At 50.1% G+C, this 69,646-nt stretch overlaps 1 protein-coding gene across 2 annotated transcripts; it reads right to left on the minus strand.

Moving 5' to 3' along the window:
* Window positions 1-13,129: 13,129 nt before the first annotated feature.
* On the minus strand, window positions 13,130-56,293 carry LOC116832523 (SRSF protein kinase 3-like). Of its 2 annotated transcripts, XM_075073089.1 has the most exons (11): window positions 56,162-56,293; window positions 55,901-56,009; window positions 55,015-55,102; window positions 38,569-38,658; window positions 37,982-38,086; window positions 29,400-29,562; window positions 25,226-25,308; window positions 23,836-23,943; window positions 22,908-22,977; window positions 22,716-22,808; window positions 13,130-13,485 (listed from the first exon to the last, which is right to left on the minus strand). In XM_075073089.1, the coding sequence occupies exons 1-11, from the start codon at window positions 56,205-56,207 to the stop codon at window positions 13,229-13,231; spliced, it is 1,212 nt and encodes a 403-aa protein (XP_074929190.1). In that variant the 5' UTR covers window positions 56,208-56,293; the 3' UTR covers window positions 13,130-13,228. The 2 variants fall into 2 exon arrangements, with proteins under 2 accessions (XP_074929190.1, XP_032649205.1); XM_032793314.2 differs by lacking the exons at window positions 37,982-38,086; window positions 38,569-38,658.
* Between the last annotated feature and the right edge of the window lie 13,353 nt (window positions 56,294-69,646).

Here is a 69,646-nt window from a genome sequence, read left to right on the forward strand (position 1 = left end):
TTTCCAGGGGCACCGTAGGGTTAGCGGACCACCCCTTCATTTCCGGACCCACCTGGGGCCCGCAAAACCCCATTTCAGGCGCCTACACACCCCTGCCCCAAAACCCATCTTCCTTGGGCCAAACCCTGGGGGCCCTCCCACCTTTCCCCGAGCCCCTAGCCCAGAGGCCGCACCCTCATTTTCAGTGGTCCCTAACTCAGGGGCTCAAAACCCCAACTCAAGGACGGCGCTAACAAGGGCGCCCACCCCCCATTTCCCAGGGCCCTAACAGAGGCCCGCAACCCTTTCCAGTGTGGCCCCTACACTTAGGGACCCCCAACCCCTTCTTTCCGGGCCGTGGGTTAAGGGCCCCACACCCTTCGGGGCCCTCAACTCAGGCGGACCAAACCTCATTTTCCAGGAGCCCTAAACTAGGGCCCCAAAACCCTTTCCAGTCAGCTCCTACCACAGGGGCCCCAAAACAGCCATTTCAACGACCCCTAACTCAGGGGCCCCACCCCCCATTTCCGGGGCACCTCACCCCCCGGGTTCCTAAAAGCCCATTTCCAGTCCCCCAAACCTAGGGGCCCAAAGCCCATTTCCGGGCCCCGAACAACAGGGGCCCCGAACCCATTTCCTGCGGCCCCTAACCCTAGGGCCCAACCCCCACTTTCCAAGGGGCCCTCAACTCAGGGCCCAAAAACACGATTTCCCGGGCCCGTTAGAGTCTAGCCCCCCTCACTCATCCAGTGGCGCCCAAATTCAGGGCCAGACCCCATTTTCTGGAGGACCCCAAACCTAGGGAGGGGCGCGACCTTCCGCGAATTTACGTATATTCGGCGTCCCATCTCGCTCACTACAGCACGGACTACAAAATCATTGCACAGGCATCTCGCTACGTCTAAGGTCCGTGCTGCGGCGGACGTGGTTCCAGACCGACCTACCCGTCCGGCCGCACATCTTTGATAACTTGTCTCTGGTCCGGGACCTTCCTGGAATTAGGGTGTAGAGGTGGCTCTGTCGTTCGCCTCTTGTCCCTGGATCAGGCGAAGGCGTTTCGAGGGCTGGACGGGCCTATCTCCTGCGGGGCGTACTCTGCGAGCGTCTCGGCTTCGGACCCCTTTTGTGGTTTTTTCTCCAGGCGGACGCTCTCTGCGGGTAGTCCTGACGTCGGCTCAACTCGGACCCCGACGCGCCGTGTCAGCTTCGGCGAGGGGAGTGCGGCGGTGGGCCCCTCTCGGGCGCCAGTTGTGTGTTTTCACGCACCTGCGCATCAGCGCCCTTCTCTGTCTCCTCCGCGAGAGGTTGACGGTGTTTGTGTTCTGAGCCAGGAGCTGCGGCTGTCCCTGTCGGAGTAGCAGCTAGACGATGCTGCTCCTCGTGGTCCAGGACCCGGGCGCCTTAGGACGCATGGCGGGTCTTTCTTGGAGCGGGCGTTGCCGGCTGGTGTCCTTTACTCGGCAGAGCCTCCTTCGCCACGGGGTTACACTGGGTCAAACGCGCTCTGCCCTGGTGCGTACAGGGGCACGGGTCGGCACGACCGATTCTCCCTCCACACCGGCTATTCAGGCCATCCGGTGGCCGCGCGGGTCCCCGCTGCATCTATTCGGAGCTTTACCTCTCGACACGCAATCACCGTCCCTTCCCCCCCTCCGCCCGCGCAGCCATCGGCCACGAGTCTTGGCGGCCGGGTGGACCGGGCCGGGCTCAGGAATGGACGGCGCGATCTCGGTGCCTCTCCCCTATTGGCGCGGAGGGCACCTGGCTGCCTTAATCAACCTGCGTCACACTGTCAACATGCTCTGGTCCGGCTCAACCCCTGGTCCCGGAACCCACGGAGTAATAAAATACCTGACCAACCATCGAGACCGGGTTCCTGGTCTCCTTCTGGCCACGGACCGCACTGGGTCTCCTGCAGGGTTTCTCCACCTGCCCTGGCAGAACGGGGGGCAGGGCCTGACCGTGCCTTCGCACTCAGGTCCGTGTCTCCGCTCCGGCCCTAGCAGACAGGATCCTTATCGCGCTGTGGGTAGTCCGCGGGAGCGTACCCTCTCGCGCACGCCTTCCTCCGCCGCTTCGAGGGCTCCGATCACCCGGCAGCTTCTCTCCCTCATCGAGAGGTCTTCCCGCGAGACCCTCTCCCGGGCTGCCGTCTTCTACCACGACCTCTCCGGACCTGGGAACGCTCCTTTTCCGCGACAGCGTCCGTGGTGGCCACCGTGGGCGGCCGCCCATCCTCGCGGAGCCCTGCTCTCGCTTCGGTGTTGCAGGTGCGGCAGTCCCGCGGTGCTGCCTGCGCGCCTCCCGGTCTTGGCGGGGCTCCACCGCCCGGCCCGCAGACCCCTCCTACGCGACTAGCGCCCCCGGCGCACAGCCGATCTGGCTGTATCCCTGACCGCTCGCCCGGCTATGGGGTCTCAGACCTTACTCCCAGTGGCGACTTCAGGAGTGAGGGCCGCTTTGCTGCCTATGCTAGCTCGGGCCTGTTACCTCGACCGGGTCCTGGAGGGGCCGCCCGCCCACCTCCACCCGGGGCCCCTGGACCTTTTATTGGGCCCTGCCCGTGACCCATCGGCCCCCTCCCCCTTTCTCTGGCAAGCCGGCTGCCGATGGTGCGCGGTTCTGTTCCAGACCGCGCCACGGAAACATCTGTACACGCTGTGCTCACACCCTTCACTACCTCAACCCTCCGGTCTCCGCCCGATACAAATGGCGCGGACCTCTGCCAACTCTCGGGGTGAGTAACCCCGCGTGGGCCAGCTTGTACTCTGCCCTTGGTTCCCGCGGCCCCGCTGGTGTCGTTGGCGGCTCCTTCCATGGGCCGTGGCACGGGTGTGTTACTTGGCGCGGTTACCCCCAGTCCCCGACACCTGCTTCTAGTGGCGTGAGGAGGAGACCTTTGGCGCACGTTTACTTGGAGTGCGCCAGGTTGCGCCCCTGTTCCGGCTCTCCCTGACTACTTTTTACGTTTCGTGGTGCACTTTCCCCTACCTTCGTTTATCTATGCATCCCCACCGTGGCCCCACGAAGTCGCGGGATTCCTCTCACCCTCCTCTTGGCCTGGCCAAACTAGCATCTACACACCGGGAGAGGAGGTTTCTGGGCGCGGGACTTCGCGACTTATTTAGGGGCCTATTTCCGTTCCTCGTCTGTTCACGCATCGGGCGGGAGTTCCTACTGGGCGGTGGCGTCCTGGCTGGCTCCCTTGACGCCTTTGAGAGCGTGCGGTTGTCCGGTCTCTGTCGGTTTCCATCCGGTTCCCTTCGTTTAGCCGCTCTCCCTCACTCCTGATCTGTTTTTCTTCGTTGTCCCCGGAATCACGGCTGTTTAGCCCTGTGGATCCCCTTGCGGGGGAGGGTTCCTTTAGAAGTGGGCGAGGTTTCGCACCGCCCACCCCTGGGATGCCAATTAGCTAACATACTGTGAGGAACTCAGACCCTGCTTTCCCTGGGGCCAGGGTTAGTCTTCCTCATCCCTTCGCGCTCTGCTTGGTAGGAACGAGGGAGGGGCTGTGCTGCTGTTCCTGCTGGCGCGCTGGGCCCTCGCTGCTGCTGTTGCTGCTGTTCCTGCTTCTGCTGTTCCTGCTTCTGCTGCTCCCTGGCTGGTTAGGTACCACACACCCTCTCTCCCTTGCTATTCCTTGCTGGCTGGTAGTAGAGTCCCCCCCCCCCTCGGGTCTGTGTTCCTCACCTACGCACTTGAGGAGGGGGGCTGTGGCCTGCTTCCAGCAGGGGGGTTGAGGGACCCCAGCTCTTGTTGTGAGGACACCGCTGAGCGGGTTCCCTCTGCCTGGACCACAGACCCACCACCTGAGTGCTGGGGTGCTGTGGCAGTTCGGCGGCGGTTGCGAGCCCGGAAGGAGGTGGGCTAGTGAGAGGAGGAGGACCGGCCCCCGCTGTGGAGACCCGTGAGACACTGTGGAGGGGTATTCTGGATGAGTCCTTTTCAACCTGTGCTCTTGTTGTGGGGTTGGGACGGAGTCTGCGGTACACCGGGGGTGTGGCGGGAGCCTGCCGGTTCCATCTGTGTTCCCTTTCGCCCCCACACATCGTTGCCCCCTCCACCCCTGCTGGCTGTTTTCCTTCGCCTTTGACTCTGCCTTGGGACTGAGCTTCTCGCCTGTTCCACCAGCCCATGCCTCCTTTGGGCCTGCCGCCGCAGCGCATTCTTAATTAATTGACTTTCGCACAGTGCGGGCGCACCACTCCCCCTCCGCCTGCCTGGCCCCTTCCCTTTTTAGTCCGCCCCACCTATTTCCCTCTGTGGCCTGCTAGTTTGCCCAGCCTTGCGGCTATCCGTGTCCCTCTGCCCATTTCCCAGTAGCCCTTCTCCCCCACCCTGTGCTCCCCTGCCCTGATTGGTTCCCTTCCCTCTGCGCCACGCCCCCCATGCGCTTGTGCCCTTCCCCATTGAGTTTCCCCTGTTCACTGCACCCCCACCTCATCTGCATTGTCCCCCTGATCCCTCAGTTTGCATGAGAGCCGGAACTCCCCTCTGGTCGGTGTCCTGGTCATCCTTTCCACCCTGGGTCCTTGGCTGCTCCCGCGCCCCTTTAGCCTTCTTTCTTGGCCGCCCTCCTCCTGCCTGCCGCGAGCGGGGAGGGTGGTCGCCTCCTCTCCTTCCCTCCCCTCGCTGTTTGTCCCCCTCCCGCTCTCGTTATTGGGGGGGACGTGGCGGGAGCCCCCCGCATGCTTCCCACTGCTCCTCACCTGCCCCCATGTCCACTGCCTGCTCCACCTCACCGCGCTCGCGCTCTCCACCCGCTGTGGGGCCTGGCGCGGCGAGTACGGGGACCTCCACTGCTGCCACGTCCCCTCCCCCCTTCCGATTCGGGGGAAGCTCCGCCAGCCGGGGCTGGATAGGTCGGGGTGGAAGAAGGGTAGGGGCCCCGTCTTTAAAAAGGCCAGGCCCCCTCCCATGGCGGAACCTGCCCCCCCTGCCGCAGCCCGCTCCCGGCTGCTCATCCCCTCCCCGCTATTCCCCCCACCAGCTCTTGCGCGCGTTGTCCTCCGCCGGCCCCAATAGGCTACGCCCGGTGGCGCGGCCCCCCCAGCCTGCACGCTCCCCGACACGTTCCCCCACCTCTACAGTGGCCGGGGACCTTATCCCACTTGACAGAAGAGCGTCGTTGCCCTGGTTGCCGCCTCGCCCACGTTGGAACTACGTGCGGCGTTGGCGATGTGGTGGTGGCGGCCCACGCCATCGTGGCGCTCCAAAATGTACGGGAGGTGGTCTTTTCCTCGCATCGGGGGCCGCCGCACAGGAGCGGAGGGGTAGAGGGGATTAGCGGTAAGGGGCGTTGTTCGTTGCCCTGAGCCTTGAAGACTGGGGTCCGTTTGGTCCTGACGCATCCGTCCTCCTTTCTGCCCAATGCCGCCTGTTGCCGCCCTTTCTGCCCTGGGGCGCCCCATCTCCGTCTCAGCCGCGTCTCCTTGGGGCTTACAAGACCCCGCCTCGTCACGTCCCTCTGCTCTCTCGCCGGCAGTGCAGCACTCTCAACTCGCCGCGGCGGCAGCTTGCGCGGTGGAGCTGCTGCGTGCTCGAGGGTTTTTTCCCCCTTTTATCCTGGTCCACCCTACCAGGCCCCACTACCGTGTTGTGTCATTTGTTTGCATATCAACGGGGGCAAGCCCGGATAGACATACACACTGCGGGCGGATAGGGGCAACATCCGGAGGGATTGCCCCTTGAGCGCCGGGGAGCGTCCGGGACCCCTCGCGCCGGCACGTGCCCGGCTGTCATCGCCGGCAACCCTGGCCGCCAGGCACCCGAAGCTGCCTCTTCCTCCTATCCTCGGTCCATCGCTGATAGAGGAGGGTGCAGCGGGGTTACTGCTGTCACCGGCGTGGGAGGCTATCCCACGGGAATCTTCCTCCTTCTGGCCGTCCCACCACTGCCTTCCTGGAGTCCCTGAGCATTGCCCTTGCCCCCATCCACCCCTTGTTAGCCAGCCCCGGATGATGCATGGAGGGCTGGTTCCTTAGTGCAGGGGAAGCGGGGGCAAGCGGAAGGCTCGAGTTCTGTTTAAAAACCCTGGCAGGGATTTTCGGCGGGGGGGGCCCCCCCCGGAAGAGCAGGAAGCGGGGGGCGCCGTGACGAGGGCCTCCCTTGCCCCCTGTGACTCCACTTTGTGGTGCCGGCTGGGGACATCGTGGGTCAGCACCGTCGCAAGCGGGTGCTGTTAACGCCGCTCCCATCCTTCCGGGTCACTTCCGTGGGCCCAAGGGCTCTTCACCCCCCTCCATAACGTCTCTGCGCTGCGAGGTGGGTGTACCTCGGGTGCTAGCGAGGGGGGCCCTAGGTGCGTGGTGGGAGGGCATCTCCTTCCTCTTTGAGGAGATCGGGGCCCTGGGTTGCCACCCAGTCCGCAGGGGGAGGATGACCCTCTGCCCGCGGGCCTCGATCTGGGCGACCTCACCGGTCCCTGTCCCGAGGTCTTCCCCTTACGTACTTTGCTCCCACCTCTGCGGGTCCCCTGGATTTCCTTCCATGACCGGCTGCGGGTGGTGCCTGTTGCGGGCCGCCAGCCCATTAGTGGCGACGGCCAGTTTGCCCGCTGCCGGACCGGTTCCCTAGGGGTTCTTCTTGGGTGTGGAGGACCCGCACACTCTTTCTAGGCGGGGGACCCATTGACCAACTCTATCTCAATGCCGAGGCATGCTTCACGTGCCACACTGCTGCGCCCGCATCATTAGGTTCCCTTCCATCTTTCAGATCCCTGAGCACTGACCAGAAGAGCCACCGTCAGTGGCTCACCTATAGGGGCTCCGGGAGCCGTTCTGCCCCCTTCCAGATTCTCTCCCTGACCCCAGCCTACTCTGTAGCCTGTCCTTGTCCCCCCTCTGTGATGCCAGTGCCGCCCCTGGGAATGCCCAGGTGCGGCTCGCTTCGTTTTTTCTTTCCGACCCACCAGGTCTGTCTCTTCCGCCACCCTGTTGGGACGGGAGCAGGCGGGTCGCGTTGGCGTCGTCCCATCGGACGCCACGTAGGGGTTGCCCCTGCCCTGCCCCGCCTCGGTGGGCCACGGGGCTGTGATCGGGGGCCCGCTGGCGGACAGTCATCGGTCGGTGACCCCACCCCCCTGCGCTGGGGAGGAGTGCGGACGTTCTCGAGAGTCCGTGGTCCGTAAAAATCCTTTGCGCTCCGCGCTGGGGGGTTTCCATCAGGTCCTCCGGGGCCGCGAGGGCCCTCATGGGGGTAAGAGGACCGCGCAGGCCGCCGCGGCCTACCCGCGGGTCTGCCTCGTTCCGTGATTCGTTAGTCACCTATGGGCTAGTCCCGGTTTGCTGCGCGCCTGCGGAGGCTGTGGGCGTGTCTGCTGGCGAGGATCCCCCAGCCTCCTCATGACCGATACTTTGCACGTTAAACACGCGGGGCTGTAGGATGGTCTCCGCAGGAACCAGGTGGCTCTCCTACCTTCGGGAGGGGGTTACTCTGTGATTTTCCTTTTTCTTTTTTCTTTTCCTTTTTTTTTTTTCCCTTCCCATGCAGGAGACCATACGGGATTCGGCCGCTGAGCTAGCTGGCGGCTGGATTGGGGGAACGAGCCTACTTTGCACTTCTCGGTTGCGCGGCCGGGCTGGCGACCTTGTTTCCTGACCTACGGCCGACGGTGCTGGGGGTCGCTGCGGCTGTGCCGGGTCCGCCTCTGCACCTCCGGGTCCGATGGCGGGGTTTGGTCAATCTCGTCTAATGTTATATGCCCCGACATCGGGCCGGAGAGGTTGGCGGTTTTTATCAGCGGGCGTCCGCCTTCCTCGGTCCCTGGATCCTCGTGAGTGCCTGGTCTGGGAGGGGATTTTAATACCCCTTGCGGCACGGGACCGCTCGGGGACTGAGCAGTGCCGGCCACCGCGGCCGTCTCCGGAGCTTGTCGACGCCACTATCTGGACGTCTGGCGCGACCACCACCCGGCCGACGTTCGACTTCACCTTCGTCGGGTGGGAGGACCCATCGGTCGTGCCGCTCCCGGCTGGAACCGATTTATCTGTCACGTTTCACCTTTTACGGGCCCCTCCTCCGGCGGTTCGGCTGGCCCCTTTTCGCATCACCATCTTGGCACCGTGACAGCTCTCTCTGTGCGGAGAGGCCGGGGCCGGTCAGGCACTATTGGGCACTAGTCGATCATAAGCTTTGCATGCGAGGGCTCGCGCGCCCTTCATGGGCGTTCCTCGGTGGCCAGTCTGGCTGGCCTGGCAGAGAGCGAGCGCGGTGGCGCCTCTTCCCTCGGAGCGAAGGCTAGGCGGCTGGAGATCTGGGGAAGGCTGCGCGCCGGCTCTTGCGTGCCGTGGACTACACCCGGGGCGCCATGCCGCGGAGGAATGCGGCCAGTTAGAGCGCTTGGCGGGCGGTCTTGGCGAACACACTGCCAGAGGCTGGCCGCCAGCCCCGGGGATCCTCCCTTGGGAGCGTCGGAGACAGCCGCGGTGAGGGAGCTTTCGAGCCCCCTCGGGGCCCTCCGGGCTCAGGAGAGCTTTTGTCTCGATTCCGCATCCGCCTCCTCGGGAGATGACACGCGGCATCACCGCTTCTTTCTAAACGACCCTGGAGACTAAGAGAGGGGGCCAAGAAACAGATCCACCTATGCCTCTGGACGTGAGACGACAGACACCCCCTACCAACAGACCCGGCGGAGATGTGGCGACGGGGCCAGGGCCTTACGCGGCCTTTTTCTCACCGACTACGACGCAATCCTAACGCGCTGCAGAGTACTCATAGGAACGGAGCTCCCGCGGCTCGGCGGAGCACGGCCGGCTCGAGCTAGCTCTCACTCTGGCCGAAGTTCCTCGAGGCCCGCTCCCGCTCGCCATGCCCACATAAATCTCCGGGCATGGACGGGTGCTGGACCGTGGAGTTCTACCGCGTGTTCTGGGACGTTTCTTGGCCCAGCCCTGTACCGTCTGGCGGGCCGAGTCTTTGCAGAGCGTGGTCTCCTCTTCGTGCAGGGAGCGTGCTCGCCTTATGCGAAGAGGGGGACCCTCGCGACTTACGGAATATTGGCGTCCCATCTCGCTCTCAGCACGGACTACAAATCATTTGCAAGGCATCTCGTACGTTCTAGGTCCGTGCTGGCGGACGTGTCCATCCAGACCAGACCTACACCGTCCCGGGGCACTATCTGGTACTTGATATCTGGTCCGGGCTTCTGGCTTAGGGCTTTGTGGCGATGGTCTGTCGTTCGCCCTTTGTCCTGATCAGAGAAGGCTGGTTCGACAGGCTGGTACGATATTCTGGTACTTCGCGAGCGTTTCTTCGTCGGACCTGTGTTGTGGGTTTCTCGGTCTGTACGCTTCTGCGGAGTGTTCTGGTCAGGACTCATGGACCTCTGACCGAGGACCGGTCAGCTTTGGTGAGGTGAGTGCTGGCGGGTGCCCCTACTCGGGACAGCTGTACGCCCTGGCGTATCGAGCCCTCTCCTTTCTCCTCGCACGAGTTGACGGAGGTTGGTGCTTCTGACTGGAGCCGGGAGATGCGGCATGGTACCTGTCGGGTACGCTGTACTGATTGCTCCTCGTGGCCAGGACTCTGGCGGAATTGTCAGCGGGTGGAGGCTTTGCCAGGCTTGTACTCGGCGGCCTTCCTACGCCGGGTTAACTGGGTTCATATTCTCTGCAGGAGTGGTGAGGACGGGTGCAGAGGAAGCTTCCCTCCCCCCGCGCTTCAGGCCATCCAGGTGGAGCGCGAGCGTACCGCTGCGTCTATATCGGCGTTTGGCTCTCTGCCACGCATCGTCATCCGCCGGAAGAACTGGCCGGTTTGCGAGGGCAGGGTGGGGGGCGCTCCGGAAATGACGAAGGACTACTCGGTGCCTCTCCTTCGGGGTAGGCACTGGTGCTTATCAACTGGTCCTAGTCCATGCTTGGTACCGAGCTCACACTCTGGTCCGGCCGGATTTTCCTGACAACCTGTCCGGACGACGGATTCTGAGTTCTTTGGAAGGGCGACACTGGGTTCTAGCGGGTCCTCCACCTGCCCACTGAGAGGATGGGGGCAGGGGCCTGAAAGTGCTTCGCACTCAGAGTCCGGTCTTCCGCCTCAGGCCCTGCAGAGGCTCCTGTATGGTGCGGGTAGATCCAGCGTGGAGACGTTTGGCGCCAACGCCTATCTCGCCGCTTCCGAGGGCTACCGATACGACGGCAGCTCTTTTTTCCTCCTCCGAGAGGTCTCGCGAGACTCTCCGGTGCTTGCGGTCGTCTACCCAGACCTCCTCCGGACTGGAAGCTCTTGTTCTGCGACCGTCCTGGCAGGCCCCGTGGGGGCTGACCTCTCGCGGAAGCCCCTGTACACAAATACCCCTTCAGTGTGGGTGGCGGAAGTCCCCGCGGTGCGCGGAGGCTGGTCTTGGCGGGAGTCACCTAGGGCGGAGCCCTTCATGGGACTACGAGCGGGGGATTGGCTGAATCCCCTTGGCTCGCCCGGCGATTGGGGATCTCCGCCCCATTACTCCAGGCGACGTCCTCAGGAGTGAGGGCCGTTTGCTGCTGGATGCTCGGCTTACCATCGACGAGCGTCTACGAGAGGGCACGCCCCCGCCCCTTCCACCCGGGCAACAATGGACTTTTTTTAGGGCCCTGCCCGGGACCTCGGCCCCCTCACCCTTTCTCTGACAAGCGCTGCCGATGTGCAGCGTTCTGTTCCAGACTGCGCCACGGAACCATCTGTACCGCTGTGCTCTACACCCTTCACTACCTCACCCATCGCGTCCCGCCCCGTACCATGAGGGGGACCTCTTGCCACCTCATCGGGGGTTGAAGCAGACCCGTGGGCCAGTTCTTGCCCTGGTCATGCTGGCACGATGGCGATGTCACGTTGGCGTCCTTCATGGGGCCGTGAGCACGGTGTGTACTTGGCGCCAGGTCACCCCTGTCCCCATACCTGCCCTTTCTGTGGCTGTTGAGTGACATTGGAGCACGTTTACTTGAGACGGTGCGCCAGGTTTGCAGCCCTGTTCGGGCTCCGTCTGACTATCTTTAATTTTGGTTGCACTTTTCCCTCCTTTTTATACTATGCACTTCCCATCCGATGCCCCACGAAGATCGCGGTCTCTTCTCACCTCTCTGCCCTGGCCAAACTAGCCTCTACAACACCCGGGGAGGAGGAGTTGGCCGACGGGACTCTCCTGCGACTGTAATAGGTCTATTTCCGTTCCTCCTGTTACGCATCGGAGCGGAGTTCCTCTGCGGTGGCGTCAACTGGCTCCCTTGACGCCTTGAGGAGCAGAGTGGCGTGTCCGGGGTTCTACTGCTCGGTTTCCCCATCCGGTTCCCTTAGTTTAGCCCTATGACCTCCTCCTGATCTGTATTTTTTTCATGTAGTTGTCCCCGGAAAATCACTTGGTTTTCTAAGCCCTGTGGATCCTCCCTTGGCTGGGGGGACAGTCCTCTTAGAAGTGGCGGGCTTTGCCTCGCCACCCCTGGGATGCCATAGGCTACATTTACCTGTATTCTCGTACTTTATGTAGCCATCTGTTCCTTAGCCCATCACACAGTTAGAGAAATTTCAATTTACCTTTTGGGGCAGGTTCGCATGTCATTGTCCATTATGAGGTTTCTTCACCTCTCCCTATGCAACTTAAGTACTGGCCAATATTTGAGAAGTGATATCGTACAGACCCACTTAAGAATTGCCAAACTTATCCGGGTCCCTACCAGTCTTATGTCTTTAGGGTGTTTACCCTTCAGTCCAAAGCCCTCAAGTGTGTATTTACATTATGCTTACAACATCAGGATACGGAGGAATATAAATATAAATGAAGACCTTTTCAGATATAGATCTGTGTATGTGAAAAGAACATAGAGACGCATCTCAGAATAGACACTGCAGCCAAAATACTGGAATTCTCCTTTGATGCTATATTGATACGAAATCTTCAGCAAAATGCATGCTACCTGGAACGGCCAGTGAGACAGAAGATCCACAGCTTGTGGTACCTGGGGCTGTGGGCAATGGCTCAGGGATGCAGTACTGGGATCAAGATAACAGGAGAGGAGAGGTAGATTCTCTTCTTTCCCCCTCCTATTGTAGATCCCGAGGAGCTGAGTACATTGATAAATGATCAGCATGAGAATAGTAACAGTGTTGACTGAACTCACCATCTAGGACTCAGATAGTTAACACCTATCAATGCTAGATCCCCGTTCTCAAACTCTTAGAACCTGAGGGCCCTTTTTGTTTTTAAAACTTTTCCATAGCCCAGTTGGCTATCTATTTTCCCAGGTTATGCTCAACTCCCTGCCCAGCCCCCGCCCGCCCACTCCACCCTTTCCCAGGCCACCCATACTTCCCCCCCGCTCTACCCCTGCGCCTGCCACTTTCCCAAGGCGAGCCCTGTCCCCCCTCCTCCCCCCTCCTCCCAGATCTCTGCACACATGAAAGCTCTTTCTGTGGGCTGCCGAAAGGTTTCACTGGGAGAAGGGGGAGGAGTATGATTGGTGGGCTGGTGGTCCTGGACATGCTCACGACACCCTGAGTATGCCTCGTGATTCCAGAATTGAGAACCTGTTGACTATTAGTTCACACTAAGACTTGCTGGTCCCCTCTTTCTATTACTGCCCCAGCAGTAAGAAGGGGCTTTTCCCCTCTGGAGTAACTGATGGATGCTCCAATTGACATTCCCTACTGTTTAGGGGGGAAGGGGGGGGGGGGCCTTAGGGGGGGGCCCTAACAGGTCTGCTGTCCAGCAGTACCCGCCAGCCAATTACACCCTTTGTGGATCCTCTCAGCACAGCTTGTTACTCTGATTCAGAGAATACAGTGCGCTCAAGCTCTTCATATTACCTTGTTGAGGAGAGGACTACAGACATTAGCTATTGTGACGTTTCACAATATTACTTAGCAGGCAGCAGGTTCGAGGAGACTCTGCACAAGAGGGACTAGAACCTAACTTTTCTTTTATGACGGTTTCAGAGTAGCAAGCCATGTTAGTCTGTATCCCCAAAAAAGAACAGAGAGTCCTTGGGCACCTAGAGACTAAACAAATTATATCAGTCTAAGCTTCATGGGCGTACAGCTCACTTCTTCGGATGCATAGAATGACACACAGCCAGAAGATATTAATACATACACGGCATGAAAAGAGTGGAAGTCACATACCAACTGTAAGAGGCCAATCAATTGAGATGAGCTATCATCAGCAGGAGATGTTTGAAAGAACAGGAACATAGTGGGAGAGAGAGAGGCTGCCAGTGCTTGAATTCCACTATGAATTCTATGGCCTGCATCTTCAACAGATTTGCCATCTGGTATAGTTCTATGTCGTGTGGAATAAGTTTATATTCTGTGTTCCATCTCCAGAGAAAGAGTCACAAGGCTGATCTGGACACTGGGTACTCAGCCATGGGTGTTGGAGGCATTTCACTGCTGTTGTCCGTTTGGCTGGGATGTATTCCAGCATTGGCAGAAGAAAGCTAGTAAACGGAGCGGCCTCATGCTTTGTCCAGTTGTATCTGTCCATTAGGGTGTTGTACAGAGTGCAGGGGAAAAGCCTGGAAATCCGTAGGAGAGCACCTACCAAAGACGACATAAGCACAATACTTCACCATTGCTTATAAAAAAGTCTCCTAAATCCCTCTCCTCTTGCTGGTTTATTATACACCCCTCCTCCTGGATTCTCCCTGTACCATCTTAAATAATTCTCCTGCTCTTCGCTCTTTATACTTATTCAATACTGGTAAGGTGCCACCTGTCAGCCAGTTGTGCTGATCTTTGAACTCCCCCCACTATGTCAACATTGCTCTGGTGATAATATGCCCAAAAGTGAATTAAATATTTTAGATGCAGTTACACCAGGGGCTATAGAGTCAGAGACCATCACCTCCCTGCTCCGTGACACCTCTGTGAATGCAGCCCAAAAATGCATTGGCCCTTTTTTGTTGCCATATCTCACTGCAAACTCATGTATAATTTCTTTATTATGATTGTTGCTTTTACAGGCCCAGAAGTCTGGTAGACACTTAAGAGAAGACACAGTCCTTGCCCAGAGAGCATGCAGTAGGTCAGGTTAGGCAGGTTCAGTACCCAATGGGTCAACCTAATTTACAAATATACACAATTAATGAGAAAAATATCAATAATGACTGTCTTTTGACTCACTTCTTGTTGGCACCATGGAAGGAAAAAACAGTTACCTATCTTTTTGTATCAGAGGGGTAGCCATGTTAGTCTGGATCTGTAAACGGTTACCTACCTTTTTGTAATGGTTGTTCTTCCAGATGTGTTGCTCTAGTCTATTCCATTCTAGGTGTGCGCGTATCCACGTGCGTGGTTGTTGGAGATTTTTGCCTTAGTGGTATCCATAGGGTCAGTGGCTAAGTTTCCTGTTAACTGCGCAGCCGCAATCTACTTAGCGCCACGTAAGCACTTAGGGAACCTGCACGGGGTCCTGCTGCAGCCGTGAGAGGGACGCCCCTCCCCCAGCCCCCACCTAGCCTGGCTGCCAACCTGCTGCAGCGGGGGCAGCCCAGACCTGCCGTGGCCAGGGAACGCTTCCACCGGCCCCAACTCCGCTGCGGCCAAGACCTGCCGGGGTGGGCTAGCCTGGCCCAGGACCCAGATGCGGCCATGCTGGGACCCGGGGAGAGGCCTCTATCCTGCAGTCCCAGCCCCGGAGCTGTTGCAGTGGGGACAGATGCCTCTCCCCCCAGCCCAGATGCTACTGCGGGGAGAGAGAGCTGCAGGGAGTCTTCTCTTCCTGCCAGAGCATCCTCCTGCACCCCAAACCCCTCATCCCTGGTCCCACCCCAGAGCCCTCACCCCCTGCACCAAGCCCCACCCCAGAGGCCATACCCCCAGCTGGAGCCCTCACAAACCTTCATCCCCAACCCTCTGTCCCAGCCCTGAGCTCCCTCCCATTCTCCGCACCCGTCGGTCCCACAACTGCCACATGAATTTTGTTATGTGCACCAATGTGAAGGTGATGTGTGACACATCACCTCCAAAGCACATAATAAAATTAAATTCCACACATGGGTGGGAAAAATTAGAGGGAACACTGGTTGGCAGTGGTGCCCCCCCTTCAGTGCCGCACTCATGCACCAGTATATCAGGTGCCGCCAGCACTACACCCCCTCAGTTCCTTCTTGCCAGCAACTTCAACAGAGGGGCAGGAGGGCGGATAATGGACATGAGCAACACATCTTGAAGAACAACAGTTACGAAAAGGTAGGTAACCATTTTTTCTTCTTCGAGTGCTTGCTCATGTCGAATCCGTTCTAGGTGACTCACAAGCAGTGCCAATGGAGATGGGCTCAGAGTTCATGGTCTTGCAGCTTGCAGCACTGCTCTGCCGAAGCCAGCATCATCCCGGGCCTGCTGGGTAAGCGCACAATGGGATGTAAATGTGTGGACAGATGACCAGGTAGCAGCTCTACAGGCCTCTTAGATGGGCACCTGAGCCAAGAAGCCACTGATGATGCTTGCACTCTAGTTGAGTGTGCCGTGACTATTGCCGGTGGAGGCACTTTCACCAGCTTGTAGCAGTATCAGATGCAGGCTGTGATCCAGGATGAAATCCTTTGAGCAGACATTGGGCGACCTTTCATCCTATCTGTCACTGCAACCAACAGCTGCGTTGACCTGCAAAATGCCCTTGTCCTGTTGATATAGAAAGCCAGCGCCCTCCCGACATCCAGGGCATGCAACCTGCGTTCCTTTTCCAATTTATGAGGCTTCAGGAAGAAGACAGGCAAGTAAATGTCCTGGCTGATATGAAACTGGGAAACTACCTTGGGCAGGAACGCTGAGTGCAGTCGCAGCTGGACCTTATTCTGGTGGAATATGTAAGGTGGTTCTGAAATAAAAGCCCTGATCTCAGACACCCTGAGGGCAGACATCACTGTAACCAGGACTGAAATCTTCCAGGAGAGAAGGAGAAGAAAGCAGGAAGCCAGAGGTTCAAAGAAAGGCCCCATGAGCCTCAACAGCATGAGATTCAAGTCCCAGGAAGGACAGGCTCCTGGACATGAGGGTAGAGACACTCCAGACTTTTCGAAAACCAGGCTGTCATGTTGTGAGTGAAGATCGATCTGCATTGGAATGGAAGGTGAAAAGCCAAAATAGTGGCCAGGTGGACCCTGACTGATGACAGGGACTAGCCCTGGACTTGGGGTGCAGAAGATAATCCAGAATAATCTGCAGCAAGGCCTGCTCGGCCTGGATACGTCATTCTGAAGCCCAGCACATGAACCTTTTCCACTTGGTCAGGTAAGTTGCTTTGCTACCCAGCAAGACCTGTTGAACCCAGGCCGAGCATTCCCACTCTTTCACATTCAGCCATGCACTAGCCATGCTGTCAAGTGCAACTCCACCAAGTTCGGGAGCAGAGGACTGCCATGGTTCTGGGCCAGCACATCCAGCCAAAAAACTAGCTGCAGTGGGGCAGCTACCACAAGGTCCAGCAGTGTGCTGAATCAGTGCTGGCAAAGCCACTCGGGGGCTATCAGGATAACCTTCACCCTGTCCTGTTTGATCTTCATGAGGACTCTGTGGATCAACGGCACTGGCAGGAAGGTATACATCAGGGCCCCTGACCACGGGAGCAGGAAAGCATCTGACGGGGAACCCCGTCCATCCCCCAGAGTGAACAGAACACATGGCATTTCCTGCTCTGATGGAATGCGAACAAGTCCACCTGGTGAGTCCCCCACTTCCAGAAGATCATGCTAGCTGCCTCCAGATGGAGCGACCACTCATGGTGAGATGAGAAGGTCCTGTTGAGGCGATCTGCAAACACGTTCCTGCTCCTGGGCAGATGGCAGCTACCAGATGAATGGCCTGCCACTCACAGAAGTCCCAAACGCTGAGAACTTGACAAAGGCCTGATGACCTGGCTTTTCCCTGCTTGTTGATGTAATACACCGCAGCAGTATTATCTGTTAGGACCTGCACCACCTTGCCCCTGAGCTGCCTGACGTTGAGGTGGAGGGCCAGATCATCTCATAGCCAGAGACTCTGCATGCTGAGCTCACCCAGGGGGGCTCCCCAGCCCAGGCCCGAAACATCAGAGACCAGGGTCAGTGACAGGGATGCGGCTGTGAAGGGAACTCCCTCAACACTGACCCGGGGTTCATCCACCATTCCAGGGATGATAGGATGTGATCCGGCACCCTGACTACCCAGTCTAGGTTGTGCCTGTTGGGGATGTAAACTGATGCCAACCACACTTGCAGAGGCCAGAGATGGAGCCTGGCACGACTTACCACATACGTACAGGTGGCCATGTGGCCCAACAACCATGGGCAGGCAAGAGCCGTGGTGAATGGGTGGGTCTCACGTGGGAGATCAGGTCTGACATGGCCTGAAAACATGCCTTCGGAAGGAAGGCTCTGGCTTGCGTGGAGTTGAGAACCGCCTCTCTCAACTCTATGCGTTGGACTGGCCTTAAGGTGGAGTTTTTCTCATTTACCAACAGCCCAGGTCATGCCAGATCGAGGCTTCTCTGCACTTGTTCCTGAGACCTGCCCTTGATGAGCCCATTATTGAGATTCGGGAAGACCTGGACCCCCTCAACATCTCAGATAAGCATCCACTGGCACCATAAGTTTTGTGAAGACCCTTGGGGTCGATGAGAGGCCAAAGGGGAGCCCAGTGAATTGGAAATGGCGTCCGCCCACTATAAAAGAGAGGAAACACCTGAAACCTTAGAATATGGAAATAAGCACCCTTCAGGTCAAGGGCGGCATATCCGTCTCCTGGATCCAGGGAGGGGATGATGGAAGCCAGGGAAATCATGCGAAACTTCAACTTCTTGAGAGACTTGCTGAGGCATCATCACAGATCCAGAATGGGTCTGAGGCCCCTTTTGCTTTTGGGATTAGAAAGTAGTGGGAGTAGAACTCCTTTCCTGTCATGTCCTGAGGGACCTCCTCCACTGCCCTCAAACACAGGAGGTTCTCAACCTCATGAACAAGGAGTTGCTTGTGAGAAGAGTCCCTGAAAAGGGATGGGAAGCAAGGAAGATGAGAGGGAGGGGCAGCCGAAAACTATAGCCTTGTGACACTATGTCCAGCACCCAGTGGTCTGGGGTGACCTGCGCCCAGGTCGAAGCTGGCTGAGGAGAGAACAGGGTCCTGGGAACCTGGGAGCTGACTGGGGCATCGCTCTTGAGTGCCCCTTCGAAATGAGTGCTTCTGATCCCTGAGATGCTTTGCAGGAGTGGACTGTGCAGGCAAGTGGGAGGAGAAAGGACGGCAGCAACGGTTGAAACTTCTGTCCCTATCCCTTCTCCTTGCAGACCCTGGATGGGCTGCCAAAGGGCTCGCCTCATGCACCAACCGAGCCCGGTGCCGTTGGTGCCACCAACTGTTGATCCAGGGTGGCGGCAGATGCACGGTGTGAAGAGGGCATCAACATGACCGGCACTCCTCACATGCTCCAATAAGGCCACTGCGCTGGCCACTGGCCATGCTGCAAAGATGGTAGCATCGATGTCGATGTGGCCTCAGGTGCCCAATCGCACCAGTAGAGTTTAGGTGAGGGACTGAGCTGCTCTTCCATGCCAGAGAAATCCCCTTCCAGTGACCATGGTGGGGTTGTCGACGCCTGAATCTGTCTGCTGACCATCACCACTGGAGATCAGTGCCCGGAGTGAGAGAATCAGTGCCGGTATCGAGGGGACTGGTGCTGGGGGGACCAGAGATGTGAGGGGGAGTGCTCCCGCAGGGCAGGCATCTGAGCTCTGTGCTGAGAGCAGGACTGGCAGGAGGGCGAATGGTGCTGCTAGTACGGAGACAGGCACCTCCCTCTAGGCAATCCGCCTCAAGATGGCAGGGACCGTGATCGCGGTACCAGTGACCGAGAGTGAGCCTGAGAGGATCTGGGCTGCAACTCCAGCGATCTGCAGTGTGAAGGTGGAGAGCATTGTCTTGTCTCGAGGGATCAGTAGCGCTCCACTGCCCCCCGAGGGGTCTTAGCGGCTGGCTTGCCCTCATAGGGAACCTTTGCCCTTTCCTGTGGCACATGCTGTGTGGGCGGTGCGGGCGGAGGCCTGTGCTCTCTCGGCTCTTGGGAAGGAGTCGATCCCGTCAGGAGTTTGGGTCTGTGCCGGTGCGGGACTCACCCCTGTGGCAACTTCCGCTGGTCATCTCCGGGAATTAGCTCTCCAGCCATTGGTGCACCCTCTGTAGGCCGGTGTCCTGCTACTGCTTGGCACTCGTGTCCCTCCCAGACCCAGTGCCCTGTTGTCTGGGGTGCTGCCCCCTGGCAGTAACTCCTCACAGTTCTGGGTCTCCCCCTCCCAGGGGAACCCCCACCCACTATCCCCACTTCCCCTCAATCTTGGCTACTGCCCCATCTCCATCTACCCCCTGTTCACTGGGGAAGACTGCAGTATAAGCCACTCATCACAGGCAAAGGGGTTTGGACCTGCTGCCTCTGGCCACCTGTGGGCTGCCCCAGCAACCCAGTACCTAACAGGCCTTACCAGGCCTGCAGCCTGCGGCTTTCCTAGGCTGGAGCTCCCCGGCCCCTTGGCCTTTTCCCAGCCCTGCTCCACTCCAGATACCTGGTTAACCTCCCTGCAGCCAGGCTCTTCTCTCTCTGAATGCAGAGAGAGACTGTTGAGCTCCTGGCTCCCAGCCTCTTATATAGGGCCAGCTGAGGCCTGATTGGGGTGTTCCCCAATCAGCCTAGTAGCTGCTTTCCCTGCCACAGCCCTCTCCCAGGGCTGTTTTAAGCCGTTCAGGGTAGGAGCAGGGTAAGTACCCCACCTCAGGGTCCCATACCACTCCTGGGAGTTGGTGGTGGATCATTTAAGGGGCTAAGAGCCCCGACCAGAGAGGCATGTCCATGTGGCTCCAGAGTGGCCAGGCAGCCTGAACTGGGTCCTTTGGCCAATGTCCCATGGCCCTTCTTGTCTGGTGCCAAGGAACCATGCTTCCTTGCTTTCTTTTTGGGAACAGGTGACAGGGAGCCAGGTGGAGCTTGGTGCTGGCGGTGTGCTGTGCACTGAGACTGAGGCACTCGGTGAATCTTGGTGGGACAGCTCGGAAGCCAGATGAAGGGAAGCCTCCATGAGGAGAGCCTGCAAATGAATATCCTGCTCCCTCTAAGTCCTAGGACAAAAGTTTTTACAAATATGGCACTTGTCCTTCACGTGTGACTCCCCCAAGGACTTGAGGCAGCTCTTCTGGGGGTCACTTACTGGAATAGGCCTGTTTCAGTCCGCACAGGGCTTAAACTCAGAGACCGGGGCATGCCCTGCCTGGGACAAAGTCTGTCTTTAAACAGTGGAGGGGGCAAGTCAAATAGTACTTGTGACTCAGGCAGACCATCAAGCAAAACACCTGTCCCCACCCTCTCTCTTGATGCCCTCAATTAGCACAGGCTAAGTACAGTTCTACTGCCCTTTACTCATACAATAAGAACAACAACATTACATTACCCCCCCACTCTGCATTCAAGTGATCTGTAACCCAACCCCAGCCAAAATCTATCACTTGGGCAACACAGCTCTGTTTGCTGGATACCTAGGTAGATTTTCAGTATGGCTACATTAGAAATTTCAAAGCGCTGCCCCGGCAGCGCTGCGGGAGCGCTGCCACGGCAGCGCTTTGAAGTGTGAGTGTAGTCAAAGCCGCAGCGCTGGGAGAGAGCTCTCCCAGCGCTGCTTGTAAACCACATCCCTTATGGGTGTAGCGTGCAGCGCTGCCGCCCTGATTACACTGACACTTTACAGCGCTGCATCTTGCAGTGCTCAGGGGGGTGTTTTTTCACACCCCTGAGCGCGACAGTTGCAGCGCTGTAAAGTGCCAATGTAGCCAAGCCCTAGGTGTGAATGTAAATACAATCTAGTCCTGAAGTCTTTCCCCCCAGCCCCAGCTCATCACTAGCTGTCAGGGAGAGCTCGTTTAGACTTTGATTACAAATCATAATTTGGCCAACATCACCAAAATGAATGCACTGACATCATCATAAAAACAATAGCTGTATAAGGAAGCTAGTCTATGTTCATACTTTTCAAATCTATTATATTTTCAGATACACATATTTTATCATACACTTTATATGCTTTTTAAATGTATTAATGTTTCAATTTCAGTTCAAATTCCAAAAAAATTAATCACTAAACTGCAACCTGCGTGTAACTAGTTCACAAAAATGGCGGGGGAAGGGGAGGAGGAGGGAAATCCCTGTTCGAGGCTGTTTCACTGGCTGAGTGGAGAAGGACAATAGTAAGAGGCTAAGGCTTGGTTACATTAGAAATTTCAAAGCGCTGCCCGGCAGCACTGTGGGAGTGCTGCACGGCAGCGCTTTGAAGTTGTGAGTAGTCAAAGCCGCAGCGCTGGAGAGAGCTCTCCCAGCGCTGCTTGTAAACCACATCCTTTACGGGTGTAGAGTGCAGCGCTGGGAGCCGCGCTCCCAGTGCTGCCGCCCTGATTACACTGACACTTTACAGCGCTGCATCTTGCAGCGCTCAGGGGGGTGTTTTTTCACACCCCTGAGTGCGAAAGTTGCAGTGCTGTAAAGTGCCAATGTAGCCAAGCCCTCAGTGGGAAAGTGGGGAGGGAAAGTGCTAGATAGGGCCTTGGAGTCAAGGACAAAATGTTTAAACTTGATGAGCCAAGGGAGAGGCAGCAAAGAGATTCAAAGAAAGGAGATGCACATTTTAGACCAGGGGTCAGCAACCTTTCAGAAGTGCTGTGCCGAGTCTTCATTTATTCACTCTAATTTAAGGTTTCACGTGCCAGTAATACATTTTAACGTTTTTAGAAGGTCTCTCTCTCGAAGTCTATAATATATAACTAAACTATTGTATGTAAAGCAAATACATTTTTTAAAATGTTTAAGAAGCGTCATTTAAAATTAAATTAAAATGCAGAGCCCCCCGGACCTGTGGCCAGGACCCGGGCAGCGTGAGTGCCACTGAAAATCAGCTTGTGTACCGCCTTTGGCACATGTGCCATAGATTGCCTACCCTTGTTTTAGACAGACTGGGCTGGAGGCAAAGGCGGTGGAGTTGGGAAAAGAATGTGCTTGTCCTCTGTCAGCATAATACCCGAATTTCAGGCTTCTTCCAGCTTGACTCTCATTTAGTTATTTTCATCCCACATTTCGACTCTCTATCTAGTTCCTTCTGGGATATTTCTTAGTCCTCACTGACTATGAAACTCCTACTAACTTTAGAATTTTTGTACTGGCATTCATCTCCTGAGTAACTCTCAAGTCAACAGGTTGGCATAGCAAGGTCCTAGAGGACTTCATGGAGTCTTCAGCTCTCCTCCTTGCTTACAGAGAACTTTGCTTAAGATAGATTTTTGTTTGTTTTTCAAAGAGCAAGTTATTTAGGGGGTGAGTCATAGATCTGCACCTTTCTGCACAGGCGACAACTTTCCATTGTGCTGGGGGGTGCTTGACCCCCTGGTTTTGCCCCAGGCCCTGCCCTCACTCCACCCCTTCCCATGAGGCCACACCCCTGCCCCGCCCCACATCTTCCCACCCTCGCTCCACCCCGTTCCGCTCTGTCCCCCAAGTTTGCTGCATCCTTGCTCCTCCCCTCCCCGCCCCCAGCCTCCTGCACTCAGCGGAACAGCTGATTGCCGCAGGCAGGAGAGGGAAGAGCTGATTGGCAGGGCCCGCTGTTGGGCAGGAAGCACTGGGGGGGGGAGGGGAGGTGCTGATAGAGGGGCTTCCGGTGAGTGCTTAGCACCCACCATTTTTTCCTCATGGGTGCTCCAGCCCTGGAGCACCCACGGAATCAGCGCCTATGCCTTTCTGGGTAACTCCCCAGCTCCTATTTTCACCTGGTCTGCTGAAGAATTTTGATGACTGTTTCCAGGAGAAAATAATTTTAGGAGGAATTCTTCCCAGGAGTTCAATGATACAACCAACATGATCTAGAGAGAGAGAGAGAGAATGGGGGAAAACAAGAAGCTGGATATTTAGATTTTATGATCCTTTCATCAGTGAAGTCACTGAAAATGACAGAATCCTACCATCATCTCTGGAGAAATATTTCCCGGCCTGGGGTTCAAAAAGGCACTCGCCGGTCACCATTTCAAATGCCTGGAAATGAAGTAGCCTATTAATCCACTCAGTGCCCAAGCCAGACAGTCAAGAGAGTCATTCTTCACCAGTCCCTCCATTCCCTCAGCACCACCCCATTTTTCACTTCTCCAATACTCCATGACACAGGAGTGTTCCTAAGATAAGGAAACACATGCAGGTGCCGACAGTCCCTGCTCTGCCACCACAGACATCACATTCCCCTTTGCCTGGGTAAATCTCAGTGTATATCTGGTTCCGTCTGACATATGTTAGGTTCCATATATAGGGTATTAATTGCCTTGTAATCAATAATAGGGACAAGACAATTAAGAGGAGGTTTATCTGCACTACAATTTTGAACAGAAGTTGGTATTTGCAGAGTGCTTATTTTTATCACATGACTTCTTCAGACAAGACTCGTCTTACTCCCAAATGCAGTAAAGTAAACTAATGGCTGAGGACAGATATTCTCACGGGGTTGCTGGTGTCAGGATCGGAGCCAGGGTTTCTCGCGCCCTAAGTGCACGGCCATTTCGCCGCCCCCCGCGCTGATCCTGTGGCTCCGGTGGTGCTGCCGCAGGCATTCCTGCGGAGGGTCCGTTGGTCCGTGGCTCTGGTGGATCTGCCGCAGGCATGCCTGCGGGGGGGGCCACCGGAGCCGCAGGAGCAGCTGACCCTCTGCAAGCATGCCTGTGGCAGGTCAACCAGAGCCGCCTGCTGCCCCCCTGGCAAAATGCCGCCCCCTCAATAATCCTGGCACCCTAGGCGATTGCCTAGGCTGCCTAAATGGTAGCGCCAGCCCTGGCTGGTGTGTCATTCATATTCACATCTGTGGTGCTCTGCAATCACCATGTCCATTTGGCTGAGAGTCCCTACCAAGCAGGCTGTGCTCCAGATATCTGCAGGAGTGCTGTAATCTAACCCAAGAAGAACTTCCAGGGCTCGATATGGCTGGGTCTGGATCTCTTTGGAAAGGGGCTTGTACTGAAACAGAAAGGATGGACTATAGCTAGTGGTTCACAACTGATTAAAAACAAAGACAATCACAGCAAAGTCCAGGACATAGTGGTACAGGCCATGGATGGAACACGTTGAGTGCATACACCCAATCTCATGCAGGATACAGCAGATCTACAGGCTGAGCCCCACAACACCTGGGGTGATTTCCCCTCATTCTCTTCATGATTAGACATTTCTACTGGACTAAAACAATGAGGAGTCCTTGTGGCACCTTAGAGACTAACACATTTATTTGGGCATAAGCTTTCGTGGGCTGGAACCCACTTCATCAGATGCATGGAGTGGAAAATACAGGAGCAGGTATAAATACATGAAAGGATGGGAGTTGCCTTTCCAAGTGTGAGATCAGTCTAACAAGCTAATTCATTTAATAGCAGGATACCAAGGGAGAAAAAAATAACTTTTGAAGTGGTAACAAAAGTGGCCCATATCAGACAGTTGACAAGAAGATGTGATCACTCTGGTCACTCAATAACAGACCTAAAAGTGGCAATTCTTCGACAAAAAAAATTCAGAAACAGACTCCAACATGAAACTGCAGAACTGGAATTAATTTGCAGACAGGACACCATCAGATTAGGCCTGAATAAAGACTAGCAGTGGCTGGGTCATTATAAAACCTAAACCTAATTTCCCCAATACGAATTTCCCCCTACTGTTACACCTTCTTGTCAATTGTCTGAAATGGGCCACTCTTGTTACCACTTCAAAAGTTACTTTTCCTCCCTTGGTATCCTGCTGTTAAATGATTTGTCTTGTTATACTGACCTCACACTTGGTAAGGCAACTCCCATCCTTTCATGTATTTATACCTGCTCCTGTATTTTCCACTCCATGCAGCTGATGAAGTGGGTTCTAGCCCATGAAAGTTTATGCCCAAATAAATGTGTTAGTCTCTAAGGTGCCACAAGGACTCCTCATTGTTTTTGCTGATACAGACTAACACGTCTACCACTCTGAAATCTTCTACTGGCCTGAGAGTGTTTGACATTTCTAGTTGTAGAAGCTAACTGTATGCACATACAGCCTTGCCCAAAGCTTGCGGTATGGCCCAGAGTACAGAGCTCAGCTCTGAGCTGGGAGTGCAGAGGACAAACACACATTACAAGATGAAATCAATCTCTCTTTCACAGCACAATAAAACTTTTCAAGGAGATGTGCAATGATGGGCAGACACTAAGATCAGCGTCAGAAAAGAGAGAACAGGGTCCTTCATCCTGGGGGTTAAGAGCTGAAACTGACTCACAGTCCAGCATGCGCTGCCTAGGTCTGCAATTTTCACTCCCATTTTCATTATATTGCAATGATCCAGTTGATTGGCAAGAATTCCTGTATGAAAAAAAAAACAACAGAGCTTAAATTCACAATTTTTGTAGATACAAAAAATTATGGTTTTAAGAGAGACACTGGATTTATGGATTATTATAACAATCTGTAACCCACTAATCCCCCTTTCGTCCGATGACTACCGGGGTGTTATCCAGCCACTTCACTTTGAATGATCCCTTAGAGTATGTGCTAAGCATTTAAGCTAAACTATCTGATTGATCTTGTATTTAGTTGTGACACGCTGAGTACCTTTCCCAGACCTTTGGAAGAGCTCTCTGTAGCTCCAAAGCTTGTCTCTCTCACCAACAGAAGTTGGTCCAATAAAAGATATTATCTCACCTCTCTTGTCTCTCTGTCTCCAAACTAACAGGTATATCATTCAACACAGATCATTCATGTATGTTTTTGCCTTTATCTAATGCCTTTCAGCCCAAAGAATCCTACAGTGCTTTACAGAGAGGTGATTCCTCTTTACCCACCACTGAAATTTGAATGTGCTAAGAAAAGGACACAAAGAAGAATCTGATATCCAGTTAGACTAGAAAGAGGATTTTAGAAAAACAGCCTGTAATTGTCTGAAGTGGAGCATTGGGCTCAGCACCAACTCTGAGGGAAGAGTGCCCCTATTCAGTCACTTACCCCACTCTGCATCGCAGTTCCTATGATGTTGCAGTCTATATAATTTTATAGAAATATGCTAATTTAATGTAACTGGAATATGCTTCATGCAAAAGGTCTTTTGTAAGGTATCATTACAAAGCTTCAGAGGGGTAGCTGTGTTTGTTGCTTTTTACAGATCCAGACTGAGAGTCCTGTGGCACCTTATAGACTAACAGATGTACTGGAGCACAAGCTCGTCTGACGAAGCGGATGTTCACCCACGAAAACTTACGCTCTTATAATTTACTGACTGTGATCATCCTATTTGTATAAATATGCCATTCTTGTATCTGAAAGTAGAAATATAACTCTGAGGGCCTATTGTAATTATGCAAAGTGTGGGCCATTAATGTTGATTTGGAATCTTAATATCTCCCATTAACCAGGACAATTGACTGTAGATGGCTCTGTTTTACTTGTAAGTCTTCCTATATATTGTGTGCTGGCAAGTGGGCAATGAAGTCTTGCGGTGACATGTGATCATGTCACCTGAACTGGAATCCATCTTTAACCTGGTGTCTTTCCATTGAGAAGGAGGGGGTGGGAACCCAGAGAGGAACAAAGGATTACCACCTTATGCAAAAGATATACAAAGGGGTAGAACAGAACAAAGAGGAGAGAGGAGCCACCATGAGCTACCCTAGCTACCACCTGAGCTGGAACAAGAGCTGTACCAGGGGAAAGAATTGTGCCCAGGCCTGGAAGGTGTCCAGTCTGAAAAAAAAACAAACTGAAGCACCTCTGAGGGTGAGATTATCTATATTCAGTTTGATTAAACACAGATGTGCGCATTTTATTTTATTTTGTTTGGTGACTTACTTTGTTCTGTTTGTTACTACTTGGAACCACTTAAATCCTACTTTCTGTATTTAATTAGATCACTTTTTACTTATTAATTAACTCAGAGTACGTATTAATACCTGGGGAAGCAAACAACTATTCATCTCTCTCTATCAGTGTTATAGAGGGTGAACAATTTATTATTTTACCCTGCATAAGCTTTATACAGGGTAAAATGGATTTATTTGAGTTTAAACCCCATTGGGAGGGGCATCTGAGTGTAAAGAACCACTTCTTGTAGCCTGCTTTCAGGGTAACCTGCACCTTTGGGAACAGGCATGTCTGGCTCAGCAACACAGGGTGCTGGGGTCCTGAGCTGGCAGGGAAAGCAGGGGTAGAGGTAGTCTTGGCGCAACAGGTAGCAGCTCCCAAGAGAGTTTTTGTGATCCAACCTGTCACAGTTCCCTTTGCACCAAGCCGAGCACTGGGGCCCAACACTGATTCAGGAAAGAGCATGTCCTACTGAGTCCCTCAGGTCACAGCGATAGCACTGGCTTTTCTCCTCTCTCAACATCAGCAAGAGGAAATGTGACCGCTGCAGGGTATTGACATCTGGCAGACAGAATCTGCTCTGAAAATTGAAAGGTGACCAGCTACCTTTTGATTTTTATCTTGGAAAAGACGTCCCTTTCCCTCAAATATCTTCCAGATTATGTTACTTTACAATGAAGTGCTTGTCAATATATGTCATACACTATCATGCAAGCTTGATTCAAGCAAAAATCTGCCAGTAATTTAGTATCAACATTCACCCCAAAACATTAGGTCCATGAAACAGCAGCACCACAAGACAAACTTTGACATAAAATGTATTACATCTCCCAAATCATTCCTAGAAGGTGAGGAATATCTCTGGTTCAAAGACTCAGAATACAAGTGCTGGTGTTGTGTTTAAATTACAGAAAGGAAGTAGTGTTCTCAGAATAAGAACCTAAATAGAACAGAATAGAATATAGTAGTTTAACACACTGAGAACATGAACTAGATGTTCTCCTCTGAAGATTTCTTGTCAAATGTGACTGTCTGGACCACAAGTGAGGAAATAGTTTGCAGTGATAGAGCCAGGAGCGGCGCCAAGGTTTTTGGCACCCTAGGCACAGGGTCAGCTCGCCGGTCCCACGACTCCGGTGGACCTCCCACAGGTGTTCCTGCGGATGCTCCACCAGAGCCATGGGACCAGCGGACCATCCGCAGGCATGCCTGCGGGAGGTCCACCGGAGCAGTCTGCCGCCCTCCCAAATCCTGGTTCCTTAGGTGACCGCCTAGGTCGCCTAAATGGAAGCGCCAGCCCTGGATAGAGCTGTGTATATGTGTGGGCAGGACTAAAGGGCATCAGCAGATCTGTAGGAGGGAGTGGGGGAGATGCTGCAGTGCTGGATTGAGGGGCATCAACAGAGTCAGAATAGCAGGGGGAGCTGCGTGTCCATCTCATCATGATGTCCCCATGAATTGCATAGTTTTGAGGCTGCTGCTACCTTTCAGCAGATCAGATTTGTTTCCATTCCTGTGCAAATACAATCCCCCTCTCTTATTCTGGTTGTCAGACATGGTTCTCAGATGTATGGTGATAAATTTAACTGGGCAAAGAGTGGCTGGATAGGAATTCCTATTTAGTCAATTTTGCTGGGACTAATGGAAAGCAACTGGGCCTTGCTGGTGCCCCAATCAGGCAAGGACATTTATTTGGATAACTGTACTCTCTGAGACACGAGAGCCTGTCCCAGCAGCTCTTGATGCCAGTACACTGAGCTTTGTGAAACAGGAGTTTGATCTTGACTGTGGCTGTTGTTAAACTGTCTTGGAGAAAACAGAAGTTTTATTTTAAAGTCACAGAAGCCAGTGCATAAAGCAAAAAAACAAACAAACAAAAACCAAGGGAGGGTTTTATTTTCCAGCCTTTGCTCTTTATGAAGGCTGTTGGTCTGGCTGCACTGATTCCTGGCCTCACATACTGCCCCAGGTGAAAGAGGACACAGGAAAGACATTGAGTTGCATAGATACTATTCACAACCAGAGGAAGCACTGAGATGAAGAGACTCTGAGAAGTCATTGCAATGCCTATATAAGTCTGAAAAAGAGCAGTAAACACAGATCTCCTTAAACATCAGATACCAGAGATGGGCCTTTGCATGGTTAAAACAGTACTTTGGGCTACAATTAGCATGAAAAGTGCTATACAAGGTGGAGCTGTATTGTGCTGTGAGTAATTGCTCAGAAGTGATGGAAAGGCATCAGCAAATGCTCATAATTTTCCACTTGTTCCTGTACACAAACCCATCTGCAGCAGCATGTCTATACACAAACAGACCTAGCCTGGGGTTTGAGTGGTTGGTATATGAGACAGATGGGCTTACTCCCAGAAGCAAGAGATGGAAAAGGCCTACCAATACAGGGTAATCTAGGCCAATGGCCTCTCACCAGCCAATGCAGGAATTTATCCTACTGTATATTTACCCTTGGTATGAAGTCTCCATAGGCTGAGGTTGGGGTGCAGTAAGCAGGAATGTTCTTGTTCCTCGCAGGAATCCTAGCACCTGTGTGAGTCCCACTTCCTGTACTAAACTCTGCACATCTTTATCCTTTATACCTACCTGGTTTCTTTAGGCCCAGATTTATGCTTTGGCTCCAGGCAGCTGTGTCATGCAAAAGCTTCTGGAGACTCTCCTCATCCAGCTGCAGCAAGATGTTCTCTGGCTTGATGTCTGTATGGATAATCTGACAATTTGTATGCAGGAACTGCAGCCCTGCCAGTACCTGTGTGAACCAGAGATGGTGATTAACAATCAGGAATGCAGAGACGACTCCTAGGAGCAGCTTTAGATGATGTCACAAGAGAAAGAGACCAACATGATAGACTTGGTGTTTCACACATATTCTGATGTTTATGAAGAATGAAACACAGATGGCATGGAAGATTGTGCAGGAGGCCATCCCTATGCAGGGAATCCCACGCATCTGCTTGGAGTCAGCATCTGTGACAGGGTGCAGAGTGAGAAACACTTACTCAGCCCCTGCCACTCCAGCCCCAATCAAGGGGAATGGATTGGGGCTGGGTGAATAGCCCTGTGTCTGTTTGGAAACAGGCAGCACCTGCCAGCCTCATTAGCCATGGCTATAAAGGCTGGGAGGAAGCCAGGGGGAGGGGGTGGGAAGAGAAAGGCCAGCCACAGATGGAGGTGGGAGTCTTTTGGTCTGTTGCTGGCCAGGCCTGCACTTGGCAAAGTTGGCTGCACAACCTGTACATAGGTGGAAAGTGGTGGCAGGAAAATAACTGTAAATAAAGAACACTGGTGTTGCATCAAGCTGAGGTGTTCCTGACTGATTGGAGAGGCCAATGGGGGCCTAAACCAGAGGGGCCCAGTGTGCATCTCACTACATGTGGAGGCTTGTCCGGGATCTGAAGTCAGTGCAAGATCTTGGTGGCCCAGAGATGGAGGGAACCCTGCAGTGGCTAGCAAAGCAACAGGAGGAGATACAGAAGGCACTGCAAGCCTTCCAGCAATCTTACCAGCTAGAGAGGCAGGCCTTACTCAGCTGGCAGGTGGAGCAACAGAAAACTCTCTAGGAATTTATAAAGGACCAGGCCAAAGTGCAGCAGCTTCTACAAAGACTGGGGACTGGTGAGGGCACCCGCACAACGACGTTAGGCCTATGTAAAATGGGCCCTGCTGATGACCCGGATGGACGCCTTTCTTTGTACCTTTGAGCAGGTAGCCGTGAGTGACGAATGGGATAGTGAAACCTGGGCCCTACAACTGGCTCCCTCTCTGGCTAGCAAGGCTCAAGCAATCTATATGGCACAGAGCAGCGACCAGGCCAAGGACTACAAGGTGGTGAAGGCAGCTGTCCTAGACCGCATAGGGCTGTCAGCAGAGAAATACTGGCAGAAGTTTCAGTCTTACCTTACCTACCTTGACTGGCTAGAGGGGCATTATGGGAGCAAGTGGTGTGATACAACTAATGGTTTCATCGTTGGACCTAGAAAGAATGGAGTGAAGTCTGAGCTACTTGGATTTAGTGAGAAATGGAGAACTCACACATTGCACTAGTACAATGAAAGTAGATTTTGGGGAACGTGCAATGGAAGGAAGTATTACAATCCATTTGTAAGGAAGTGGCTGGGGACACTATAATTAAGGTGAAAAAGGATATAATTTGACCAGGAAAAATGTAAGCGACAAGACATGGCTTTTCATGAACTGGCTCAGATTTGTGATCACTAATTATCATGCTGACCAACATCATCTCATTGTTTCTTGGTCTCTCTTGCCTCACCCACAACTGTTTGTTGCATCAATCTGTTGTCTGTATCTTACACTTAGATAATAAGCTTTTTGAGAGAGGGACTCTCTCTTTGCTGCCATATATATCGTTCATTAGCCTGTTCGTTTATAAGCCGACCCCTGCAAAATGGATAGTAAAAATAGCAAAAACTGTATGACCCTTTCATAAGCCGACCTTATATTTCAGGAGTTGGAAAACTTTGGCTCCCGGCCCTGCCACTTCCTGCAGCTCCCATTGGTTGGGAACGACAAACCTCAGCCACTGGGAGCTGAGGGGCTCCATGCCTGTGAATGCTCCATGTAAACAAAACGACGATGTATTAGATATTCAATTCAATGATTCCATAGAGTTTAAAATCATCAAATTTTGGTGTAGACCCATTTATAAGTCGACCCCCGCTCTTTGATGCATCACTTTTTTACCAAAAATATTCAGCTTATGAATGTGTATAGACAGTATATATGTTTTTACAGCACCTAGCACAAAGAGGCCTTGGCCTCTAGGTGCTACCACATTACAAATGAGTAGAAATAAAACCTGCAATGGCATTGGGGAGAGACCCAAACAAGAACATATAGAATTAGTTAAAGCATGTAGGGAAAAGAGAAGGACAACACTTCATCACTGTGGGAAAAGGATACCTTGTTATGGAGCACAGAGAGTCTGAAGAATTAAGAATTTAGGGACTTAAATGGTTGGGAAGAGAACATACTCTATACATGGAGAATAACTCACTAATGAACATTGATTAGGAAATGAAGATTTTAACAGACTCACTGATACTCACAAGACGCTTTTGAAGTTTTAAATCCAAATTGTTTCTGAGTTAGCCAAATATAATATCAGTAGCAGCAGAATGGCTACTGAAAAGTCCTGTTTTTTAAACTCTAAGTCACATGTTGACAGATTTTCTTAACACTTTCAAAATAAACCACTTTGTGGGCTGCATGCCAAATGAGGCAAAATTTCAGCCTCAAAGATAATTTGAGGGGGAAGAATACCTAACCTACTTCAAATGGAGGGAACAGAAGAAAAATGCCACCTCAGCAGTCCCTAACTCTATAGAAATAAGAATTATTGTTTGCTTAGCACTCTACATACAGCTATGATACGAAGACAAATGTTCCTGTCCCAAGATCTTACAGTCTTAAGTAGACAAAGGATGGATGGAGGATGGGATACAATGAGAAGCAACCTTTGAGTGAAGTTGAGCACACAGCTTGTTAGTTCCAAGATGTTCAGATGAATTTTCCCATGAAGGCAGGAGTTAATTCAGAGTAAAATGGCCTGTTAATTCCCACCTGAAGAGGGTTTCAGATGCTATTTGAGAAACAGGCTAAAGGAGGAAGAATCCACTTCATCTACACCAAGCCTCTCCATGAGTCGTGGGGTGCTGGACTGCACACCCAATCTGTCCACTTGTCAAGATGTTTCTCTGACACCTCGACAAGTGGATCAGCAAAGAGCTGTTGAAAAACTCAGAACATAAGAACGGCTGTACCGGATCAAACCAAAGGTCCATCTAGCCCAGTATCTGTCTACCAACAGTGGCCAATGCCAGGTGCCCCAGAGAGAGTGAACCTAACAGGCAATGATCAAGTGATCTATCCCCTGCCATCCACCTCCATCATCTGACGAACAGAGGCTAGGGACACCATTCTTTACCCTTCCTGGCTAATAGCCATTTATGGACTTCACCACCATGAATTTATCCAGTTCTCTTTTAAACACTGTTATAGTCCTAGCCTTCACAACCTCCTCAGGTAAGAGGGGTTCCACAAAGCTTGACTGGTGCGCTGCGTGTTGAAGAAGAACTTCCTTTATTTGTTTTTAAACCTGCCGTCCATTATTTTCATTGGTGACCCCTAGTTCTTGTATATGGGAATAGAAATAACTTTCCTTTTCCACTTCTCAATATCACTCATGATTTATTTACCTCTATCATATCTCCCCTTAGTCTCCTCTTTTCCAAGCTGAAGAGCCTAGCCTCTCTAATCTTTCCTCATATGGGACCCTCTCCAAACCCCTAATCATTTTAGTTGCCTTTCTGAACCTTTTCTAGTGCTAGAATGATCTTTTTGAGTGAGGAGACCACATCTGTACACAGTATTTGAGATGTGGGCGTACCATGGATTTATATAAGGGCAATAATATATCTCCGTCTTATTCTCTATCCCCTTTTTAATGATTCCTAACATCCTGTTTGCTTTTTGACGCCCAGTGCACACTGAGTGGACATCTTCAGAGAACTATCCACGATGGACTCCAAGATCTTTTTCCTGACTCGTTGTAGCTTAATTAGCCCCATCATATTGTATGTATAGTTGGGATTATTTTTTCCAATGTGCACTAGTTTACATTTATCCACATTAAATTTCCTTTGCCATTTTGTTGCCCAATTCACTTAGTTTTGTGAGATCTTATTCATAGATTCATAGACTCTAGGAGTTGGAGGGACTTCGAGAGGTCATCGATCCAGTCCCCTGCCTCATTGAGTAGGACCAAATACTGTCTAGACTATCCCTGATAGACATTTATCTAACCTACTCTTAAATATCTCCAGAGATGGCAATTCCCACAGCCTCCCTAGGCAATTTATTCCAGTGTTTAACTACCCTGACAGTTAGGAACTTTCCTAAGTCCAACCTAAATCTCCCTTGCTGCAGTTTAAGCCATTGCTTGCTCTATCATTAGACTAGAGCTAGGTGACAAGTTTTCTCCTTATCAGATACCTGAAAAACTGCTATATTGTCCCCTCTCAATCTCTCTTTTCCAAACTAAATAGCCCATTCTTTCAGCTTCTTCATAGGGTCATGTCTCAAGGACCTTAATCTTCTTTGTGCTCTTCTCTGGACCCTCTCCATTTCGCCACATCTTTCTTGAAATACGTGCTCAGAACTGGACACATCTCCAGTTGAGCTAAACCAGTGCAGAGTAGGAGCAGAAGAATGACTTCTCGTGTCTTGTTTACAACACACCTGTTAATGCATCCCAGAATCACGTTTGTTTTTTGCAACGTTATCACACTGTTGACTCATATTTAGCTTGTGGTCCACTTATGCCCCTAGATCTTTCTCCCATACTTCTTCCTAGACTAGCTCTTCCCATTCTGTATGTGTGAAACTGATGTTTCTTCCTAAGTAGAGCATTTGCATTTGTCTTTATTGAACTTCATCCGGTTAACTTCAGACCATTCTCCAATTTGTCCAGATCATTTTGAATTTTGACCCTGTCCTCCAAAGCAGTGCAATCCCTCCCAGTTGGTATCGTCCGCAAACTTAATAAGCGTACTTTCATATGCCCAACATCTAAGTTGTTGATGAAGAATTGAACAGAGCCAGTCCCAAAAACAGACCCCTGCGGAACCCCACTTGTTATACCTTTCCAGCAGGATGGGAGCCATTAATAACCACTCTCTGAGTACAGTTATCCAGCCAGTTTATGCACCCAGCTAATAGTAGCCCCATCCTAAATTGTATTGCCTAGTTTATCAATAAGGATATCATGCGAGACTGTATCAAATGCCTTACTTAAAGTCTAGGTATACACATCCACCGCTTCTCTCTTTCCACAAGACTTGTTATCCTATCAAAGAAAGCTATCAGATTGGTTTTGACATGATTTGTTTTCTTTACAAATCCATGCTGGCTATTCCCTATCACCTTACCACCTTCCAAGTGTTGCAGATGAATTTCTTTAATTTACTGCTCCATTATTCCCTGGCACAGAAGTTAAACTAACTGGTCTGTAGTTGCCTGGGTTGTTTTTATTTCCGTTTTTATAGATGGGCACTATATTGCCCTTTTCCAGTTTCTGGAATCTCTCCCGTACTCCCATGACTTTCCAGAGATAATAGCTAGAGGCTCAGATACCTCCTCTATTAACTCCTTAGTATTCTAGGATGCATTTCAATCAGGCCCTTGTTGACTTGCAGTATCTAACTTTCTAAGTGATTTTAACTTGCTCTTTTTTTATTTACTTCTAAACCTACCCCGTTCCCATAAGCATTCACTGTTAGACATTCCTTCAGACTTCGCAGTGTAGACCGAAACAAGATGTCATTAAGCATCTCTGCCATTTCCAAGTTTCCTTTTACTGTTTCTCCCATCCTCACTGAGCAGTGGGCCTACCCTGTCCTTGGTCTTCCTCTTGCTTCTAATGTATTGATAAAAGTCTTCTTGTTTCCCTTTATTCCCATAGCTAGTTTGAGCTCATTTTGTGCCTTTGCCTTTCTAATCTTGCCCTGTATTCCTGTGTTGTTTGCCTATATTCATCCTTTGTAAATCTAGCTAGTTTCCTTTTTTATAATGACTTCCTTTTTTATTTGTTAGGTCATGCAAGATCTCGTGGTTAACCAAGGTGGTCTTTTGCCACATTTTCTATCTTTATCCCATTAGAATAGTTGCTTTTGGCCTTAATAGTGTCCTTTGAAAAACTGTCAACTCTCCTCAGTTGTTTTTTTCCCCTCAGTCTGATTCCCATGGGACCTTACCTATTAGCTCTCTGAGCTTACCAAATCCACCTTCCTGAAATCCATTGTCTCTATTTTGGTGTACTCCCTCCTACCTTCCTTAGAATTGCAGTCTATGATTCATGATCACTTTCACCCAAGCTTCCTTCTTCTTTCTTCTTTTGAAGTTCTTCACAATCTGCTTTGGTCTTACTATCTTGAGTAGTTAGTATCATCTTGCAAACTTTGCCACCTCACTGTTTACCCCTTTCTCCAGATAATTTATGAATAATTTAATAGGATTGGTCCTAGGACTGACCCTGGGACGGCACTAGTTACCCCTCTCCATTCTGAGAATTTACCATTAATTCCTACCCTTTGTTCCCTGTCTTTTAACCAGTTCTCAATCCCTGAAAGGACCTTCCCTTTCATCCCATGACAGCTTAATTTACATAAGAGCCTTTGGTGAGGTACCTTGTCAAAGGCTTTCTGGAAATCTAAGTACACCATGTCCACTGGATTCCCCCTTGTCCACATGTTTGTTGACCCCGTCAAAGAACTCTAATAGATTAGTAAGACACGATTTCCCTTTACAGAAAGCATGTTGACTATTGCTCAACAGTTTTATGTTTTTCTATGTGTCTGATAATTTTATTCCTAACTATTGTTTCGACTAATTTGCCCGGTACCGACATTAGACCTACCGATCTGTAAAAGAATTCTGAGATATACCATGTAAGTATAACTGAACTTTGAGATCTCTGTTAGCCTTTTTCATTCCCTAGCAGCTCATGGACACTGTGTAAGAAATGCTGTTTCTGGCACGTTTGTTTAAGTAAAATGCCAAGACTATGCAGAGGAGGGAGAAACATTATGGTTCTGATCAGAGCATGGGGGATCACTCCCTAAATTAAAACATCATTCAGTCATGGCACTTGCTGCAGCCCAGGCCTCTGGTCGTCTTGCATGGAAGGAATGAGAGAGAGCTATGAAGCAAAGTGCTAGCAATTTGTAACATCACGAAGAAAGGTATATAGACAAACCTCACAGCCAAACTGGAGCCAACTTAAGACTGTTTAACTAAGTGGTCTCCCTGTGCATCTTGCTTTCAGTACTGGCTATGACTGCACACTGAAGCCATCTTGTCAACAGAAGATTTTTAATTGTGGAGGGAGTAAAAAAAAGTATTTTCCATGATGATGTCAAAGCTACAGCAGCTGGATGGAGGTTCTTATGTCAACAGACAGAATGGATGACAGCAGGTTTGTTTCGTGTGTCCCTATGGGCAGCAGATTAATTTTCAAGAGTTGCTCAGTGAAGTAACATGCCATAATACTGACTATTCTGAGCTGAACCAACTTTCTAAATATGTCATTTTGCAACTTGTAAACTCAACAATATCAGTAGTGAATTTCCCAGGCACAGGTCTACAAAAGGCCACTGAAATCTGAACAAGCAGCGCTTTCAAAATTCCAGTAAAATTAGGGGGTAGGCTAGGCAACCCAAAGGTCACGTAAGGACATTGATGACTCTTTTCACCATATGCATTTTAATATTAGGTACTGCCACACAATTCAGTTTAAAATATATATTTGAATTTCCTGTTAGCTATCAGCTTTTTAGTTGTTTCATCATTTTGGTATTTTTTGTTAACTAATTTGGTAATGTCTTTAAAATATCTTGGATTTTTATTGACTTTTCATAGCAAAAATTCCTGATGTGTTTGACAAATAAATCTAGACAGAGCTTACCCTTATCTGCCACTGAAGTGCAGACACCTCTGGAGCAAGAGGAGGAAGTTGTTTCATAGTGCACAGTAACAGCACACATCAGTTTAATACATAAAGAAGCGACTCAGGGTCTGTTCTGCAACTTTATGCTACTTAGTTTGAGACGTGGCAGGTTGATATGGCTTTATTGGTTTTGAAGAATAGCAAATGGTCCAGATATCCCAAGAGATGAGACCCAGGCACAGCTTTTGCTCTATTTGTTCTTTCTTGGATTTATGTCACATTTTTACTTTTTGTTTTCTTTCATGAAGGGACAACTGGCCAGTATTTCCTTGTAATAGGTTTCACCCCTTTGATCTGTTCCTCTGTGGATTTATTTTAATCACACTGGAATAAATTGCAGACAAACCCAACCAGCATATAGCTAGCTATTCCAGTCCTCTTCACTCGAAGATAAAAATACACCAGGTTAAGAGGTGTAAGTGAGAGGTCAGATGTGTAATTGGGTAGGGAAATGATCTCCATCTCACAGGAACTGTATTTAAATTTGGGACAAAACCACATTTGGATTTTATGCTTTAGTAAAATAATCCTGAGTGTTCGAAAAGATTCCTCCACCGCACACCCAATCTGCCCAGCTATTCTCTCTACCCCGCAAGCCTCCCTCGCCCCTCTGTGTCCTCACCCTTCCAGTGCTCCGAGCTCTCACCTGCTGTAAGGCTTTTTTCACAAAGGGCAAGGGGAGACCCTGGGCTCCATGGCTCCTCAGCAGACATCGCAGAGAAGGACCCAGCAATTCAAATACCAAGCACACATGTAGGAAAGTCAGGGATTCACTGAGAGAGAGAATGCTATCCCCATTCACTTTGATGTTAACTAGACAAGCCACAGCCACCCCTCGCTCCCAGCCACCATTCTATGCCCCACTCCCCAGGCCAGCCCCTTGCTCCCACTCCCAGCTGCCATCCTATGCTCCCTCATCAGACTGGCCCCTGGCTCCTGCTCCCAGCCACATCCTATGCCCCCCAGACTGGCCCCCACTGTCAGCTGCCATCCTATGCCCCATTGGCCAGTCCTTCACTCCCACTCCCAGCCACCATCCCACACCCCTATCCCCAAGTCCAGCCCCTCTCTCCCACTCCCAGCTGCCATTCTACATACCCCAGGCTGGCCCCTTGCTCCCAATTCCAGGCCTCCCCCTCTCACAGGGACACAGCCAGTCTTTTCAACAGGATAGCATTCTGTCTGGCTGATGGCATTGCAAACAGTGAAAGCCACTATTCTTAGCTGAAGGATATGGAAGCCATTTGCTCCAATCATTTTAAAGTCATCTAAACAATGGACAATATTCTCCCCTGCCCGGTCCTTCTTCTTCATGCTGCTCACCTGAGAGTGGTCAAAAAAACCTCTTGTTTAGTGGAATACATGTATTGGGTCTTGCTCTCTGCATTTTATCCTGTCATCCACAACCATAATATCTGAGCATCTTCCATGTACAAATCAATAGCAAGGTCCCTAGGATTCTATAGTAAGTCTCTCCACCTTTTTTGGGGGCTAATAGCTCTCTTGGAGTATTTTGTTAGTGGATGGTTGCGTAATTTGGATGCTTTCATGTATGTTTTATTGGTGAAACCCAACAATGAGGGAATTGAACAAACCCAACTCCAATTATATTAGTGGAGTCCAATCCCCTGTGGTGAATTCCCTCACAATTATCCAGCCGTATCCCAGGTGAAGGATAGACACAATTCTCCATAAATAACCTAGGGCTGTGTCTAATCAGCTCAGATATTTCCTGACAATCCCCCTCTGGGGGTACTTACCACCACTAAACCCATCACATCTGACTCTCTTCCAAGGGTATTGCCCACATATATGGAAAGGTTGTTCTTCCATATGGCCACAGCTTATCACACTCATCAGAATTGTCTCATTGTTTCCTTGTGCATCCTCAGTTGTTCTCTCTTGGCTTATGTTTATATTGTAAGCTCATTGGGACAGGGACCATCTCTTTGCTGTTTGTTTGTACAGCACCTAGCACAATGAGGATGAGATCTAGACATTGCTGCAGTGCAGGAAACAAATAACAACAATGGTGTCACTTTGAGAACCTGAGGATTAGAATTTTTGGCTCATCACCTGATATAACAAATTCCGTTGGCCAGTAAAAATATGTCAGCATGCTGGCATGTTTCCTTTTAGAAACTTAAATCATTTCTTGTCATTAGGGCTAAAAGAATTAATTGTGCAATTAAAAAGATTAATCATGATTAATCGCACTGTTAAACAATAATAGAATAACATTTAAATATTTTTTGATGTTTTCTACATTTTCAAATATATTGATTTCAATTACAACACAGAATTCAAAGTCAACAGTAGCTCACTTTATATTTATTTTTTATTACAAATATTTGCACTGTAAAAAAAATACTATTTTTCAATTCACCTAATACAAGTACTGAAGTGCAATCTCTTTATTATGAAAGTTGAACCTATAAATGTAGAATTATGTACAAAAAATCTGCATTCAAAAATAATTTAAAACTTTAGAGCTTACAAGTCCAATCAATCTTACTTTTTGTTCAGCCAATCGCTAAGACAAACAAGTTTGTTTACAATTGCAGAAGATAATGCTGCCTGCTTCTTGTTTACAATATCACCTGAAAGTGAGAGCAGGCATTTGCATGAAGAGGCATATGAATCTTTAGCGCATCTGGCATGTAAATATCTTGTGACACCAGCTACAATAGTGCCATGCGAATGCCTAGTCTCACTTTCAGGTGACGTAATTAAGAAGTGGGCAGCATTATCTCCTGTAAATGGAAATAAATATGTTTCTCTTAGCGATTCGCTGAACAAGAAGGAAGACTGAGTGGACTTGGTAGGCTCTAAAGTTTTACAATGTTTTGTTTTTGAGTGCAGTTATGTCACAAAAAAACCCTACCATTTGTAGCTGCACTTCCATATAAAGAGATTGCACTACAATACTTGTACGAGGTGAATGAAAAAATACTATTTTTATAATTTTACAATGCAAATATTTGTATTAAAATTATATAAAGTGAGCACTGTACACTTCGTTCTGTGTTGTAACTGAAATTGATATATTTTTAAATGTAGAAAAACATCAAAAATATTTAATACATTTCAATTGGTATTCTATATTTTAACAGTGCAATTAAACACGAATAATTTTTTTTGAGTTACTCACATGAGTTTACTGCGATTAATTGACAGCCCTACTTGTAATTATCACTCAGGCCTAGTACTGGAGATTGTGGTCTGCTACGCTGCCTAAACAGAAAGGATTTACAACAAACTATTTCTAAATTAACTAAGACCAGGTCTACAAACAAAGTTATACCAATATACCTGAAGGGATGATTTATACCAATATAATTAAGTGTGTGCAACTTTTGGGAGGACTCATATCACTATAAACCGTCTTATATCAGTTTAACTTGGGCTGGTAAATAACCAGTCCCAAACTATAAAGTTCAGACACAAAGTTGCACTGATTTAACTAAACTAATTTAAATTAACTGGTACAACTTCTATATGTAGACAAGTCTAGATTTGCCACCACCCAGGTGGTGAACCTATTAGGCAATCTAGGCGGTCGCCTAGGGTGCTAGGATTTGAGGGGGCAGCATTTTCTGGTGGCGACCGATCTTCTGCCGCCTGCGTTTGCCACCCGCATTTAGGCAGAGGAGCTAGGGCAGGGGGGCGCGGGGAAGGCCACTTGCACGCAGTAAGGGGGGAAGCGGCATGCAGGGGAACTCCTGCTCAGCTCACCCCTGCCCCGCCTTCTCCCAAGCACGCCCGCTGCTTCACTTCTCCCGCCTCTCCAGACTTTGCTGCGCCAATCAGCTTAAGTGCCGCAAGCCTGGGAGGCGGGAGAGAAGTGAAGTAGCACGGAGTGCTCGAGGGAATAGCAGAGCAGGTGTGAGCTGGGGCGGGAGCTGCCACATGACTCCCCGGGCCGGGGAGGGGAGCTTACCATGGGGCTGTGCCTCAGGTGGAGGGGGGGGTGGGGAGCTGCTGTGGGGAGTGCCTCAGGGCAAGCAGGGGCCAGCTGCCACACGGCTCCCTGGGCCGGGGAGGGGAGCTGCCATGGAGGGGTGTGCCTCAGGGCGGGGGGTGGGAGCTGCCACAGGGCTTGGGGGACGGGGGGGGGCGCAAGGTGGAAGTTTCGCCTTAGGCGCCAAAACATCCTTGCACCGGCTGACCACCACCATAGACCTAAAATTCAGGTCATCTTCAGGACAATTAGTGCCATATTAATAGGTACAACTAATGCTGAGACAGGCATGAGCACACAAGGAAACTCAGGCTACAAGCTTAGTGTCTTGTTATACTTTTTGCTGCATTATGTACTTTTTGCAAAAGTATTAACTTATTTGTTTGCCATAATGCCTAGGAGACCTTTGTGTTAGGTACTGTCAACACAGAATCCGCCCCCCCGCCAAGCTTTTCATTTAAAGACAATGACCCAGATCTTCCATTTAGGCACCTAAATGTTTTGAGGATCTGGAGCATGTTCACCTTTTCCTGTTGCAAAGGTGGAGATCCCCCACCCTGAGGTGCTCCTCAGTTTGTCATTGGATGTCTAGAGCAGCTTGCGGGGATGAGGCCAAGATGGAAAGTCTCAGCTCACCTGTGAATCTGAGAGTAAGGACTATGGGATGGAGATAGAGGAAGCAACAGGAGGAGAACAACCACCAACTTACTCAACAACTCAGGATAATGAGTGTTATAGTGCAGTGAGAGTGGTCTCTGTTTCCTGCAGCAGAAGAGAGAGGGGCTCCGAGCGTAAAGATGGTTACTTACTGGTATTTGTAACTGTTGGTCTTTGAGAATGGGTGCAGACGTATTTTCCATTCAGGTGACTCGCAAGCAGTTCTCATAGGAGGTGGAGCTCCCAATCTGCCTAAGCAGTGACTGCAGGATTGCCTTTTCAAAGTTTGCATCAGATCATGATGCAGTAAAAGTATGTATAGATGACCAGGTAGCAGCTCTGCAAATGTCCAATATTGAAATATCACTGAGGATTCTCTCTTGGGGGGGGGGGGGGAGGCCTTCTGGCCTTGAACTTTGTGACTCTGACTCTAGGACTCCATGCAGCACTCTGCCTCAGTTTCCCCATCTGTAAAAGTGGGAGGAGAATACCTGCCTGTCTCTCGCTCTTAAGGCTGTTGGGAGGCACTATGGTACTATGAGTGGAGTGCATTCATAACTGTCAGCTCTGCTCAGAGATCCAGTCCCTGTCTGGGTGAAGGCAAAATGAATTTTAGCAGGGGCAGATGAAGGGTGAAGTTGTGTGGTTTAGACAGAGGCCTGCCAGGCACCCACCTCACTCCACTGCCAGCCCCTGGGGCTTTGCCTCAGTTTCCCCATCAGGGCCAAGCCCTTGGGGTCAGAAAGCACCAAGCAAGGATAAAATCTCACCCTCCATTCAGGATGCGCAATCCCCATCCAAGCCAACAGGAGCTGGGCCGGCTCAGGTCCTATTTTCCTTTCCCTCCTCTAGCTGGACGGTGCAGGGTGAACTTGCCTGACTGGGCACAGAGCCACTGGCAAAAGCGTGGCATCCCCTCACCCCGGGCTTCATGGTGCTGCTGACATCACCCGGTTTGTTGCAGCGGAAAATAAATTAACGAAAGCAGCCACAGCCTGAGCATTGCCCTGGCCACCACCAGTGACGTGCAATACCTTCTGGACATCGCTCTCGGTCAGTAAGCGTGCGGCGAGCTCGCTCCCCGTCTCGTCCGCTTTACGCGCCCCGCTCACGTAGAGCTGTCGAAAAGGTGGTCAGAAAAGCTTACGTCAGCCACAGGGAAAGATAGAGAGAGGGTTAAGCACACGGCGGATGGGCGCACCTAGGAGCCTAGCAGGAACCAGCTGGGCTTTCAACTGCGCTGCATCATCGTTGGGACACCGCTCCAACCTGGATGCCCCTCCCTAGAGCCAGAGGGTGCAGGGATCTGGGACAGGGTCCAGAGGAGAGATTCTGGCCCCCATAGGCCCTGGATCAGGTTCTAAACTCTGGCCTGCAGTCTGCCTCTGACATATGGTTTATGAAGTCTCACCTCTGCTGCCTCAGATCAGCTGGCATTTCTCCTGTGCACTAACTTTAAATGGTAGGGTAGAGCATGGAGGGGTGTGCCTCAGGGCGGGGGGTGGGAGCTGCCACAGGGCTCGGGGACGGGGGGAGGGCGCAAGGTGGAAGTTTCGCCTAGGGCGCAAAACATCCTTGCACCGGCCCTGACCACCACCATAGACCTAAAAGTTCAGGTCATCTTCAGGAACAATTAGTGCCATTATTAATAGGTACAACTAATGGCTGAGACAGGCATGAGCACACAAGGAAACTCAGGCTACAAGCTTAGTGTCTTGTTATACTTTTTGCTGCATTATGTACTTTTTGCAAAAGTTATAACTTATTTGTATTGCCATAATGCCTAGGAGACCTTTGTGTTAGGTACTGTCCAAACACAGAATACCGCCCCCCCGCCAAGCTTTTCATTTAAAGACAATGACCCAGATCTTCCATTTAGGCACCTAAATGTCTTTGAGGATCTGGAGCATGTTTCCACCTTTTCCTGTTGCAAAGGTGGAGATCCCCCACCCTGAGGTGCTCCCTCAGTTTGTCATTGGATGTCTAGAGCAGCTTGCGGGAATGAGGCCAGAGTGGAACAGCTCAGCTCACCCTGTGAATACTGAGAGTAAGGACTATGGGATGGAGGAAGAGGAAGCAACAGGAGGAGAACAACCACCAACATACTCAACAACTCAGGATAATGAGTGTTATAGTGCAGTGAGAGATGGTCTCTGTTTCCTGCAGCAGAAAGAGAGAGGGGCTCCGAGCGTAAAAGATGGTTACTTACTGGTATTGTAACTGTTGGTCTTTGAGACATGGGTGCAGACGTATTTTCCATTCAGGTGACTCGCAAGCAGTTCTCATAGGAGGTGGAGCTCACAATCTGCCTAAGCAGTGACTGCAGGATTGCCTTTCCAAAGTTTGCATCAGATCTAGATGCAGTAAAAGTATGTATAGATGACCAGGTAGCAGCTCTGCAAATGTCCAATATTGAAATATCACTGAGGAATCCTATTGCCATTGCTAGGGCCCTCGTCAAATGAGCTCACAAGCTCTGTGAAGGCATGGCCTGACCTACTTCAGATGCTAGTGTAATGCAAGAATGTATCAATCTGGAAATGGTTTTCACAGAGACCACCTGACCCCCCTCCTTCGATCCACATAGGAAATAAACAAATGAGGCGATGCTCAAAAAAGTTTAGTTCTGTGTAGGTAGAATGGCAAGCGTTGCCTCATATCCAACATCTGAAGACACTGTTCATTTGTGTTGGAGTCTAGTTTAGGAAAGAACTCTAGAAAATAAATCATTTGGTTAAGGTGAAACTGAGAAACGACTTTTGATAAAAAATTTGGCTGCCGCCCCAGGGCCACACTGTCCTTGAAAAACTGTGTATGGGGGCTGTGCCATTAAGGCTTGCAGTTTGCATAATGCTGCTACAGCCATAAGGAAGCTTATCTTCTGGCACAGGAGGGACAGAAAACAGGTTGCTGGGGCTCAAAAGGAGGACCCATGAGGGGAGCCAGGACAGTATTAAGGTTCCACAATGGAACCCGCTCTTTCACAGGTGGGTAGAGACTAGGGTGACCAGAGAACAAATGTGAAAAATCAGGACAGGGGTGGGGGTAATAGGCGCCTATATAAGAAAAAGACCGAAAAATTGGGGCTGTCCCTATAAAATTGGGACATCTGGTCATCCTAGTAGAAACAAATATTCCCTTAGAAACCTAACCACCACGGGGTTCAAGAAAAGTGGCTGATCTCAAATAGGCAGATGAAATGGCAAGATTTAAATGAACCCATAATGAACTGAGTGAGAGATCAGAAGACTTAAGATGCATTAGGTATGCCAAAATGTCCTGAATACAGGCAAGCATCAGCTGGCTTCCCTCGAGCAAGCGCCCACACTGAAGAACACTTCCACTTGGTTACCCTAGTAGAGGTTTTCCTGCTGTTAAGCCACAGCAATGTAACACATTCCAAACATCCTCCCTCCTCATCTAGCCATGCAGCATCCACTTCATGAGATGAAGAGGGTGACTGCTGGATGCAAAACTTGATCATAGTGCTGAGTCAGTAGATCGGGATGAAGAGGCAGTGATATGGGAGGTCAAACCAATAGACCAGTAGGTCAGAGAGCCAACATTGCATGAGCCAAGCTATAGCAATGAGAATAAGTTTGGTATGCTTCAACTTTAGTGTGCGAATGACATCTGGGATTAGAGAGAAGGAATACCTCAAAGCAGACCCCTGCATTTGAGGTGGAAGGTGTCACTTAGGGATTCTGTATTGAGACCAACTTGAGAGCAAAATTGGTGGCACTCCTTGTTGTCTCTCATTGCAAACAGATTGATCGTTGGAATGCCCCATTCTGCAAAGATGGACTCAGCACCCTCAACTTCAGAGACTACATGTGATTGTGGGAGAAATTCCTGCTGAGGTGATCAGCCAAGTTACTCTGGACCCCAGGTAAGTGAGCTGCTGTGGGAACAATGCCTTCCATGATGCAGAACTGTCGTAACTTTATTGCTTCCTGACACAGCTGGTTGGAGGAGGTTCCTCCCTGCTTGTTCATATAGTATTGCGGTTGTAGCGTTAGTGAATATATGAGCCAGTGTGCCCCATATGTGATCCCGAAAAGCTTGGCAGGCACTGTAAATGGCCCAGAGCTCCAGAATGTGGATTTGGAGGGAAACTTTCTGTTTTGATCACAAGCCAAGAAGTTTTAACACCGCTAGATGTGCTCCCCAACCTACTGAGGTGGCATTGGTGACTACTGTCCTGGCTGGGGGAGGATGCACAAAGGGACCACCCTGGCATATGTTACTTTGAACTGTCTAGTACCATTAGGATCTTCAGAGGAACTCAGACAAACCTGTCCAAGTTGGGCAATAGACCAATTTCAACCACACCTGAAGCAGGCAAAGGCGCAGTCTTGTATGCTGGATGATGTAAGTACATGCAGCCATATGACCTAGTAACTTCAGGCATACATGGACCATAGCTGAAGATTGAGATTGTAGTGCCAGACATAGATGCTGAATTGTTTGAAATCATTCATTCAGCAGAAACACTCTCAAATTTGTAGACTCTAATAAGGCCTCAATGAACATGATCTTTTGAGTTGGTGCTACCACTGACTTCTTTTTGTTCAATATCATTCCCAGATGACAGAAGAGACATAAGAATGGCATAGTGGGTCAGACGAATGGTCCATCTAGCCCTGTATCCTGTCTTCAGATAGCATCCAATCCCAGATGCTTCACAGGGAATGAACAGAACAGGGCAATTATATAGTGATCCATCCGTTGTGATCCAGTCCAATCATCTGGCAGTCAGAGGTTTAGGGACATGCACAGTATGGGGTGCATCCCTGATTATCTTGGCTGATTGCAACTGATTGACCTATCATCCATGAATTTACCTAATTCTTTTTATAACCCAGATATACTTTTGGCATTCGCAACATCAGCCCTGGCAATGAATTCCACAGGTTGATTTTATGTTGTGTGAAGAAGTACTTCCATGTTTGTTTTAAACCTGCTACTTATTATTTCATCAGGTCTGCCAGTTCATGTGTTATGTGAATTAGTAAACAACACTTCCTTGTTCACTTTCTCCACATCAGTCTCAATTATATAGACCTCTTTCATATCCCCCTCAGTCATTTCTTTTACAAGCTGAATAGTCCAGGTCTTTTTAATCTCTCCTCATATGGAAGTTGGTCCATACCCCTGATAATTTTTGTTGCTCTTCTCTGTACTTTTTCCAGTTCTAACATATCTTTTTTGAGATGTTGCGAACTGCACTCAGTATTCAGGGTATGGACATACCATGAATTTATATAGCAGCATTATTATATTTTCTGTCTTATTATCTATCCCTTTCTTAATGGTTCCTAACATTCTATTAGATGTAGTGTGACTTGGGAGAACACATGTTCTCTGAACTTGTCTCTCACTAATCAATAGTCCAGATACAGGAAAATATTAATTCCTCTTTTTCTGAGGCATGCTGACACTACAGTCAGTCATGTATTTTTAAAAAATGTGAGGTGCTGAAATGAAGCACAGTGTACTGATAGTATTACCCCACCATACCAAATCTCAGAAATCTCCTGTGGCTCAGGAAAATCGCCATATAGAAATAAGCATCCTGAAGGTTCAGGGTAGCAAATCAGTCATTGTGGTTCAATGCAGAAAGGATAGTTGCTAGGGTCACCATAAGGATTCCTACATATCTAGTGTATTTGCTGAGGCTGTGGAGGTCAATAATAGGTCTCATCCTTCCTTTGAATTTGGGGACCAGGAAATACCAGGAAAAGAACCCCTTTTTCTGATGCTGTGGAGAAACCGTCTCTATGGCTCCATGTGCAAGCAGACTCTGGACCTGCTGCAGGAGCAGTGACTCATGAGAGAGGTCCCTGCAGAGGGATGGAGTAGAGGGCAATGGCCAGAAATTATGGCATGACCCAGTCACTTGGTACTTAGGACCCCTTCGTCTATGGTAACCATGTCCCAAGCACTGTAAAAGTGAGACAGCCTGTCTCAGAACTGAGGAGACGTAGATGGGGAGGTCACAAGTAGAATGCTGCCCTGGACAGGCAAGTCAAAATAGAGGCTTGCTGGACACTGGCGGAGGACTATCTGGCTGGTTGAAATTCCACCCAGAAGACCTCTTCCTCTGCCATCTTATGACCCTTCCTGGAAAAATCTGCTGTTTCTCAGAAAAGGATGAATGGCAGCAAAAGTGCTGTTAGTAGTATTGCTCCTGCCTCCTCTAGCAGTGTCTTTTTGTGGCTCAGGCATAAATATCCAAAGAATGCAAAGTAGCCCAGGAGTGCTTAAACAAATGTCGTGTCAATTTCTGAAAACAAAAATGACCGTCAAGATAAGTCTTCTATGATCTGTTGAGCATCACAAGCTATGCTGGAGTTCTGCAATGACAAGGCCCTCCTCATGGTCACAGCTGGTGCCATAATTCCAACCGAAGCATCTGCCACGTCCAGAGCTGACTACAACGAAGTCTTGGCCTCCAGATGGGCCTCTGTATCAAAAGCCTTAAATTCCTCCCGGGAGACTTTTGTCAACTTCTCTGTGAATCTGGACATAGCATCCCAATTAAGAAAGTCTTAGCTGGATAGTAGAGCCTGCTGATTTCCAATGCTCATCTGCACTGATGAAGTTATATACACCTCTACCCCGATATAATGTGACCGATATAACACCAATTCGGATATAACATGGTAAAGTAGCACTCTGGGTGGGGCGGGGCTGCACACTCCAGTGGATCAAAGCAAGTTCGATATAACACGGTTTCACCTATAACGCGGTAAGATTTTTTGGCTCCTGAGGACAGTGTTATATCAGGGTAGAGGTGTACGTGTTCCTCCCAATCAAGTCTAGCCTCTCAGACTCACAAGTCCACTCCAAAGGATAGGATCTCCCCTGTTATGATCTCTCGTTTACTGCTATCACCACAAGAGAGTTAGGAGTTGGAAGAGAGTAAAAACACTTGAAGTCCTGAATGGGGACATAATACCACTTTTCACACCACTTAGCTGTAGGCGATAACAATACTGGGGTATTCGCAAGGGACCTAGCAGGCTCCAAAAGAGCTTCATTTATTGAGAGAGCCATTCTCCCCAGAGCTGAGGACTGAAGGATATCCAGCAACTTATGCATGTTCTTTTGCCAGTATTCAGCCTGGAACTCCAAGGTGGAAGCTGTATGCCTGAGAAGGTCCTGATATGACAAAGTCCTCAGGCACCAGTGAGGAAGAATCCAGTATTGCAGAGTCACCCAGAGGAGAAGAAGAAGAGTGCAGGGCCAATGGAGACTGTTGGGGACGGGGGCAGCTCCTACGTAAGAGGTTCAGTCTGGGCTAGCTCAGGAAGAATAACCTCTGATTGCACTTGCAATAGAAGTGGCTCATGGATAGAAACTGCTGCTTGGAATTACTGATCTTGACCTGGATTGCATCAAAGAGCAAGATCTCCCAGACCACAGCACAACCCAAGAATTCCATAGAGGCCACTGGAACAACAAGGGTAAGGCACTGGTGGCCAATAGGTTGTAGCCCAGGATCCCTATCCCTACTGCAAGAACACTGCTGATCCTGGTACCACTGGTGATCCAAGGATCAAGAACAGTGCTTCAAAGGTGAGGGGGAAGTAGAAGTAGTCATCCCCACAGCAGAAATTGAGGAGCCCTGAGAGTCATCCGGTGGGAATGGAGCATCCCACCCCTGAGAGATCAAACAAACTATCAGCCTTGTCCAGAACCAAACATGAAGAAATCGTTGGTGCCAAGGATGCATGAGTGGTTGATACCAGGAGAGGCATCACCCTTGTAGCTGGCACAGGAGCGCATGAGGGTGCTGGAAGCGAGTCCGTACTGAATCAGATGAAGGGGTCTGTAGCAAGGACAGCATCGGTGCTGAAGACAGCATCCATGTCAATATGCCCCTCACTACCACAAAGGATGATGGCTGCAACTCTGCTGTCCAAGCTCTGGAGGGTGTGGAATGCAGTGCCAACAAGTGATGAAGCCAACCCCACCAGACGGTGCCAAAAGTGCAGCAGAAGACGACGATGTAGAATGCACGGCAACAGACAGCTCCTGAACTATAGGGGAATCAGGAATGGAACAGCAGAGCAGGTCCGATGCTGGCCAATATGCCAATGGTGTGGAGATGACTGAAGGAAAAGGCCAGGCAGGGACCATCGAATCGTGGAAGTAAATGCATGGCTATGCAAGTGGTGTGAGCAAGAGGGCTTTGGCTTCTTTGACAACAAGCTGATGTTCCAGGAATGAGATTACTGTGCTAGGATGAGCTCCATCTACCAAATACTGGGAGGATCATCTTTGGACATTGTCTGGCTAACTTGATAAGGAGAGCTTTGAACTAGCTCTTATGGGGGATGGTGACAAAAATACAGGCAATGCACATCTAGGCTCAAGTAACAAAGGAAAGGGGAAGCGGCTGATTTCAGAAGAGGGATCTAGAAATCACAATTGCTTTAAAAAAGGAAAAAGAAAAGCAACAGGGCAATCCGCAAAATATCTTTGATGCCTGTTTACAAATGCAGGGAGCGTGAGGAACAATCAGGATGAACTGTAAGTCCTGGTATAGGAAGAAAATTATGACTTAATTGGCATCACAGAGACTTGGTGGGACAACACGCACAATTGGCGTACCAGCATTGAGGGCTATTGTTTGTTCCAAAAGGACAGGTATGGGAAAAAAGGAGGTGGCGTTGTGCTGTATGTCAAGAATATATACACTAGTTCTCAGGTCCAAGGAGACGTGAGCAACAGACCCACTGAAAGTTTCTGGGTGAGGATAACAAGGGAAAGGAACAGTAGCTATGTTATGGTGAGAGTCTATTATAGACACCAAATCAGGAAGAGGAAGTGGATAAGTCATTCTCTGAGTAGATAAGATTAGGTAACTCACATGAGCTAGTATTAACAGGGGATTTTAACTTCCCTGATATCTGTTGGAAGACTATTACAGCCAAACATCGTACGTCCTGCAAATTCTTAGTGTGTGTAGGTGACAGCTGTCTGATTCAGAAAGTTGAGGAAACAACTGGGGGGGGGGTCCTCCATTTTGGATCTGGTTTTGACCAACAGGGATGAATTAGCTGAGAATGTGAAGGTGGTTGGGAACTTGGGAGGAAGTGATCGTGATCTAATAAAATTCAAGATTCTATGGAAAGGAGAATGTGAGAACAGCAAAACAAGGACACTGGACCTCAGAGTTGAAATCTGCCTTTGACTCAGAGAAATAGCAGGCAAGGTCACATGGAAAGGCCAATTAGGAAGAAAAGAAGTCAAAGGGGGCTGGCAGTTCTTAAAAGATATAATACTAGAGGCTCAACATCTTGCAGAGGAAACACAAGAAAAGTCACAGGAAGCCCATGTGATTGCACAAGGAGCTTTTTAGATATCTAAACCCCCAAAGGGATAAATACAGGAAATGGAAGGAGGGATATGGAAGATGATACGAAGGCAAAGCTGCTCAATGCCTACTTTGCATCAGTTTTCTCATAAAAAATAAAGTGTGACCAGACGATTAGCAAAAGTTACCACAGACAATGAAGAGGAAGGGATGCAGATTGGGATGAGTAAAGGAAGTCAGAGATCTTCTGACCAATTTGAATGAATTCAAATCAGCGGAGCCCAATGCTATTAACCCAAGCATACAGAAGGAATTAGCTGAAGTAATCGTGGAGCCACTGGCAATAATATTTACAAACTCATGGATGACAGGAGAGATTTCAGAAGAGTGGGGAAGGGCTAATGTTGTACCCATTTTTAAAAAAGGGAGGAAAGGAGGAGCTGGGGAATTATAGACCAGTCAGCCTGACTTTGATACCTGGGAAGCTACAAGAGCCATGTATAAAACATTATATTTGTGAATACCTGAAGGACAGAGGGGTGATCACCAGCAGCCAGCATTGATTTACCAAGAACAAATCCTGCCAAACCAGCTTGATTTCCTTCTTTGACAGGGTAACTGGTTTGGTGAATAGGGGGAATGCGGTGGACATAATATACCTGGACATCAGCAAGGCTTTAGACACAGTCCCACGTGATGTTGGATGGGATGGGAACTGAGTTACTGCAGAGAATTCTTTCTTGGGTGCTGGCTGGTGAGTCTTGCCCACATGCTCAGGGTTTAGCTGATCGCCATATTTGGGGTCGGGAAGGAATTTTCCTCCAGGGCGGATTGGCAGGGGCCCTGGAGGTTTTTCGCCTTCCTCTGCAGCGTGGGGCATGGGTCGCTTGCTGGTTGATTCCCTGCAGCTTGAGGTCTTCAAATCTCAATTTTGAGGATTTCAATAACTCAGTCATGGGTTCGGGGTTGTTATAAATGTGTATGGGCAGGGTTTTGTGGCCTGCCTTGTGCAGGAGGTCAGACTAGATGATCATATTGGTCCCTTCTGACCTATGAGTCTATGAGTCTATGAGACATTCTGATAAGTAAGCTGGAGAAAAGCAGGCTCGACAGAATTACCGTTAAGTGGATATATAATTCGTTAAACAACTGCAAACAAAGGTAACTATTAATGGAATGATGTCGGGTTGGTGGGAGGTCTCAACTGGGGTTCTGTTCTAGGTCCAGAGTTGTTTAACATCTTTATTAATGACCTAGATGCAGATATAGAGAGCATACTGATTAAGTTTGCAGATGACACAAAGCTGGTGGGGGTGGGGGGAGATTGCCAATACTTTGGAGGATAGATCTTAAAATTCAGAGGGATCTTGATAAATTGGAGAACTGGACTATAGCAACAAAATGAGATTCAATAAAGACAAATGTAAGGTGCTACACTTAGGGAAGAAAAAACAAATGTACAAATACGGAATAGGGGAAAATTGGTTTGGCATCAGCACTGCTGAGAAGGATCTGGGAGTTGTGGTGGATCAAAGCCTCAATATGAGTCAACAGTGCAATGATGTTGCAAAAAAGAAGAAAAAATGCAAATGCAATTTTAGGTTACATTAACAGAAGCATGCAAGTCATGGGGGATGATAGTATTCTTCTATTCAGTGCTGGTTAGATCTCAGCTGGAGTAGCAGTGTCCAACTTTGGTCACCAATGTATAGAAAGGATGTACAGAAACTGGAAAGGATCCAGAGGTGAGTGACAAAGATGATCAAAGGGAAGGAATGCAGCCATACGAGCAAAGGCTGAAGGAATTGGGTATGGTTAGTTTGGAAAAGAGGAAATTAAAGTGTTTGTGTGTGGGGGAATCTGATAGCTGTCTTCAAATACTTAAAAGGCTGCCACCAAAAAATTGGAGAAAAGTTGTTCTCTTTTGCCACCAAGGGCAGGACAAGAAGCAATGGGTTCAAACCATAGCATAGCAGATGTAGATTAAAGCACAGAAAAAAATTCCTAACTATAAGAACAGTAGGACAGTGGAACAGACTGCCTCAGAAGGTCATAGAAGCTCCTTCACTGGAGGTTTTCCAAAGGAGGCTGGATAGCCACCTGTCTTGGCTGGTTTAACACAACAAATCCTGCACCTTGGCAGGGGGTTAGATTAGACGACTGTTGCCGTCCCTTCTTGTCCTATGGTTCTATGTTGCCGATGCTGCCATCATCAATACCAGACTCAACAGATGCCCCATGGCCAAAACCAGAGGTAGTTAGATGGACTGGCACCAGGAGTTCAGAAGGAGCTGCTCGTTAGCACTTAAAAGGGCTGTTTGAACACATTGAAATGCTGGGTGAGGGGAAGATCAAATAAGGACTCATCTGCAACACTACACCTCCCTACCAGGCGACCACGCTGGGTCAGACTGGAATGGTGCCAGCACTACTAAGTTACATTAACAATGAACTACATACAATAAATTCCTAGAGAAACTGAGGAAAAAACATGTAACGTACAGCACCACAGAATGCTCAGACTCTAACCAGAGGCAGTGAGAAGGAACTGAGAGGCATCAAGGCACCACTATCCTTAAATAGCTGGGGAAGGGCAAGGCAAAAGCCACAAGGCATGAGCACTGCCCATCGGTGCTGTTAGGCAAAGTTCTCCAGCTTCAGTGCATGGGGCGCATGCATACCTGAGTTGAATACATGTCTGCTCCCACTCAAAGAAGAACAGAACGATCCTAAACATACCAGAAATAGAATCCCTGGGGTGGCAGGCTGTTTCAGAAGCAAATGCTGGACCTGAGGCCAGTAGTATAGTTAGCAGGGTTAAGGGGAAGCTGCTGCTTCCCCTCAGGGCGTCAGGCACAGAAGTGGCGCCTGCTGGGCCAGCGCTGCCTGCAGTGTGGCCAGAGGAGCCCTGTGGGGGGGGGGGCAGACGTGGCTAGAGTATCGAGGGGGCCAGCTCCTCGGCTCAGGGCTTGGCAGCCAAGCACTCCCCGCCCCCCACCCTTACTAATGCGGTGGGCAGGGGGAGGAGAAAGGGCCCCTGTGCCTTTAAGGCCACCTGGCTGGTGAGCCCCGCATGGAGCGCACCGAGCGCCGGGATCAGCTGGGGACAGGTGGTGGCGCAGGACGGAAGGTGAGTGGGGTGGGTCCGGTGCCTTGCACTGGGGGGTCCAGGTGAGGGGCTGCCTGGGGCTAGGCCCGCAAGGCAGGGGCGCAGGCCATGCTGTCTGGACAGGGGGGGCTCTGGCGTGGCGAAGGAGCCTGGAGTCTGGGGCAGGGGGGACGGGACCCCATGGGTGGGGCCGGGCGGCACAGCCTGGCAGGGGATACCTGCAGAGCTCGCTGGGCAGGAGGGACTCTCCCAGGACCGCGGAGGGACAGGCAGGTATCCGCACCCCCGGGAAGCCCGCAAGAGTCCTGAGCCAGTCCCAGGGTTAATCTGGGGGGGTGGGAATGGGAGGAGCCAATGGGGACGTGGCCACAGCAGGAGCCAAGGGAGGGTGCCTTTTTTATGTTTGCTCCCCCAACACTGAAAACCTTCCTACACCACTTCCTGAGGCTCTTTTCTACATAGAGTTTGATGTGTTCTCCCTGCTGCCAGCCAGGCTCCCATCAGGCTGAGAGCTGTTAGAGGAGGTTGACTAGTACTGCAGAGCTCTGAAAACAGCTGCAGTCCCCACAGTGGAGAAACCAACTGAGCCAACATGCTCCCTGGAGTGCAGCCAGGGATGGTACATACACACTGGAGGAGAGAGATTTCATCCTGAGCAGCCTCAGCAAAGCTCTCCCCACCCTTGGCCACCTTCACAGCTACACGCCTCTTCTCCCTGTGAAAGGAATCACACCAGCAGACCAGTGCACAAAAGTTCTGTCCAGCCCAGCTTCCCATCATGCAGCCTGGAGGAGTCTCCATGTCTTTCCTTACCCTGTAGTGACCCACCCTAATGCTTGTGCTCTGTACTAAGAGAGGCTGCCCTACACCTCTCTGCTGCCTCTAACATCCCCACCCTCATACCTCACACAGCAGGGTGGAGACCTGTATTCATCTCCCTCTGGCAACTACTACTTTAATCTTAGAGCTCCATTGCCCTCTGAGCGCAAGAGAGGTCTGGCCAGGCGGAGAGAGAGCATATTATAAATCAGAAAAGTAAATAGAAAAAAAGACCTGTCCCCTTCAGGGCCAAACACGAATCCAGTAGGGTTTCTTGTAGGCACAGCTCAGCACCGCAGACTACAAAGCAATCCACCCACCAATGTCATCTCACTTCTCTCTAACCTAGGCTGTTTGCCTAGTGTCCAAGCACCAGCTCCCTTCCTAGAGATCCTTCTCTGATTCTTGCTGTCAGACTCGCCCCCACTCACTTCAATGGAACCCTCTTGTAATGGCTGCTTGGGAAATAATGCCTCACAGCTGACCTAGCTCTGCTGATCATCTCCCACCACCACCCAAACACCCGCATCCCTGCCTTCAGGGCAGGCTGTTCCTCTGGGCTGTTCCTTTCTCTGCCCAGATAGAGAGGGTCAATTCCTCCCCTTTCCCCCCTGGATGGACTATGAACGTCCCTTTACAGCCCCATTCTACAGAGTTCCCCTCCCTTTGGAATAGTCTCTATTGTGCTACTCACACCATGTCCTGACACAACCAGACTGTAGAGAAGTAGCCACAGCCTAGCTTGTGCACCACCTGGTATCTTCCACTGAATGTATCTCCCTTCTGCACAGGGTAGTAGCCTCCTACAGGGATGGATCACCAATAGCTCCATTAGTGGGACTACCAAACAGAAAGGAGGACTGACCTCAATGATTCAGCCCAGAGTCTACAAATCTCCCAGGCTGAATGGCAAGGAAGTTTGGGTACCAAACTGGTAACACTTTCTGGGACTCACCTGCACAATACTCTGCAGGGTCCTCCTGGCATCCCCACCCCTCCATGCCAGAGGCTTGCTGCAGTCCTCAGGATGAGCAGGTGAGGGGGAACAGGGATCTGACACTTGGAGCAGACACAGCACGATCTTCAGCATTTTACTCCTGTAAATAGAGTTATGTATGTGCATACCTGTTGGTATTTCAGCCAAGCACCCGTGCCCTCCGCTCTGCAGCTTACCTTTTCTTCCTTTCAGATCTCATCTTTGACCCCTCTCCCCTCTACATCCCTTGTTCCTTCCCCTCTGTTTCCTCAGAATTGGATCTGGGTTATGAAAATTTCTCGCGTTTCCTGAGGGATTAGAGATTATTTTAAGATTTCAAAATAGGGACATTGAGATGACTCAAGCTGAGCAGAGCTCCTTGCTGGGTGCAGCTAGAACAGAGAGAGGCAGGAGTCTCGGGTTTCTTGCTGCCTTGTTCGAATTTCTAGAGGATTAGTGGGAATTGAAGGAAAGGGCCAGGCATTCCCTCTGACAGGCTACAGTGCTGGCCTGGCCTCCTGCAGAAAGCACACAGATCAGGCTCCACAGAGGGCGAGGGCAGGTCTCTAATGTGCACACAGTCTAACTGAGCTGCAGATTCTCACAGTCTATTTTAGTATTAGATAGTCTCTGTGCATTGGAAACTCCAGTACTCTGCAGCCCAGTCCAGGACCAAACCTTACAAGGGATAGCTGCATTTCTTGTTGATGCTGGGTGAGCGTGGGGTATGAGCAGATTCCCTAGCCTGTGGCTACACTTCTGTAAAGGGAGTCTGGGGCTGCAAAAGTCTCCACTGTTCTATTTTCCCCTACCTGAGGCTGAAGCAAGGAAGAACAGGTTAGAATGCAGCATGAAAAGGGAAGGTGGCTGCCTCTAACCCACTTCCCTTCTTAGTTCTGTAACTGAAGCATAATGCATTACTTCAAGCCTCTGTCTCTTTTTAGGTACAAAGTTCCAGAAGCACCCATCCTTCGCTTATCACTTTCCTGTAAATAACAACTTTCCATGACCAGATTCATACCAATGTAACACTGAAATCACTGGAGTGATCCCTAGTTTGTACTGGGGTGCGTAGAGAACTGGGCCTGTTCAATCTACTGCCATGCCAGTAGAGGAGCACAGAGCCCTGCCATCTATCTCCTACCACTCTGATAGGCATTAAGGAGCAACTACAAGAATGATTTGACATCTGGAAACCATGCCTTATAGATGAAGCTTCTCACATCTCTCGCTATTTACATCACTAAAAACAAGGTTAAGAGGTACGCAATGCTCTAGAAACAAGCCCTACACAGGGTAGATGTTGCTGATAGTAATTTCTAATCTAGCAGAAAAAGGGATAACAAAAGCCAGCGGTTGGAAGCTGAAACTAGTCGAATTCAGACCAGAAATAATGATGCACTTTTTGAATAGTGAGAGTAATTAACCGTTGGAACGCATCACTTAGAGTTGTGGTGGCTTCTCCAGCACTCAAATCTAGACTATGTATCTTTTTACAAAGAGATGTTGTAACTCAAACACATGTTATGGGATAAATGCAGAAATCACTGGGTGAGGTTTTCTAGACTGTATTATGCAGAAGTTCAGACTAGATCAGGGTGGGCAAACTATGGCCCATGGGTGACATCTGGCCCACCAGCCGATTTTATCTGGCCCTCGAGCTCCCACTGGGGAGCAGGGTCTGGGGCTTGCCCTGCTCCCACATTCGAGCTGGGAAGAAGGGGGGGGGGCACTCCATGCATGCCACAGCTCTGTGCAGCTCCCAGAAGCAGCAGCATGTCCCCTCTCTGGTTCCTACACGTAGGGGCAGCCAGGGGGCTCTGCATGATGCCTCTGCCCCAAGCGCCACCCCAACAGCTCCCATTGGCCAGGAACTGCGGCCAATGGGAGCTACAGGGGCGGCACCTGCGGACGGGGCAGCATGCAGAGCTGCCTGGCCGCACTTCTGCATAGGAGCTGGAGAGGAGACATGCTGCTGCTTCTGGGAGCTGCTTGAGGTAAGCACTGTCTGTAGCCTGCACCCCCGCCCCCTTCTTGGTCCCCAGTCCCCTGCCCCAGCCCTGATCCCCCTCCCACTCTCCGAACCCCTCTGTCCCAGACTGGAGCACCCCAAATCTCTCATCCCTAGCCTCATTCCAGAGCCAGCACTTCCAGCTGGAGCCCTCACCTGCCCTGCACCCCAACCCTCTACCCCAGCCTGGATCCCCCTCCTGCACCTTGAACTCCTCTTTTCTGGCCCCACCCTAAAGCCTGCACCCCCAGCCATAGCCCTTACCCCTTTCTGCACCCCAACCCCAATTTTGTGAGTATTCATGGGCCACCATACAATTTCCATATCCAGATGTGGCCCTTGGGACAAAAAGTTTTCCCACCCTTGGACTAGATGATTATACTGGTCCTTTCTATCTTAAAAATAATCTACAAAAGGAGCAGCAGTGCTACATTGCTGGAGATGCTGTCCTGCACAAGCCAACAAGCTCCATCTTCCAGTGTCCCAGAGTGGCTCTAGGGGCAAGCAGCCCTTCTCGTGGGTTTGCGCCATCTGCAGGCACCCCTGTGAGGTACATGAAGGTACCTGTCATACTCATTTTGGGAAGATGGTTGTAGAGAGTAAAGCAGTTGAACCCACAGAGAGCAGTAGATTCTTCTCTCATGTGTGAACGAGACATATGCCAGGACATAATTTGGGCAGGGCTTTCCAAGTAAGCATACCTGCAAGCCTTGGCAAATGCAGTAAAAGCAGCCCCTTGCAGATCTAATTACCATTGGTTCTTGATAGACTTACCTTGTAGTAGCTCATGGAGGCAGAGCTCACGGCTCTACTTGAGAACTGGGGCCTTTAGGAGCTCCTGGAAGTGTGATACCGAGAGCTCCTGCTTTCCTTTTTAGTCTGGTTTGGATGGGAGGGGTATCCTTGAGTGGAGTGAGTTCCTCTGCACCACCGGAGGTATGTGGTGAGGAAAGGGACATGAGATCAAATCACAGCAAGGCCCCTGGAAACAGCACTGGCTTCAGAATAGTTAGAAGACCTTGGACAGCTTAGGATAGGGTCATTTTACTGTACTCATAACTTTGCACCTGTTTCCTGCTTCTAACTCTCTCTTAGCAGCAAGTCTATCCAGCCACAAAGTAAACCCTCTGAAAGCTCCCTGGAGGCTATTTTTAGATAGGATGACCATATTTTCCTATGCTGAATATGAGACGCCTGGTAAAATTACTGCTATTCAAGCGAATTCAACGGCAATCAATCAGAACTATGAAGTACAAACATTCAAATTAACATCAAGTTGACTAAGCCCCTGTTAAAAAGAAATACTGGATAGTTGGATTCTTTTTATCTTATCTTCAAGGCTTTAGGGTTCATGTGGAGAGGGGTGACACATACACTCCAACCCCCTCCCACTCCTACCTACCTCTCTCACACAGTGGGGGTGACCACCTGACCCTCCCCTCCATGCCTGGTGCTCTCCAACCTCCATACTTGGCTGGGCCTCTGGTATAGACTCACCTATCCCAGCAACTTGTGCCGCATCTTCCCAAGGCAACACATGGGGGAGAATGCAGGGTCTCATGCCCCCCACCCCCACCCCCACGTCCAGATTTCTGCCAGGGTTCACACCAGAATGTGGTCAGCAGCAGCCTTTTGGCACTGTGCAGGAGGAAGGGATGGGAGCTGCTTCCAGCTGCAGGGGAGGTGGAGGAAGAAATTACCTGGCACATGTCTTTGCGAGCTCATCTCGTCCTCCCCCGCCCCCCAGCCCATGTGGCTAGAAGCAACTGGTCCCTTCCTGCCTGCACAGTGTCAAAAGGCAGCTAACACCTCCAGGCTGCTGCTGGCCACCAACATAATCCAAACGCCTCCTGTTCCTCAGCTACAGCATGGGTAGGAAGAGGTTAATCCCAAAACCCATGCACCATGGCCCAGGGAACCTGACTGCAGGGGTTTCAGTGAACCCAGCCAGAGAGGTGACTCAGCAGGGGAGGGCGTCTAGGGGATGGAGCAGCCCCGCATTCCATGGGACAGGATCTGGGGGTGGGTGGGAGGGGCAGATGAAGAGGGTGCTACGCCCCTGCCCTGGGGGCTGCTGTGCAGTATGAAGATTCGGGGCATGAACAGGCTAGAAATCGCTCCTCCCTGCCACTCCAGAGCTTAGCTGAGAGGTGGAGAGGTGGCAAATGCAGGGCTCAGTGCCTCCTGGCCAGTGCCCTGGGTCAGAGGGTCTTGGGCTTTCCTGGGGCAGGCAGTGAGGGAAAGAAGGAGCCTGCCGGCCAGGCTGAGCACTCCAACCAGGGGCTGGTTCTCTGCACAGTGCTGGGAGCTGGACGAGACCCGCTGGTGGGGATATGGAGGAGCAGCGAGGCTGCAGGGGTGAAGGAGCAAAGCAGGGAGAGGATAGGAACAGGGGGAACACGTAAAGGGCCAATGGGTGGGCAGCAGAGGCGACACATAACTGGCCACCACCTGCACCTACTCACAGTCATCAGCCACCGCAGCTTGCAGTGCGCAGCCAGCGCTGGCCGGAAACGGGATGGCGGACAGGGTCCTGCTGGCTGAGAAATGGCACGCAGCGGGGGCTGCGCTGACAGACCAGCAGGGGGAGCGTCCGGCCCTATGTGCTGCATCTTCGCCCCGCTACCAGCCTTGCATACCCACCCCCATTGGCGGCCACTGGACCACCCCCACCACTGGACATGGGCGGGCGGGCGGCTGGTGAGCACAGACCCAACCAGCAGCAGGACCCGCCAGTTCTGATGTGGGGGGAGACAAAAAATATGGGACAATTTGCCCACTTTTTAAAAAAAGTAGAGACATCTGCAGGAGGGCTTAAATTCAGGACTGTCCCTTTAAAAGCGAGATGTCTGGTCACCCTATTTATACAACAAAGTTCACAGCTTAGCTGAGATGGAAATACAAAATCTTTCCTCAACGCTGAACAGCTCCATCCCAGGGATCATAACGCACGGAGCTCAATGTAGTCCTAGCGCACACAATGAGCAGCAGACAGGGCCTTTCTAGTAGGCCCCTTGCCCCTCCTTTCTCTGTGTGGGGACAGCACGCTCTGGCACGTGCAGCTCAGGAAACACAGGCGCCCACTCTGTGGTGCTCCGGAGCTGCAGCTCCCTGCCCCGCCCCGCAGCCGCAGTTCACCTCCGCTTCCGCCTCGCCTCCGCCTCCTCCCCTGAGCGCACTGTCCCCGCTTCTCCTCCCAGCACTTGCAGTCGTGAAAGAGCTGTTTCACGGTGTAACACGCTGTGGGAGGGAGGGGGAACAGCAGGAATGCGGCGTGATCAGGAGAGGCGGTAGGGAAGAGGCAGGGCTGGGGATTTGGGGACAGAGTCCAATAGGGGCAGAGAGACGGCGGAGTTGCGGTGGGGAATTTGGGAAAGGGGTTGGAATGGGGTCGGGGCAGGTCTGGGGGGGCACGAGCACCCACCAGCACCAGGAGAAGTTGGCGTGTATGCCAGGAAATGTGAATGGAATTGTCTGTGCAATCACTACCGTACACATCCCAAAACCAGACTCCCATTTGCACTTATGTGCATGCACAAAAAGCTGGTTATGCAGAGTTCCAGCAATGGCTCTGCATCTTTTCTCTACCACACCCTCTCTTTCAAGTTTTGCAGTACATTCTCTGGTGTGCCAAGAGATTGTGCTTTTAGATGTTCTGAAATACCTTGCAGCACCTTGCAGAAAAAACTTGGAAGGGGTTTATAATGGCTGTAAAATTCACTTCCCCTAATTGAAATAATTAGAGTGGTAACAGTATCAAGACCCTTTGGGCCGCATAAAAGAGTAATTAGTTTTAAGATAAAGGCTTTAATTATGTAGAAATGAATGATCACTTAAATTTAGAAAATCCAACATGGCTGACCATAATGACAGATATAGGGAAAGGCGAGTGGAAGATTCCATCTCTGAGAGATACAGTGTTAGGTAGTGGGAAATTACATTTCCTGTGACATACTAGGAAATTCCACTTCCTGTAGCCAATGACTCAGCAAAAAGCCCTCAAATCCAAGATGGCATCAGGGGAGGAGCTTAAAGATGATATCAAAAGAGGATGATCTACAGGTACATGTGACTAGGATGGGCTTAAGGCTAACATCACAAAGGAGGGACTGGGGAGGAGCTAGAAAGCTGATTGGCTGAAAGGATTGAACTGAGCCCCCACACAGTATATAAAGGCAGCAGCCAATAGGTTGAGCTTGTAGTAGTGGGTTTAGACCTTAAAGAGCAGAAGCTGCAAGATGCCCGCAAAGAAGTAGTAGCCACCTGCAAGCAGAAGCTTCAGCAGCAGCAGAACCCTGTGGTTGCCCTAGCAACTACTACCATAAGCAACTCAGCAAGCAGGCTTTTCCAGCAGCAGCTACCAAACAGCCTCAGCAACCAGCAGGCTTCTTTATCTGCCACCAGAAGGCGGCTTTTGCCTCTGCAGCTGCCTGTACCTCAATGGTAGTTGTCACCGCAGCAAACAGCTCCTGCTGAAGCACCCATCTGTACCAGAGCAGCAGATAACCATTACTCTCAACACCAGCGGACTCCTTGACAAAATAGAAGGACCTCTTAGACCAGAGGTTCTCAAACTGTAGCTCCAGCTCCCTTCAGGTAGTCTGTGGATAGTTCCCTTTAAGATGCGCACCTGGGTGGCTGCACACAAGAAAATGAAGGGCCACTCACCTGATTAGTGGAGCTGTGCAGGTGTAGCTTCACTAATTAGGTGCCTGGACCCTAGAGAAGACTCACATGTAAGGTAAAATGGTGGCCCGGGGGGGGGGGGCAATCAGGTGAGAAGAGGAAGTGGGGGAAATTTGGGATGTGTAGGGTTGCAACAGCTGGAGAAAGAGGCAACTTTGTTCAGCTCCAGGCTGCAGTTGCTGGAGAGAGACCCCACCTCCTTCCCAGCCACAGCTCAGGGGCTGCTGTGGTGGGGGAGAGGGCACATCCATCGCATTGGAAAGGTAAGACTACTGATATTAAAATGAGTTTTGTGCTCTTATTTGTAGAACAAAATTTTTTTTATAGCGCTCTTATCCAAAGAGCTTTACAACAGTTAATGATCTTTCCAAGTGTTTGTACCATTTGTTAAGTGGTCTGCCAAGACCCTCAGCAATTTTCAAGTGGTCCATGGGGGGGGGGAGGGGATGAGGGGGGAGGGAAGCTTGAGAACTATCCTCTTAGACAATCAGAGGGAATTGTGGTGTCTGTATAAGCCTAATCTTCTATTTACTATCCAAGAGTGTATGGGTTTCACCTGTAAATAAAAAAGACTGCCTGTGGTTTGAATGAGATCTTCCCCTACTACCCATCTGATAATCACCTGGCCAGTGCTTACTGGATGTTAAATGTTAGGATGTTAAGGGTTAGTTATGTGTGAATAGTTAAATGTTAATCAAATGTTAAATGTCTAATGCTAGGTATTAATGTGAATGTTAAGTACTTGCTTTTAACTGTGAATGTACTCATAGGTGTATATAGAGACCACGCATATTTCATTGTACGTGGAATCTCTAAATACATGCTACATTGAAACTGTTATATTTATTTTAGGTGTTTCTTAGTCTTATATTTTGCTGCACCATTATATTACACGTAATCCTATTGTTTCCTTATGTTCTAAGCATTCTTTCTTCCTTTATTAAATTTCCTGTAACTTATCTCCTTTTTTTAAATAAAGATAATTTCTGTTTTTGAAGAATTACTGTTTGTGGGGTCTAGCCTTGAACAGAAGGCTGTACCCATGTCCTTTCAGGGGTCAGCAAGACTAGCTTGCTCTGGGGAGCCCTCTGCAGGTCAGAGACAAGCCTCCTGGTAATACTCTGGCAGTTCCTTTAGGGCAGAACACAACCTTGGTTACCCTTTTTTTGAAAATTAAAAGTGCTATTGTAGGTAATGTAATTGGCTTTTGAAATCTTAGGGTAACACTAAGAGCTCTTCACTCCTCCTAGACCCTCAGCCTTTGTATTATTCAGCATGTAAATCTTAGATTATGCAGCGGAACTCCTTATTTCAGTGAGTGGGCTACAACGAGCTCTGCAGTACTAAGCAGAAATATTAATGGCAAAATCAGGGCTGCCCAAAGGATTCAGGGGGCCTAGGGCAAAGCAATTTCGGGGGCCCCTTCTATAAAAAACTGCAATACTATATAATATATTCTCATTGGGGGGCCCCCTGCGAGGCCTGGGGCAAACTGCCCCACTTGTCTCTCCCTTCCCCGCTGCCAGGTGGCCCTGTGCAAAATCATTCACTAAGCTGTTCCTAAAAGGGAGAAGTAGGGGGCAGGCACTGTCATGAGAGGCAGTGGGGGCATCTTAAGAGGCTGGAAGGGAGAGCAGTGCATCAAGAGATGTAAAGCTGGGGATGGTATCTGACATGGCCCTTAGCTGGCCCCAGTTCAGTGCCTGAAGAGTTCAAAGTGTCACACTTTCTTGGAGGAAACAGGGAGGTGGATCAGCTCCCTCTGCCTCATACTGTTGCAGGTCCCCTGCTCTTCAGCTAGCTTGAGTTTCCCCCTCCTGCAAGCTCCTATGCAGCAGACAAGCTGAGGGATGGAAAATGGATTTGGTTTTATACACCATCCTGGCAGAACTTGTGGGGCCCTTTATACAATTGCATAATCAAATTATAGAGGGCCCTGCTCTGAGCTCCAGCTCTGAGTCCTGGGAGACCCACATCTTTGACACCCTACCTAGTCCTTCAGGTCCTATAGCAGCTAGTATTTGCAACAGGAAAAATTGCAAACAAGGGTATTAAAATGACACTATTGTGCACTGCCTCCTTTCAGTAAAGCTGGGCATTCTTTGGGTTCTTCTCTTCCAGGGACCCCTACCTGGATCTTATTCCTAAATATGTCTTGCTAATGCTGCACAAGCAACTTGCTGTCTGTTGGGGAAGTCACTGGGGGAGGGGTTATCTCCTAAAATTAGATCTTCCAGCTAAGCCACAACATTGCACAAGGAGGTCAGGCTGTGAGTGAAAGGGAGTAGGTCTTCCCTCCCCCTGCTGCTATTCCCTGACCTCTAACCCTTCTTCCTCCGGCATTAAGAAAACTGCCAGTGCAGATAGAGAGTACAGTGAGGAAAATCCCTATGGGGACTGTCATAAATAGATAGCTAAGGGTTAATGTTCCTTTACCTGTAAAGGGTTAACAAAGGGGACCAAACACCTGACAAGAGGACCAATCAGGAAACCGGATTTTTTAAAAGCTTAATGGAGGGAATTTGTGGGTCGTCTTTGTCTTGGGTCTGTCTTTTGTCTGTCTCTCAGCTATGAGAGGCTTCTTTCTATCTTCTAATCTTCTGTGTCCAACTTGTAAGTACAGGTAGAAAAACAATATAGGCTTTTATGTTGTTTTGGGTGTATTTACATGTGTGTAACTTGCTGGAATGTTTCAAATTGGATATCTTTTTGAATCAGACTGTTTTGTCATTTTTTTCTTTTAAGCATTGATACAGAGAATTTTGATGTCTTTTCTTTTTTTATATAAAGTTTTCTTTTTAAGACTTGTTAGATTTTTCTCTCTGGGTAGGCTAAGGAACAGGGAGGGAATTCTCTTTGTGTTAAATCTATGGAGGATAAGCTCTGCAGCACCAGGGAATTGGTGGGAGGGGGAAGAGAGAGAGAGAATCATTTCTGTTTCCTTGTATTGGGGTTTGTCTCTTTGTGGAATAGAGGAGATATGCTTCTTGGTATTGTGATGTAAAGAGATTGCATCAATAGTCTCAGGTTAGCAGAGAGAAAGTCTGGGTAGAGAGGGAGGGGAAGGGAAGTGGAGTATTTCCCTTGCCGGTAAGACTCGGAGCTTCTGGGTCTTGGGATCCCTCCAGGGAAAGTTTGGGGGGACCAGAGCGAGGCAGGCGCTGTAATTCCTGTCTGGTGGCAGCGAGATAAGTTCCAAGCTGGTAATTAAGCTTGGAGGTTCATGCTAGGCACCCAGATTTTGGACGCTAAGATCCAGATTTGGGAGAGAGGCTTATGATAGGGACTGACTCACTCCAACCCCACTAGAGAAATCTTCATTCCTAATGTGGAGCTGGGCCTTGCCAAAGAGCCAAACATCCTGGATTGGCTACACCCACAAAGGGCACACAGACAGGCCTGCAGTTGGGATAGAGAGCCCCCCACCATGTGACTCAGATGAGGAAGACCACTGAGGCAGGGGGCAGAGCTCCCCCACCTTGTTGCTTGTGTTTTCTTAAACACTTAGACAGCCTTTGCCTGTATTTTAGTTTGAATGAAGACACAATCACACCCCATGGTTCTCTGCACCAGCCAGCCACACCCCTAGCAGCCCCCACCTCCTGTCAGCCCAAGATTGGCTTCAGGGCACTGTTTGTCATCAACTAGTTGCAATAATTTTACAGTATTTACATAGAAGTCAGGCTCTGCCCCTGACCCAGCTCTGTGGCCAAGACAGGCTATGAAGACTCAAATCACATGTCCTAGTTGTGCAGCTCTAATTGCTGACATTTGGTCCAGGCTCTGCCCAGGGACCTGAGGCAGCCTTTAATACAGGGAAATCAGATCCAGTGAACCCAATAATTACTGGCATGGTATGGGCTAGACTTCCAAAAGGGCTCCCCACCCAGAACCTCTGATTCTCCTCAATGGAGCTGAGACAGAGGGTCACCATTGTTTCCCATGGGAGCTGAAAATCTGGCGTTATGGAGAGTGGACTGGAATTGATTCTTCTGTCCTCTGTGCACACTTCATGGAGAACAAGTTGCCTGACTCACGTAAGCGAGTAACATGGGAGGAGAGTGAGGACGGGGCAGAAACTGATGGAAGTGCAGCAAGTGACAGGAGGTGAGAATGTGGTGGCAGTGAAGTGAGGGACATGAGTCAAAGGGGCATGTAAAAACAGATCCAGCTGCTGCAGATCAGTAGGGGAGGGCAATGGGTCAGTGGCTACCTTCCTTCCTGCCTTGAGTCTCTGGTGCTCCAATGCTATAGTACCTGGGCAGGTGGACGGAATGGAGAATCACAGCAACTCCCCAGTGCCTTCCTTTGGGACCAGACAGTATTTCGACAGTAAAAGGTTTGACTGCAGGTGGGAGCCTGTATGCACATTTTTGTTCCTATAACACTTGTCAAACTCCTACCTGAACAAAAAAGGGAGGGAGAGGAGCCCCTTCTCTCCTCCTGGCTGAGACCAGCTCTCTGATTCCTGCTGTAGCATGTTACCTAGCAAACTCTTCAGGGCAGGAGACAGAGCTTTGCTCTCCTCAGAATGCACCCTGCAGCTACTGGCATGTTCCAGAGTAAAAATCACCAGCAGTCTCCACAGACAGCAGTCTCTGACCCGTTCCAGGGTGGGGCTCAGATTACGCCACAGAAAGGTAAGATGACAACACAAAATCCATCTCTCTTGTGGCTTTGAGGAGCTGACGACTGAAAAGATGAAAGTGTCGGCTCCTCTCCCCACTGTCACTTTGTCCTTGTGGATACAGGTGTAGACTGGGCAGACTTCCCACTGCTATGGGCCATCCTGCAGAACAAGGTCCTCATACGTAAGGTAGCACTTCAGTGGGGGTGGGAGGTCAAATCCCCCAATGGCTTCAAGCCTCTGATGCCCAAGGGTGGTTCGGATACGCAGGCGGCTGAGGTGTTTCAGGGAGCATGGCTGCCGGCAGCAGGATTCGATCCAGGATATCAGTGCAGTTTGTGAGACCAGACGCTTAGGGGGCCTCCTGTCTTCTGAGATAGAAAGAAAGCAGCTGGGGTCAGGCTTTGTTCTGGATGAACATCATCCGATAAACAAACTGAGGGAGGAGAGTGGGGCTAGAGGGCGAGGGCAGATGCTTGGGGAGCACTGCTGAGGTAGGAAAGGTGGGGTGGAGCTGAGGGGTGAGGAAGGCCAGGGGGTGCTGTGAGAGGCCACATGAGGTCGAGCGAGCTAAGTCAGCGTTTACAGTGAATAAATACTCAAGAAGAAGGGTCTCAGTCCGCCTGCTTTGATTAGCAGGGAGGGGGTTAAAGCCTAAGCACAGCACGCTGGGAAAGGGTGGGGTGGGGTAACAGGAGTTGCTGGGGGCAGAGGACGACTGTGCATGTGAGAGGAGTCCCTGGGACATCACATACCGAGAGGGAGGGGGCAGGGGAGGACTGCATGTCCGAGAGGAGTTGCTGTGACATCCCATGCTCAGAAGAGAGGTGGGGAACGACTGCACATGTGAGGGGAGTTGCTGGGACCAATGAACTTTGTAAATTTCAGCATTAATTCACACTAAAATGCAAAAGGAACACCCTGGACTAAACTTACTGGGGGGATATTTGTAACAATAGTAGGTACAACATATTTTTCAGATAGAAATGTGATTCTTCAAGTTAACGATGTCATTGTAACAAGGTAGGTAAAGCCCTTTGGGATGGAAGGTGCTGTAATAGTGTTGGATGATGGAACAATTTAACAATTCTTGATTTGGTCCTAAGGGGAGCACATGATCTGGTCCAAGAGGTGAATATAGCCAGACTGCTCAGTAATAGTGACTGTAATGTAATTAAATGTAACATCCCTGTGTAACACCACAGCAGTCTAACACTGTCGCATTTAATTTCAGAAAAGGGAACTACACAAAATGAGGAAGTTAGTTAAATGGAAATTAAAAGGTACGGTGCCAAAAGTAAAATCGCTGCAAGCTGCAGGGAAACTTTTTAAAGACATCATAACAGAGGCTCAACTTGAATGTATACCCCAAATTAAAAAACATAGCAGGAGAACCAAAGAAGTGCCACCGTGGCTAAACAACAAAGTAAAAGAAGTAGTGAGAGGCAAAAAGGCATCCTTTAAAAAGTGGAAGTTCAATCCTAGTGAGGAAAATAGAAAGGAGCATAAACTCTGGCAACTGAAGTGTAAAAACATAATTAGGAAGGCCAAAAAAAGAATTTGAAGAACAGCTAGTCAAAGACTCAAAAAGTAATAGCAAAAATTATTTTAAGTACATCAGAAGCATTTGTCTGGGGATGTAGCTCTCTGGTAGAGCACATGCTTTGCATGTATGAGGCCCTGGGTTCATTCCCCAGCAACTCCAGGTTTTAATGATTTAGTTGGGGATTGGTCCTGCCTTGAGCAGGGGGTTGGAGTAGATACCTCCTGAGGTCCCTTCCAAACCTGATATTCTATGAAGCCTGCTAAGCAACCAGTGGGGCCACTGGATGATCGACACGATAAAGGAGCATTCAAGGATGAGAAGGCCATTACGGAGAAACTAAATGAATTCTTTTCATCGGTCTTCATGGCTGAGGATGTGAGGGAGATTCCCAAACCGGAGCCATTCTTTTTAGGTGACAAATCTGAGGAACTGTCCCAGACTGAGGTGTCATTAGAGGAGGTTTTGGGTTAGGGTTAGGGTCAGGGTTGGGGTCAGGTTATAGATTCATAGACTCTAGGACTGGAAGGGACCTCGAGAGGTCATCAAGTCCAGTCCCCTGCCCTCATGGCAGGACCAAATACTGTCTAGACCATC

The sequence above is a fragment of the Chelonoidis abingdonii genome, chromosome 17 (assembly GCF_003597395.2).
Source record: "Chelonoidis abingdonii isolate Lonesome George chromosome 17, CheloAbing_2.0, whole genome shotgun sequence".
Classification (NCBI taxonomy): domain Eukaryota; kingdom Metazoa; phylum Chordata; order Testudines; family Testudinidae; genus Chelonoidis; species Chelonoidis abingdonii.

Excerpts from the sequence above, each read along its gene's own strand:
- LOC116832523 (XM_075073089.1), bottom strand. The coding sequence starts at position 56,207 with ATGGAGGGGTGGGGATGCCAGGAGGACCCTGCAGAGTATTGTGCAG. Across the intron at positions 23,944-25,225 it reads TAGGCAGCGCATGCTGGACT|TACAAGCCCCTTTCCAAAGA; the intron begins GTGAGTCAGTTT and ends TTTCTGTTTCAG. Across the intron at positions 22,978-23,835 it reads TCTGGAGCACAGCCTGCTTG|GCATTTGAAATGGTGACCGG; the intron begins GTAGGGACTCTC and ends CTTCATTTCCAG.